This window comes from Arvicola amphibius, chromosome 11 (genome assembly GCF_903992535.2).
Source record: "Arvicola amphibius chromosome 11, mArvAmp1.2, whole genome shotgun sequence".
Lineage (NCBI taxonomy): Eukaryota > Metazoa > Chordata > Mammalia > Rodentia > Cricetidae > Arvicola > Arvicola amphibius.
Genome location: NC_052057.2, coordinates 34,638,581 through 34,694,924, shown reverse-complemented (window position 1 = coordinate 34,694,924; position 56,344 = coordinate 34,638,581). Strand labels below are relative to the sequence as shown.

The 56,344-nt window shown below is 41.1% G+C and overlaps 3 protein-coding genes across 8 annotated transcripts; 1 reads left to right on the top strand and 2 right to left on the bottom strand.

Moving 5' to 3' along the window:
• Positions 1–2,691: 2,691 nt before the first annotated feature.
• On the bottom strand, positions 2,692–14,062 carry LOC119826005 (major facilitator superfamily domain-containing protein 8-like). Of its 2 annotated transcripts, none has more exons than XM_038347054.2 (6): positions 13,822–14,062; positions 7,033–7,124; positions 6,786–6,829; positions 4,847–5,087; positions 3,549–3,662; positions 2,692–2,786 (listed from the first exon to the last, which is right to left on the bottom strand). In XM_038347054.2, the coding sequence occupies exons 1-6, from the start codon at positions 13,884–13,886 to the stop codon at positions 2,707–2,709; spliced, it is 636 nt and encodes a 211-aa protein (XP_038202982.2). In that variant the 5' UTR covers positions 13,887–14,062; the 3' UTR covers positions 2,692–2,706. The 2 variants fall into 2 exon arrangements, with proteins under 2 accessions (XP_038202982.2, XP_041911916.1); XM_042055982.1 differs by having other exon boundaries at positions 2,777–2,811; positions 13,822–14,058.
• Positions 14,063–14,156: 94 nt separating this feature from the next.
• Positions 14,157–54,149, top strand: Abhd18 (abhydrolase domain containing 18). 5 transcript variants are annotated; one of them, XM_038347789.1, is made up of 13 exons: positions 14,157–14,324; positions 24,653–24,760; positions 25,818–25,902; positions 32,226–32,326; positions 38,678–38,756; positions 38,837–38,921; positions 41,761–41,788; positions 43,719–43,857; positions 46,463–46,552; positions 47,204–47,305; positions 50,427–50,805; positions 52,168–52,330; positions 52,797–54,149. In XM_038347789.1, exons 2-13 carry the CDS (start codon positions 24,669–24,671, stop codon positions 52,846–52,848), a joined length of 1,395 nt encoding a protein of 464 aa, XP_038203717.1. In that variant the 5' UTR covers positions 14,157–14,324; positions 24,653–24,668; the 3' UTR covers positions 52,849–54,149. The 5 variants fall into 5 exon arrangements, with proteins under 5 accessions (XP_038203717.1, XP_038203721.2, XP_038203719.1 ...); XM_038347791.1 differs by lacking the exon at positions 14,157–14,324 and adding an exon at positions 26,108–26,159 and having other exon boundaries at positions 24,718–24,760; XM_042055981.1 differs by lacking the exons at positions 14,157–14,324; positions 38,837–38,921 and adding an exon at positions 26,108–26,159 and having other exon boundaries at positions 24,721–24,760; positions 41,771–41,788.
• LOC119826456 (FUN14 domain-containing protein 2-like) lies at positions 22,311–22,832 on the bottom strand. The gene has a single exon (XM_038347795.1). It carries the CDS (start codon positions 22,761–22,763, stop codon positions 22,311–22,313), a length of 453 nt encoding a protein of 150 aa, XP_038203723.1. The 5' UTR covers positions 22,764–22,832.
• Positions 54,150–56,344: the final 2,195 nt, after the last annotated feature.

Genomic DNA, 56,344 nt, shown 5'->3' with positions numbered 1-56,344 from the left:
CCAGGGCTATACAAAGGAACCCTGTCTCCTGTAGGTGGGGGGCACACGCACACAAACACACAGACACACACACACACAGACACACACAGAAATTTGAGGAATAAATAGTGTCCAATTAGAAGCACTAGTTATTGTTGTTTGTTCACTGTTACAGAGAGTCAGTGTGTAGCCAGGCGGTGGTGGCACCAGCCTTTAAACCCAGCATTTGGGAGACAGAGGCAGGTGCCTCTCTGTGAGTTCGAGACTAGGCTGGTCTACAAGAGCTAGTTCCAGGACAGGCCCAAAGCCACAGAGAAACCCTGACTCCAAACCCCCCCCCCCCCAAAAAAAAAGAGTCAGTGTGGTGAACCTGCTAAATCTTGGACATTATGCCTGAAGCAAAACTTGACCCTCTTCTCCACTAGGTATATGGCCTAGGATAAATAACTGTTTTCTCTGTGCCTCAGGTTCCTCTGTATAACTCAGATAACCCTTTTCCATGTGTCCATGGAGAGCCTGGCTGATACTACAGTACTCTGTAGCGTTTCTTACTCTGCTTTCCAATACAGCAGATACTTACATCAGTCCTCATGCTCCAGATGGGAGCACCTGCCCTACAAGGATTCTTCCTTTAGAGATGCTTTGGCCGCTGCATTTCTCTGCTTTGAATTCCAGGTTGTTTTCTAAATCTCCTATTGTATTTTTGCAGGAACAAATTCAAGGATTTTCTCTTCAGTCTTTGATTTTACTTGGTGTTCACATGAGTGGTTAGAAAGTTGATCTGCTGCCTTAGTAAAAGTATTTTGAAATTATTTTAAATTTTACTTCTAGACACTGTCTGGCACTCATGGGTGTAAGCAAGTTAGATATTCTATACCGGAGACTTCTCACAAAACTCTTCATCAGTGGATGGGGAAGGCCAGAAGATCTCAAGAGGTAGTAAGTGTGTGTGTAGTGCGTTTCATGAATGCTTGCCTATCTTTTGTGTGTTTGAGTTCTTCCCTACACACGTGTGTGTACCATGTATGTGTCTTGTTCTTTTGGGGGTCAGAAGAGATCATCAGGTCCTCTGGAAATGGAGTTGAGAATGATTGTAAGTCACCACATGGGTGCTGGGAACCAAACCTGAGCAACAAGTGCTCTTAATTACTGAATTATCTCTACAGTCCATATTTTGAATTTATTGTTTTTGATACACAGTTAAATTTTTATTTCAGTTGTAAAATATTTTGGCTTCAAATTTAGATTGGCTTATTGGGGAAATTAAATATTGATTTTATGCCGGGCAGTGGTGACACACGCCTTTAATCCCAGCACTAGGGAGGCAGAGGCAGGCGGATCTCTGTGAGTTCAAGACAGGTACTCATACCACCTAGGCAACTTAACAGGACCCTCTATCAAAATAAAAAGTAAAAATTGAAAAGGGCTGGAGAGGGCTTTCAGTAGCTATGAGTACTTCCTGCTCTTGCTGAAGACCCAGGTTTCGTTCCTGGCATCCAACTATGTGTAATTCCAGTTCCAGGGGACCCAATTTTCCCTTCTGGTTCCTGAGTATAGAGCATGCATGTGGTCCATATACATACATATAGGCAAAAGACTTTAAAAACATAAAAATAAATCTTTGTAATGGAGGCTAGGGAAATGGAAGATACACAGTAAAGTGCTTGCTAAGAGACAATGCCCAGTGCTACAAATACAAAAAGACCTCATAGGGATACTTATCCTTCAGTAGTAAGAAGGCTTGTTAACTTTAGAATTTACAAACATATCTTACTGCTTCTATGTAGTTACCTTAATATAAAGAGAATCAGAATAATGTTTAGAATTCCCAGGAAGGCGCCAAGTAAAACTGGTGCTGTGTACATGTTTTTCTGCAGCTTAATGGCATCCCACGTTACACCTTTTTCTCCAATGAGTGCCAAGCAAGTCTGAAAAACTAATAAAGTATTATGTGTACAAGTAAGTTTTGATATGAGAAGCATGAGCTAAAAACTGTAAAAGTGTTTACTACAGAACTGTTGGGGTCTATATGAAGTCACCGTGTGTATTAAGGAATCTCAACTGGAGTGAGAAAATTGGCTCTTGGTTGGTAAAGACAATTTATTCTTCTCTTGTATAATCCATAGATATACGTGTGTGTGTGTGTGTGTGTGTGTGTGTGTGTGTGTGTGTGTGTTCAAACATATTAGTATATTGATGGATATGTGGTATTAAATTTTCATGCAGGATAGAATAAACAGGAAAAACATCTAAGAAAGCTCTTCTAGGAGAGAGTATTAAAATGATGAGATATAGATGTGTACATTCATAAAGATTATATCATTTGATCAATCAACTCAGCATCATTTCCTCTTGATCCTTTTTATTAGCATATACTAATTTTACATAATAAAGGAATTTACTATAACATTTTCATAGATCTATAGTGTGTTCTTATCATATTTACCACCCATTTAGAGTCCTCTTTTGACAGGGGAGGAAGAGTGCTAGGGACTGGGGCCTTCAGCCTGCTAAGTAGCCACCCTACCACTGAGCTACACTCTAAACCCCAGTATCTCCTAACATATAAAACAAAAAATGAAAGAAAACTACTCTATAGGAGTTAATCTACACAACTTATTCAATGAGTAAATCATAAATTCTAATAATTACATTGATGGGGAAAGGAGGGCTTGCACCTGCCAGGCGCACCTGTGAAGGCCAGAGAACAACTTGTAACGTCTCCTTTCACAAAGTGGTCTCCAGGATCAAACTCAGTCCACCACACTTGGCAGTCAGCACAAAGACCCACTGAGTAATCTTGTTGGCTAAATTAGTTAGAAACTTGACCAACTTTATTACAAGAAAGAAAACATAACAGTTTCAAGTAAAATATTTTGAGTATTTCTGTGTACTTTAAGTCTGCAGGAAAAATTGGATGGAACAGTTCAAATCCTGGTTGAGAGGATTTCCCATGGGCCTGTCAGTAACTGAGATCTAACTTCAACTGAGACCAAAAACAGATGCTGCCCTTACAACAGCACTGGGTACAAAACACCCAGAAAAATGTCAGCTCTGAGCCCCGGCTCCCCACCTTGTCTGGTGACTCTGGACAGACTCTCTATACTGTGGGATCCTCGTCTGTAAAATGAGGCAAGCAGCATTCAACTAAGAGCTCTGGTGTCCAGGAAAAACAGTCTAGCAATACTAGTGTATTAAAAACCTTAATGTCCCTCCCTGATAAGGCTATCGTTCAGTGGTAGTGCTGCCTAGCATGTATGAAGTCTTGAGTACCACACACACACACACACACACACACACACACACGCACACAGTCTGAAGGAATTACTGTTTTATTTTTATGCTTTTCAGTTAACACATGAAATGTGTTCCATTATGTTTTTATGCATAAACATCACTGTACTTTTCTCATGTTAACTCCCTTACTTCCCTGGCTCCTTCCCTCCATCCCTTCTAAAGTCTCTCTCCTTTTCCCTTTGACCACAAAGCTTCATATACGGATTACATTTAAATTTGAACCTCAAAGGTTTTCCCAACTCAGATTTAAGGAGATCATACAGACCACCTACCTGGACCCAGAATAAAGCCCAAGGCTTGGCACGTGCTCGTGTTGGCCATGGCACTTGTTCTTTCCTGAAGGGAAGTGGCACCAGCAATGTACGATCGGACAACAGCCACATTTCCTAAAGAGACCGTGATAAGTAAAGGAATCAGCCATCAGCCACAATACTCACCTGCCTGGCTTGACACAGAGCAAGAAATACTGATAAATACCATGGTCACTTCTTCCTCTGTGCCATCGTACAAAGCGTGTAAGATTTTCATGGAATAAACATGTAACTAAAGGAACTAAGTATTTTCACTGATACAAAAACTGTATGACTGTACAAAAACTCAGCTAGGCTGAGTGGTGCATACCTGTAATCCAAACAGTTGGGAGACAGAGGCCAGGCTAGGCCACATAGTGAGTTCTAAACCAGCCTAAGGTAAATAGTGAGACTCTGTCTCAAAACCAACCAACACACACAAAAAAAAACAAGAATCAAAATAAAACAAGCCCACCCATGAATAAAAACACTCTCAGATGATTTAAAAATGGTTATAATACCAAGGTTTTCTCATCAAAAACCAGACCGTGCATTAACAGCAGAGTGCTATGCTATCAGGACTATGTAACAGAAGGCATGCAGAGACATGGAATAATGGAAGACAGAAACAGAAAGAGTCCACTAAGAATGTAACTAAGGAATTTGGGCTGGAAAGGGCGCAGTGGTAAGGCATTCACACTGCTCTTGTAGCAGCCCAGGGCTCAGTTCCTAGCACCCACAGCAGACGGTTCACAAGCACCTCTAACTCCAGCCCCAGGGGATTCAATGCTGCGCCCTGGCCTCTGAGGACACTGCTCTCACATGCATATCTCCACAGAGGCACATACATATACACAATAAAAATAAAAGGTTTTTTTAATTATTAAGCACTTATGCTATAGTACAGACTCCACTAGCAACCACAGAATATTTAAAAAATATCATTTACTGCTTTTAATGCAAAAGCTTACTATAATTGATGAAAAAAGATGGAACCAGTGCAGCAGGGCAAGCAAAGACCAGAAAGAGGTCAGAAAAGGATCCATTCAAGGGCAAGAAGCTCGAGAAAACTGCACACTAGATAAAGCACTCAATGTGTGTCTTGAAGGTGAAGACTGATGGAAATCAACGGAAGGACCTTTAGGTAACAGGAGGATCATGAGCAAAGGCAAATGACAGAAAGACCTCTGCCTGTTCCTAAGACGTATATGGGATGTGAGACACGGGAGACGCGGCTATGAGCAGCAGGAAGAATATGACATACATACACACGCAATTACCTGCTCCAAATCCCACCAATCCACGAGCAATCAACATGTAGTATTTGTTATGAGCAGCTGGCACGTGGACATATGCATATAGGCAGTTGGCTGCCACCGAAATAAAGATGGAGACGATAAGAGGTTCTTTTCTTGGCCTATAATTAGACCATAAACCAAATAGAGGTGAAGCTACCATTTGGCCAAGACTAAATGAAGCAATAACCCAGCCCAAAAAACTTGCATCGGCTGTCTGATCAATCTGCAGAGAAAAGTAAATGCTTTAAGAATTCTTACATGACAACAGTCTTCAGCTTCTGGCAGCTACAAACATTCCAAGGCAGACTTGTGTGAATGTAAGTCTTTAGACCACTAGGTAACTAAGTACCTGGAAACGTGACTTCTAGATCAGTTAGGGAAACTATATTTAGCTTTGTAACAAATATGCAGGCTGTAGTCCAGAGTAGCTGAACCTTTGGGGGTTAGTATTTCTGTGGAGAACTCCTGGAACATCTTAATAACCATGGGGGAGTCCATCACTATATATTCAATATCATAGCAAGTATGGTAAGTAGTAAGGACACAGAGGTGAAGTGAAGTCCTCCCTTGATGTCCCCACAACTGACTTGGGACTCCCAAGAACACCAGAATGATGCACACACAAGCCCTTCGTATAGAACATTTGCACAGCAACTACAAATACGTTCTATAGGTGTAAGTCATCTCTGATCACATATGATGCCAACTACAATGTATAATCTGTAAAGATAGATGCCACACAGTAGAGTTGAAGGAGTAATAATGAGAAAAATAGTACAGGTGATTTAAAAAATATTTCAAACCACAGTTACTTGAATTTTTGGATTCAAAACCCAAAGAGAGGGACCAACTGTACACAGAAAACCTGTCCCAGGATGGGTGATGACAATCAAAGCTCCCAGAGGACATGAGAGGAGCACAGGCTTGCAGGGTGAATACCAGCAGGAGGAGGAAGGGAAGGAGAGAAGGAAAGCAGCATGGGAGTCGAGTAAGGAGCAGGAAAGGAGCTAGGAAAGGTGACTGTGTGGCCCTGCAGAACCTGGGACACTGAAGAAGGTATGTCTACCTCACTGCTGCCCACTTATCTGCTATAGGCCAAAGCCTGACACAGATGGATCTCTGGAAAAGCAGTAAGCAAGGAGGGAGCTGATGAGATACAGAGAGTTCGAGACTAAGTAATCAGAGTTAAGACAAAAGCTGGTACAAAGGAGAGGACAGTGTAAGCCCTGACATTCATACAAAAACGACAGAAAATGAACTGAACAGAGACTGCTTTCTGGTCAGTGTTCCAGGATAGAGCAGATTCACAACTATATAATGTTGTCATTGTCATAGGCATCATAGGTGATCTAGAGATGACTACAGCATGCAGGAGAATGTGCGCATGTTACATGCAAATACATCACTTTCTTTAATGGACTTGCACATCCAAACATTGTGCTATACTCTGAGAGGACCTGAAAACCAATCTCACAGGAATAGCAAGAGACAGCCTTATTTCCCATCCTTCTCATAAAGTTCTCCTGAAAGCCCAAATGAATTCCACAGGAATATCATGAAGTTAGTCCTCGGAAATATCATCTGTACATTCTGAGAAATCACTTTGTCTACTTGAGCTGCTTTCAGAAGGGAGGTGGTGACGGATGTGAGCACGGCTGGGTAAGAAGGTGAGCACACCTTCACTCTGCCTGCCTCTTTCCTGGCATGAGTCTATTCTTGGCATAGCACCCTTTCTGCTGTAACTGTTTTGGTTTGGACAATAAAGCATATGACCAAATTACACCTCCTTTGAGAAACAATTATTTTAAGTTATTCTGGACAGATCAAACTAGAGAATATTAAAGACACTCTCTAGCCAATGCTTAACAACACTAGAGTTGCCTCTACTATTTCTTAAAAGAACAGATTTAAATGTACAAACCTTTTGAAGATATGGCCAGATTGACATTATCACAATAGAAAAACCTGCAAGGAGGCAGAAATGTTTATTAGTGTTATAATAATTTAATCACTATTACAAGTATAGCTTTTGGAAATATAGCACAGATTTTTAAATCCTTTCTTAAAATAAATAAATAACTGAATGAATAGATAAGTAAATAATCTTACAACTAGCACAAAGCATTTTACTGTGAACCGTAGAAGTGGGTGTAACTTCCAGCACTTACCCACACTGCTGAGGAACATAGTGAGGTAGAGAATCCTAATGGATCTCCATCTACTCCTGTAATGCTCTTGGGTTTCTACCATGTCCCATTCTCTAGGTGGAAAGAAGAAGAGGGTTTACAGGTTGAGTGTTCGTAATCTCAAAACTCCAAATCCAAAATGTTAGAGTAACTGAGTGTGGGATTCTACCATCGACCTCAGCCAGTGAATTACAGCAAAAACACACATGCAATCATATTGACACTCTGTACCATCTCCTTCAAAGATCCAAGAACTGCACAGTCCCAAGCATTTCAGATAATGCACAAGGGCTGACTTCCTGGTTTTTAGGGGCAGGTATTTATTCATTAATAATTTTACTCTGTTTTCTCTAAAGGTAAGAGTTATATAACAGACATAATTTATTAATATTGGCACCTCTGAATAAGCATTTTAAATTTCACTGGATGGAAGACACAAGACACCTTTAAGAAGGAAAACACTGAGCTGGGCGGTTTGGGCTCACACCTTTAATCTCGGCAGGCAGAGGCAGGTGAGTTGGAGGCCTGTCTGGTCTACAGAGGTAAAACTTTAAAGACTTCTGTTTACATGGCGCACATGTGGAGGCCTGATAGTAGACAGCCTGATAGTCTGGCTATCCAGGTTGCTCAGGAATCCATTTCTGACTTCTGATGCGGAAAGTGGGCCATCATACCTCCTGACACACACATGCGTTTCTGGGGATCCAAACTCTAGTCCTCAGCAAGCATTTGAATCTCTGAGCCATTTCCCCAACTGTACTTCTCTATTGCGAAGGCAATAGGATTTTTTTAAAAGATATGTTTATTGTGTATACAGTATTCTTTCTGCAAGCATGCCTTCAGGCCAGAAGAGAGCACCAGATCTCATTACAGATGGTTGTAAGCCACCAAGTGGTGCTGGGAACTGAAATCAGGACCTTTAGAAGAGCAGGCAGTGCTCTTAACCACTAAGCAATCTCTTCAGCCTCTTTTTTTTTTGATATGGAGTCTGACCTGGAACTGACTTGGTAGATCAGGCTGGCCTTGAACTCACAGAGATCCGCCTGTCTCTGCTTCCCCGGTGCTCAGATTAAAGGCATGCTGCGCCACCACCTGGCACAATAATTCTGTTTATCAATAGGATGACTGAATAAATTTTCTTAAGGAAAGTTACATAAACTAGTTACAAGAAATACTTCTCCCACAAATGGGATATATGAAAAATTAATTACTGTCACGAATGTAAGATGGGAAAAGGTTCCTGCCTGATGACCTGAATTCCCTCCCTAGAACCCATATGGTGGAGAGAACTGACTTCTCAGATTGCTGACCGAACTCTACAGGTGTATCATGGCACACGTGTCTGCACACACACAAATGAATAAGTACAGTAAAGATAAGGGTTTTCCAATAGTTACTCCTATGTTTCTGACATGTCCTACTTGATGGCAGCATATTACCTTTGCTGTGAGCTGTCCTGACTGGAATGATGTCACCTAAGACAGTCCCATGGGGAGCTTCCTGGAGCACTGACCTTTGCTATCAGGGCTAAGAGTAATATATCAATTGACATCCTACCTCTGTTAGGTGATACCTGAGTGTCTATGCTCATTAAGTGATCACAAAGGTACCAGAGTTGGCAAACTTACCTTGTGTGAGCACTACTCTTTCCAAAAATCAAAATATACTTAAAGACAGAATGCCTACTTATTCTCCAGGAGGATTTCTTTTGGAGAAAGGGCTTGGTTGATTTGTTGATGTTGCTGCTGTGGACCCAGACTCCTGCTTCAGTAAAGTTCTGTACCACAGTATCTGTGGTCCAAAGCATTTGATAAAATAGACCTTGATGCTGTCATATATCCCCAGTGAAGAGCTTTCTTTTTTCAAATGTGCTGTGTTTACAAATGAGAGAACAGCAAGAGAAACATGTTTTCAGATCTACTATTTGCCAAGGATAATCATTACTGATATACATGTATTTCATTTTTTTACATTTACTCATTATCTTAATTATTGTGTTCTGTGTATGGGTTTGAGTGCTGTGACATGCATGTGGTGCTCAGAGGGTAAACTGGGAGTCGTCCTCTCTATCAACATTAAGGTCATCAGGCTCAGAAGCAAGCTCCCACAGCCACTGAGCCATCTCTCCAGGCCCCACTACTCAAACATTTAAAGTGCTGGAAAACTGCATATATAATATTCTGACCTACACAGAGACCTTTTAATTGTGATGCGAAATACCTGAAAAATAGCAGAACTCAAGATGCCTCTATTAAAAAATGAACATATCAGCTGGGCGGTGTGGCACACGCCTTTAACCCCAGCACTCGGGAGGCTGAGGCAGGGGATCTCTATGAGTTCAAGGCCAGCCTGGTCTACAAGAGCTAGTTCCAGGACAGCTAGGACTGTTACACAGAGAAATCCTGTCTCGAAAAAAAAAAAAAAATCAACATATCCGAATTAAATGTATACCATTGAGGTTAACTACACACTGAGAAAAGCATGCATTTTTTAATCCCAGAGTATGGTCTCTCATATCAATTTAATACATGATTAGTGTTATACTTTTAGTGACCCATTATTATTCTCTGGAGATTAGAAATTAAACACATTAATCACTCTATAAGGAGTATCAGGACAATCTAGAATTTCAAATATTTATTTCCCTAAACTCTTTCTCAGCTGAGGAAATGAGAAGTAAATTACTTTTGTGAAGAAAGACAATAAAACTGTTTAAGTAACTCCAGTTAAAGAAAAAAAAAGGACATACATAGCTAGCCTCGGCTATGTAGTGAATATAGGGCAGCCTGGGCTATAGAGTGAGGACGCGTCTCAAAAAGAAATTAAAAACACACTTCCTTGCCAAACCTGTAATCCCAGCACTCAACAAACTGAGGCAAAACATGTTGTGGTGGTTTAAGCCTCAACCATTCAGCACTAGGCAGGAGGATCAGGACATCAAGGTTATTTGGGGCTATGTAATAACTTCAATGCCAGCCTGGGCTCCAAGACTCTGGCAAAATAGAAAAGGGAAGACACGGAAAAGATGTCAAGTTCAACATCAGCCTGGAATATATAGCAAGACTCTCTCTTAAAATTTTTAAGACATATTTTTCACTTTTTAATTTGGCTTTTGATTTTATACATGGATGCCTTGCTTGCATGCATGTCTGTGCACTGCACCAAATATATTCAGTGCCCATGGAGGCCAGAGGAAGGTGACAGAAGCCCTGGAAACAGAGTTACAGATGGTTATCAGCTGCCATATGGATGCTAGGAGCCAAACCTGGATCTTCTGCAGGAACAACAAGTGCTCATAACTGCTAAACAATCTCTCCAGCCCCTAACTGTCTTCTTAAAATGTTATCTCTTAAAAATTGAAGGGATGAGAAAACTTAAAGTTAGGATTTAATGACCACCTTCTATAGAATGGATGAAACAAAAATGCTCAAATTGTGGTTGAAGGGCTATTTGAGGACAGTAACCCACACTGTCTAAACTCTAATCGCAGAAAAAGAAATGAACATTCATAATGAAAGCTGCAGTGTTCACCATTCTAACAAATGATGGAGTCTGGCATTCCCCATCATGGGGATTCCCCATCATGGGAGCCTGGCAGCCTGCACTTCTGATGGAATGTACTAGCATTTCTCAATATTGCTTATATGACAGTCTTGTGATCAAGAAAGAAACAGTTCATGAATCCAAATTGTGAGAGCCTCAGGAACACTGACCTAAACTAGGAGTCAACTGTGACATGAGCAGAGATACGTCCAGGGACAGTTCATTTTGTTTTGTTTTGATACAGTCTCTATATGGTCCTGGTTGTCCTAGAATTCCCTATGTAGACCAGACTGGCCTCAGACTTGCAGAGATGCACCTGCCTCTGCCTCCTGAGTGCCGGGAAGGTTCTAAGTTAAAGACTTTAAAACAGAATAGAACCAACATATGAACAGTGATTGTCTTGTGTATAGATTGTGAGTGTGTATGTTTATTATTGGGACAGCTACAGAAATAAGGAATACAGAGTATAAATTGTATAATACTCTTAAACTGGTATTTCTAGCTGTACAACAATGATGGAGTTGTGTAAGATGCAGGCTTTGAAAATGTGCTTGGAATAAGCACTATTATGTCTGAAACTTACTTCAGTTTGGCAAAAACTGTGTATAAAAAGCAGTTGATTGGTGTGGAAAAGACTAAATGAAAAGATATTGTTGGACTCTAGCGTCCAAACACCGAGGTGGAGTCGCCCCCAGAGACCACCTTTCATACCACAGCTGATCCAAAAGCATGAAGATTTTATTAATTCTGTCATGACAGGGTCCCTCAGCATTCGGGAAGCCAAGAAACCTCGAATATCTGGTACAGGCTACTTTTAAAGGAGAAGGCCATAGAAGCAAGGGGGGTTGTGATTGGCTTATTCGAAAGGGCTATTACCAATACTTGGCTGGAGAGCTGTTGCCAGATCAGATGAGGTAAGAGGTCATTTTGACCCTGTTTCCCAGGAGACTGAATCAAAACATACTTATATGGGTAATTGTTCTGGAACTGAGTACATGAATGTGTAGCTGTTAGGTCCTTATTTCCCAGGGGAGGAGGGGAAACACTAAGGAACGGAGGGTGAGAGGGTTCAAAATTGTCAGAAATGGCTTCCGAATTGTCTTAAAGTCTTACAGTATTAGGTGTTCACTATACTGTTACCTCAACTTTTCCAAGTATTTCTTTCTTTCTGTTTTTTGTTTTGTTTTGTTTTTTGGGACAGGGTTTCTCAGTAGCTATGGAGCCAGTCCTGGAACTCGCTGTATATACCAGGTTAGCCTCGAGCTCACAGAGATCCGCCTGTCTCTGCCTCCTAAGTGCTGGGATTAAAGGTCTGCGCCACCACCATGCAGCTTCTACATTTCTTGTATCTCTTTAATTTTGATAACACAAACATGGCTGAAACTACTTTTTACAGACTTCTGCTTTACCTGAGTGTAAGAAGAAATACTATAGATGGGCATGGTGAAACACACCTTTAATCCTAGCACTCAGGAAACAAGGCAGGAAGACTTCTGAGTTTGAGGCCAGCCTGGTCTATAGAGCAAGTTTCAGGCCTGCCAGGGCTACACAATGAGATCCTTTCTAAACGAACAAGCAAAAGAAAGAAAAGCTGTACTTACATCCAGTGGAATCCATTCAACTTTTCCTTTCTGTCTACTATCAGTGCTACATTCTGGCATTAACTTTCCAACTGGAATTCTCTCCCAAGTAAAACTGCAGTGGTCTAACATTTCCAGAGCCACAGCTCCCAATGACAGAATGTTTAACAAACGTGTGACTTAAAATCCAGGAAGAGTACACAATACACGGTGTGAACGGAGCACTTAGGTAAAACTGAACAGGAATAGGAACAAGTGCTACATTTTGGATTCAGTGTATTTTCAGCACAGACGCGAGCGGGGGCACAGCAGCACTGCACTCACAAAAGGACAGCTCTGGACTCCACTACTCAAGAGCAGTACACCCAGACTCAGGGCTGGAGAGAAAGCAGGATATACTTCCTGAGAGGCTGGTGATGTACAGAACTGGAGAGACATAACAAATAAAAACGTCTTATAAAGGAGTGCACTGGAAGACGAGCACATACCACTTGCCTGGTACCGTTACTGCACTACTTGGGAGGGAAGGCAGGAAGACGGAAAGTTCAAGGCCCACAAAGCAACTTATAAGCCAGCCAGCCTGAACTCCATAATGAGAATTTGTTTGAAAGAAGCAAAAAGAAGAAGTTGCGGGGGAGAGGTGCAGGCAATGTAGGAACAGATAGTACAGTAAGGCTACAACAGGATTGGGGGCTCCTGTAGCATTTCAGGAAACTCTAAGGTAGGGCTAGCAAACCCTAACAGCAGGCCTAATCGGAACACACCTGTCAGTAGCTTGAGAGCAAACACTAAGATTTACAGGTGAATATTTGTTACCAGTTTGATGACAGAAGACTCCCAAGTCTAAATTCTTTCATCAACAGACCAGTCTACCTCATTTATTATGATTTGTGGATTTTCTCTTGTTGACTAAGTTTCTACACTATCCTTGACTTTGTCTTTATGCCTGAACAAAACTAATCTATCTACTAATGGAGCCACTTATAGAAAGTGTGCCAACTCCTGCCGTCTTGAAACTCATAATGTAGGTCAGTTGAAAGCACTAGACACACACAAAAAAAGGTCCTAAGCCAATTAGATCAGTAAATTGTAATTGACTGATCTTGTTGAGTAGGAAGTGCTGTTAGCTAGCTAAATTGAAGTTTGTGCAGTAAAGTAAAAGAAGCAAACCTGTCAGTCATAACGAGGGGATCAAATTGTGACTTTTGCAAACTGTGGGCAGTGGTCAGCTATAGCGGGTCAACGGAATGCAGGGTCTGCTGTAAAAGAGGCAGTTTATGTTTGTTATATAAATAATATTATTTGCGTGAGTAATGTATACATACACACACAGGAAAAATCGAAAGTGGAAAAGGAAACGAAGTAGCTCTCAAGCAGGAACTCCCGTAACAGGACTCAGACAGGAGCCTGAAGCCAATGCGAAGCTGCTGTGACCTCCGACCCCTAAGTGAGCATCCCCTTCCCCGGCGTCCTGGGTACCCCAGTTCCCCAAGTCCAAAGCTCCGCACTATTCCCAAGTAAACGCAATTACCCGGGAGCCTGTCCAGAGCGGCTCCGGGGCGGCAGGCCGGCTCACGCATGCGCGGCAGGGTCCGGGAACAGAGCAGTGGACACGCAGGACCGAGCCCGTCCCACCCCACCTGCTCACCTGCTTCCGGGGAAGCCAGGGCCCAGGAGAGGATCCCGCTCGGCCTCGCTTCCCAGGCTCGCCATAATGACAGCCCGCACCAGGCGGCGCGCCAACTCTCGCGACACCTGCTCCTTCTCCTCGGCCTGAGCTGTCAAACACCGCCGCGACTGCGCGTGCGCGCCGAAGGGCCGGAAGCGGACCGGCGGGGCAGGGGAAGTGGGAGGCCCGGGACTCGCGGGTGACGGAGGCGGTGGGCGGTGGGCGGCGGTGGTCATGGCGATGCAGGCCGGAAGGGGCGCGACGAGGCCGGAACCGCCCGCTCGGGGCGTGTCCTGAGGGAGCCCCGCCCCGCGTCCGTCCTCCTTGCCCGCCGGGCTGGCAGCGAGCCGGCTGCTGGGTACCTGGGAAGATCTGCTCTCGGCTGTCCGAGCTGAGGCGAAAGTCCGGTCCCTAGAGCGCGGAGAGCGGCGGTGCCAGGCGCCTCGGCGGACTCCCCTTCAAGTGTACGTCTGCAGCGGCCCGTAAGTAGCAGCCGGTGCGCTCCCGGCTTCTGCTGCGTACGTGCCGGGCAGCACGAGCGCAGCCGGGTCATGGTCCTAGGGAGGGCGTTGGCGGCCCCTGCCCTCCCCTGCTGGCCCGTGGCTCCTCACCTGAGGGGCCTGAGGGACCGGACTGAGGTGGCAGCCAGCTGCTGCTGCGTCGCTGGCTCCCGGCCCCTCGAGGCTCAGCTTCGCCCAAACCCCTTCAGCAGAGCCTGCTTAGCGCCCACCGGCTGCTTTCACCATCAGGAGCACGGATATTCACCAGATGCTGTTTACTTCCTGCCATGGGACTTGTCGGCTAATAGGTGCCAGAAATCATTGCGTGTCGCAACGTTTTGCTAGCTCTACATAACATTGTCATGTGATTTCTCTATCCTAGGAGATGTGTAAAGCAGACGCACTTCTACTTTACCGCGACCTGAGGTCGAGATAAGTTACCTGGAATCTCGGTGGGGAGGTGACAGAGTTGGGACCCAGTCTCCGTTGTTTTCATTAGTGGGAGCGCTCAGCGTTTGTCCTGCCTCCTGTGAGCTCTCTGTTGTGTGGAGTTGCCGTTACCCCACCTCTGATCGTTCGCTTGTCATCATCTCGTTTATAGCCAGCCAATCCCACTAGAGAACGGCTAAATTTGAAAAGTGTCTTCTGTCAATTATCTTCCTAACCCAGCTCTGGTTTATTAGATACTTGCTCGTTCTCAGTTTTGCCGATTCCTTTATAGTAACAAAAACATGCAGCTGCTTCTGATTGGTTACAAGAGTATAGACGGGTAGAAAATGAAGCATTTTCCAACCATGGTACTGCTTCCTGAGTCACCGTTATCTTTTCTAACCCCGAGGCTGACACAATTGGTGGCGCATATATAGCGGAAGAAGAAAATGTTAACTAGCCTTCCACCAAGCAGAATGTGCTGTGTGTGTTAAAGGAATGCTTATTCAGTTCCCTCCTGTCATCCCTACAATAAGAAAGATCCCTACAACAAGGGATTGATTGTCTCAAGTAGACAGAAGCGAAAGGCAGAGGGAATAGGTAAATTGCTGAGGGTTGCACAACTAACCAACAATGGCTTGACTTCAAGAAACAAAGTTCCTCTGACGGCAAAACCTGTGCTTTTTATCGCCAGGTATCCTGTAAACCGAACACCAATAAGACTATTTTCTCATATTTCTTAATATCAAAAGAAGCATTCAGTGTTTGTTCAATTGAAATAATGTGTTGCTATGTATTAGTCCAAGTGTAGTGTCCCACTTTGAGGTTGAGGCAGCTCACTCAAGGTCACACAGCTAGAGGAAGAACCAGCTCTTTCCACTACCGCCTCCAAGTGATGACTTCAGACCATAGAAACCCATGCAGTGAGTGTGTAAACAACTCCCGAAATCGACTCCTGTTTCTCCAAACATTCTCAGTTGCAGTCAGAGCAAACATGGGGAGGACAACTGTGGGTTTTTTTTTTTAAATACTCCACCAAAAAGAGAAGCAAAATTTTAAGAGATTAAATAAATCCCACGCTGAATGTGTTACTCAAAGATGTGGGACTTGTTGGGTATTCTCCTTTCCCTCCTTTTCTTTTTTGGTGTTGCTAGAGTTTGAACTAAACCTTGCAAATGCTCTATAGGAAAGCTATCAACCGAGCTTTGCTGGTTTTTCTTGAATGATTGTTTAGGATAGATAGTTACCTCTCTCCCAAATACAGTGTAAGGGTAAAAGTGCTTAAATTGGTTGTCACAGAGTAGTTAATTTTAACACCGTTGACATTTTTGTGATTTGAAAGTATGAAATGAGGTGGGGGGCAGAGCTGAGAGATGGGTCTGAGGTTAAAAGCACTTGTTGCTCTTGCACAGGATCAAAATTCAAACCACTTCTAAATTATCTGATACCCTCTCCAGACCTCAACAGGCACCAGACACATACATGGTACATATACATACATGCAGGCACTGATACGTATAAAATATATTTTTAAAAATTTGAAATGAAAATTAAATTTCTTGTGGGAGGACGAAAAGGAAGTTATTGTGTTTCGTAGATTGAAAATTACATTTTAAATTTTTAATTTTTATGCAAATTGTTCACATGTGAACACATCAAAAGACAGCTTGCCAAATGGGTTTCTCTAGGAAGAAAAAGTAATGTTTGTTTAAATACTTAGATATCAGAGCAGTAGGAGATTAAAAAGTACTAGATGGAGTAACATTAATAGCAGTGAGTGCTGCGATAGCAGTAAAACTCATCTCTAGGAAAGGCATTTCAGTCCTTGGCACTGTGGTCATACTTCTATTTTTGTTCCACTTTGTTTTTCTCCTTCCTACTTGCTATTTAAAAATGGAGGTGGCAGATGGGTCCCTTTCCATTTGCTTGGTTCTTACTTCAAAAGTGGCTGCTGCTTCTGCAGGATCTCACTGCCCTTTTGCTTGTCCTGAGGGCTTTTAGTACCTGGAACAGTTCCAGATGGCATTTCTCTATGGTAAAGTGGTGTTGATTTTATCCCAACTTAGAAAACTCATGGTTCTGGAGAGCCTGAACTTAGCCAGCCCTGCCTAGAAAGCTCTGTTTTCAGAGACTGGGGAGATGACTCGGTGGGTAAGAACACTTTCTACACAAGTGGGAGGATCTGAGTTCAAGTCTCCAACGCCTTTGAGAAAGGCTGGGCATTGCTGCTTTTGTCTGTCACCGCTATCACTGTATGAGTGACGGACACAAAGATTGCTAAGGCTTGCTGGCTGCCAGCCCTAGCTCTGGGTTCAGTGAGCAACCTGCTCTCAAGGCAGAGTGATACAGAGGAACAGCCAATGTCCTCTGGCCACTGCATCTCCACTGGCATGGGACCCTGCACACATACACACATGTACACACTCACACATACGACTACACAATACACACATACATCAAAAGAGAACTATCATTTAGATAAGAAGACCTGCATAATACCAGATTTCAGAACCAAATACACAATAAACTCTGTGTGTGTGAGTGTGATTTGCTTTCTGTTCTTCTGTGAATTGGTAAATATAGCAAGGAAATAGATTGCCTTTAGACTTGGAGTGGTCTACTACATAGGAAAGCAAAATGATTTGGGAAACTTTTCTAGTGTAGGGTTGAAAAGGACTGAACACTTTGGTTTATAATGAATATTGTTCTTTTTTTTTTTTTTTTTGGTTTTTCGAGACAGGGTTTCTCTGCAGCTTTAGAGCCTGTCCTGGAGCTAGCTCTTGTAGACCAGGCTGGTCTTGAACTCACAGAGATCCGCCTGCCTCTGCCTCCCGAGTGCTGGGATTAAAGGCATGCGCCACCACCGTCCGGCCCAATATTGTTCATTTTTAGAGTGCTTTGGGCATGGGGCATGTTGAAATTTGGCTTTAATCCCAGCACTCCTGGGCTAGAGGGAGATCTCTGTGGAGTTTGAGGCCAGCCTGGTCTCTGTAGTAAGTTCCAGGACAGCCAGGGTTATGTAGAAAGTTTGTCTCAAAAATCAAAAATAAAATAAAATAAAATAAAAGATAAATAGCTCTTGAATAGCATACTATTTCTTGTTGGAGAATATTTGGTTTTTGTTTGTTTTTTCGCTCACATGGAATTAACTTAGTGCCGTAATATATAGATACTCCATAGGAGAAGGTTGGTCCTTACATGCGATACTAGAAAAAGACAGGACCTGTATTACATGCAACTGTTCTGTAGTTTAATAAATATATACAAAAATGTAAGTAATGAGTATATAAACCATTACAGAAATATCCAAGTGGTATCATAGTTTAAATCGTCCTTAGCTTCCTGTCTGTGTGACAAAATACCTAGAAAGCTAACCTAAACTGGGAGGAAGTGTTTTCTTTTCTATTGTTATGAAGACAGTATGACCAAAGTAATTTCTAGAAGAGTTTATTTGGGGCTTACAGTTTCTGAAGTTGAGTCAGTGACCATTGTAGTGAGAACATGACAGCAGGCAGACCTGGTGTAGAGCAGTAGCTGAGACCATCTGTATCTATAAAAATGAGGCAGAGAGGACTAACTGGGAGTGGGATAGGCTTTTGGAACCTCCAAACCCACCCCAGTGACACCTCCCACACAGTCTCCTACTCCTTAACAAACCATTTCACCACCTAGAGTCCAGGTATTCAAATGCATGCGTCTATAAGGGGCCATTCTCATTCATTTTGGCACATGGTTTCAGAGGCTTTGTTGGTTAGTTTGACCACTTTGCTTTTCGGCCCATGGCACGGAAGAACATCATGACCTGGAACATGTGGCAGAGATGCTCCTTTCCAGTCATGGCTTGGGAAAGGGAGAGAAAAGGAGGGCAGAGAGATGAGAGCGAGCCAGACTCTTGATGTACCTCAAGCATACATACCCAGGAACTCAACCACCTCATAAGGGTGGATATACTGCCACCCTGTAAACTGAGCACCAAGCGTTTAGCACATCCAGAGGATATTTCAGATCCTAACCATGACAATAACTATTCTTCACTTAGAATTGTATTTCCTTGCCAGACGGTGGTCACACATGCCTTTAATCCCAGCACTCAAGAGGCAGAGGCAGGCAGATCTCTGTGAGTTCCATGCGAGCCTGGTCTACAGCGTGAGTTCCAGGACAGGCACCAAAGCTACACAGAGAAACCCTGTCTCAAAATACAAAACAAAACAAAAAGAATTGTGTTTCCTTAAATTGTACCTCCATACCACCACATTTATCCAAAGAGCTGACCTCATCGGGAGTATGTAACATATGTAACATTGTATTTGTGTGTATGTGTGTGAGAGAGAGAGAGACAGAGACAGAGAGAGAGAGAGAGAGAGAGAGAGAGAGAGAGAGAGAGAGAGAGAACATGCTGTGGTAAGCAGGTAGATGCCAGAGGACAACTTGCAGAAGTCAGTTCTCTCCTTCCACCCATGTGGGTCCTAGAGAATCAAAGAGGTATCAGGAAGTACTTTTAGCTACTGAGCTTTCTCAGCAGCTCTTGATTTTTGTTAACTGGGTAAAGAATACACTGGCTATTCTGTTTTCAGTGTAATTCACCTCTAACAGTCACAATCCATTTAGTGCAAACCCCCAAATTAAAGGTGTAGGTTCACAGAGGCCACTGCCCTAGATGCCAGTCTCACTTCAGGGGTATCCAGGCCATCATAAAGATACCTTCTGACTTGACTTTAAGAAAAGTTTTCTTAAGTTTCTTGTGGATCAATAATTTGCTAGGATGACTGACAGAACTCTGAAAAAACCCTATACAGCGATTATTTTTTTAAATTATAAAGTACTTATAATAAAGGATAGATACAACACAAAAACAGCCAAAAATGTTGAGATGTGGTCTCTACAAATGGAGTCAGGGAGTATCTCCATTCATACATCACCATATCTGTCCAACAGAGTTCCACCAAAGCCAGTGTGTAGAGTCTGTATTGGGGTTATATTACTCAGACATGATAAACTATGTGACCCAGTGATAGAACATAACGTGCAGTTCCCATCCTCCAAACTGGCCTGAAGTTCAACCTTCTAATTATGTGGATTATCTCTCTGGTGGCCTGAAACTTTTTGCCACTATGCTCACTATGAGCCACCTCAGTAGCAAGAACCCTGGGAGGAACTGGGTCTTATAGAGTCCTAGGTTTGTCCATGCTTCACATACACCAGCAGCCTCTCAGATACTTTTGTTTTAAAGATGAGGTCTTATTGGTAGCCCAGGTTGGCCTTAAACTTAGGATCATCTTGCTTCAACCTACAAGTGCTAGGGTTATAGACAGCTGTCACTACATCTTGCTAAATAATGGGTTTTTTTGGTTGGTTGGTTGGTTGATGATGTTGGGAATGGCATTATGTATGCCAGAAAAGCACCGTACTAAGACGCATCTCCACTTTATTAGATAACATGGACATTTATTCTTAAAATAATTTATCTCCCATCTGTATACTTAAATGATTTTAATAATTGTTTTATATTAGAATATATATTTACTTATATTATTTTAGTATTTGTTTTAAAGTAGAGTCCGTATATAATGCAGATAAATTACCTTTAAGAAGTAATCTTCAGCCAAGCGATGAAAGTGCACGCCTTTAATCCCAGTACTTGGAGACAAAGGCAGGGCAACCTGATCTACAAAGCAAGTTCAGGACAGGACTGTTACACAGAGAAGCTCTATCTGGGTGGGGAGGGTCAATTTTCCAGCTGCATGTGGCAGTACATGCATGTGGTTCCTGCACTTGTGAGTGGACGTAGGTGGATCAGGAGTTCAAGGTCATCCTTGGCTACAAGATGATTTGATGTCAGCCTGAATTATATGACATCCTGTTTCAAAAAGAAAACCATAAAACCAATTTTTATTTACCATTTGTTTAATGACTTCTAAGTTACTAAAAAAAAAACGAAAGAAAACAAAGTACTAATTGACATTTTCCTTTGGAGGGGTTCTTTTTTAAGTAAGAGTTTTAAGTGAATGGAAGAATATAAACATGATTTAAACTATAAAGACCCAATTGGCTTATAATCAAGTGGTTGTTGCTCAGGTCTATGGAGTTTGTGGTTTTAGTAGGGTCCCCCGCCCCCATTGGTAGAATATGAAGATCTAATCCTGGTATTAAAGGTGGAAACCCAGACATACTCAAAGGCAGAGAAGTAACCATTTCTTCTTCCCACGTAGCTTACAGTTTCCAAGGTGGTCCTTAAGATCATTGTTTTCCGTTGCTCACAGTGTTGAGTTTGGGCAGAACCCATGATTTTTACCTTCTGACCAACAGGCAATGGAAACACTGATTGCACTCACACACTTGCCCTTTCTGCAGAGCTGTTGGACCCCTAGGGCCCTCTCTCTCTCCACCTGGTCGTGAAGAAAAGAAGTCAGTGCTGTTTCTGATTTGTATGGCGAGAGCAAAGTCCGTGTGAGATGAACTGTGTGGATAGCCTCCCAGAGCTGAGCTGGTCCTCTGGTTGACAAAGGACAAAATGTGAATCAATCCTATAGTTGCAAACATAGAAATTGTACCCCAGACCTAAGCCCGAAAGCAGATTCTTCTTCTTGAAGCGTCTAGATGAAAATTTCACCCAGTTGACGTTTGATTGAAGTAGTCGAGGCCCTGAAGTAGAGAGCCCAGCTAGATGGGTTATTGCAAACTAGTCCTGGGGGAAAAGGCAAATAAGAAGATTGAGAAGAGGCAAAGTAGACTCGGAGATGCATTCTTCAGTTCTTTCTTAAGGTCTTGGGGAAGCTGTTCCCGGTGACTTGGACCTGTAATCCCACCTCCACAGGAAGCTGAGACATAAGAATGTCAAGTTCCAGGCCAGTGAGAGCAATTTCTCAAAATGAAAAATACCCAAAAGCCTGGGAATATATAGCTCAGTGGTAGCCCTTGGCCTAGTATGAGTAGTAGGAGCAAGGCCCTATGCCCACCCTACTGTACCTCCCAAAAAGAAAAGAAACAGGTCTTAGTGAAGCTTTCAGGTATTTAGATCATGGCCCTTTTTGAAGAGTGTCACACTTCTGAGTTCCAAACTAAGATAACTATAATTATAGTTTACTGGAGTAGTTGTCCAGAGGAAAAGACAGCATCAATTTACTTGTAAAGTTTTGTAAGGAGACTGTCCCCCTAAAGTGGCTGACTAGCGGGTGGTACTCCCACAACTGTCCCTGCTTTACTTTCTTCCCATGCTCAAAGTCAGATATGTTCAGTTCCTTTCCATATAGTGCTCTTCCAGCTCGACTGTTAGGGACAGATCTTAAATTTGGTTTGGGGCAGATTTTACACACGGGAGAAGGACCATTCCTGTTGACCTCCAGATGGAGTGCCCGCTGCCCTGGTGCTTGTCAAGCCCATGGGAGGACCTGTGATAACTTGCATGGGCAGATGCCCATGGAAGCCGTTCAGATTTACAACAGGAAGGAGGGCAGGCATGAAGAGGAAGTGGAAAGCCTCTGGATTTTTCTACGATGGTGTATAGAGGCTGCTGAACCGTGGAAGTGGAGTGATACCCCTTTAGGATGCCATACCGAGCAGAAAGCCTCCAAAAAATCCTCCGGTTACTAAAACATTCTGCTTTATGAACAACACCACCTCCTCAGCTTTACTCTTGACCTCGTGTGGTATTTGGGCGCTCTTCCGAATCTTCAGTTGTTCCTTGGCCTTTTTCATGTCATTCTCTACGCGCTTCCAGTCAACTTTAATGTGGCCAGTATGGTTTGCGAGCTCAAGGAGAATAACGCCCCCTCCCACCGCTGTGGCAGCTAGCTTTCCAACTTTCTGGAATATGAAGCCAGTGCACCAGCCAGTGATGCCGCCAATCAGTAGCTGGGTTGCCACACTGTGCTTCTCGCCTGAAGACCGTGTCTCCTTCCCGAAAAATTTGCGCCACCAAGGCTGGTTTTTGGCAACTTGTGTAAGATCCAATGCCTCATAAGCATCAAAGTGCCCTTGACTAGTCGTGGCCATCTCTGTGAGCTGCGAGTTGCGAGAGGACAGCCGCAGAGGGTCAGTAGGGCAGGAGATAGAGCGCTTTGCGGTTACGGTGGTGGTGGTGGTCATTGTCATGGCCTGCTGACCTTCCGCACGTGGGCAGATGTATCCATTCCCACGGCTGCAGCGAAAGAGGGCAGGTGGAGCATGCGCCTCAGCTTTTCTTCAGGCGGAGCTACGTCACAAAGCCACCTTGGCCTTTATCAAACTGGGTGTCCTAAAGATCAGAAAAGGCTAAAACTCACTCGGTTGTCTATATTCATTAGCATGGAAAAGTAAAGTATATTATAAATACTAGTTGGACAATTTGGTGGGGTTTACAAAAAAAAATGGATTTCAATTGAATACTCAAGCTAAAACGAGATTTGCTACAAAGTACAACCACGCTCAACTACATAGTGAGTTGAAGACTAGCCTGTGCTACTTGTGACCCCTCACCTAAGGAAAAAAAACACGATAAACTAAATTTGTAATTTTTTAAAAAAACAAAATATAGGTAAATGTTGATTATTTGTTTCAAAATTTTAAACAATATATATTAATTGATGGAAATGTAAATTTTAATTTTCACTTAAATTTCAATCTGAACCAGGTTTGCCCATAAATCAGAACTGTAGCTTTCTTATAATAGCAGTGATTGAAGGTTTCAAGCTGTTGAGCAAGCACTCTGTCTTAGTTACATCTCAAGCCCAGAGCTACACTTTTTAACTGGAGAACGTTCATGTAGATATTCAAATTTTCTTCGAAATGTTTGAGAAATAGGCCAGGCAGTGGTGTCATACATCTTTTATCCCATTATTTGGAGGCAGAGGCAAGCAGATCTCTTGAGTTCAAGGCCAGCCTGGTCTACAGATTTCCAAGATGGCCAGGGCTATACAAAGGAACCCTGTCTCCTGTAGGTGGGGGGCACACGCACACAAACACACAGACACACACACACACACAGACACACACAGAAATTTGAGGAATAAATAGTGTCCAATTAGAAGCACTAGTTATTGTTGTTTGTTCACTGTTACAGAGAGTCAGTGTGTAGCCAGGCGGTGGTGGCACCAGCCTTTAAACCCAGCATTTGAGCCGGGCGGTGGTGGCGCACGCCTTTAATCCCAGCACTCGGGAGGCAGAGGCAGGCGGATCTCTGTGAGTTCGAGACCAGCCTGGTCTACAGGAGCTAGTTCCAGGACAGGCTCCAAAGTCGCAGAGAAACCCTGTCTCGAAAAACCAAAAATAAATAAATAAATAAATAAACCCAGCATTTGGGAGACAGAGGCAGGTGCCTCTCTGTGAGTTCGAGACCAGGCTGGTCTACAAGAGCTAGTTCCAGGACAGGCCTAAAGCCACAGAGAAACCCTGTCTCCAAACCCCCCCCCCCCCAAAAAAAAGAGTCAGTGTGGTGAACCTGCTAAATCTTGGACATTATGCCTGAAGCAAAACTTGACCCTCTTCTCCACTAGGTATATGGCCTAGGATAAATAACTGTTTTCTCTGTGCCTCAGGTTCCTCTGTATAACTCAGATAACCCTTTTCCATGTGTCCATGGAAGCCTGGCTGATACTACAGTACTCTGTAGCATTCCTTACTCTGATTTCCATTACAGCAGATACTTACATCAGTACTCGTGCTCCAGATGGGAGCACCTGCCCTACAAGGATTCTTCCTTTAGAGATGCTTTGGCCGCTGCATTTCTCTGCTTTGAATTCCAGGTTGTTTTCTAAATCTCCTATTGTATTTTTGCAGGGACAAATTCAAGGATTTTCTCTTCAGTCTTTGATTTTACTTGGTGTTCACATGAGTGGTTAGAAAGTTGTTCTGCTGCCTTAGTAATAGTAAAAGTATTTTGAAATTATTTTAAATTTTACTTCTAGATGCTGTCTGGCACTCATGGGTGTAAGCAAGTTAGATATTCTATACCGGAGACTTCTCCTCACAAAACTCTTCATCAGAGGATGGGGAAGACCAGAAGATCTCAAGAGGTGTGTGTGTGTGTATGTGTGTGTGTGTGGGGGGGGTGTGCCTGTGTGTCTGTGTATGTCTGTGTCTGTGTGTAGTTCGTTTCATGAATGCTTGCCTATCTTTTTTGTGTGTTTGAGTTCTTGCCTACACACGTGTGTGTACCATGTATGTGTCTTGTTCTTTTCGGGGTCAGAAGAGATCATCAGGTCCTCTGGAAATGGAGTTGAGAATGATTGTAAGTCACCACATGGGTGCTGGGAACGAAACCTGAGCCTTCTACAAGAGCAACAAGTGCTCTTAATTACTGAACTATCTCTCCAGTCCATAAATGGTTATTTTGAATATATTGTTTTGATACACAGTTAAATTTTTATTTCAGTTGTAAAACATTTTAGCTTTTGCCGGGCGGTGGTGGTGCACACCTTTAATCTCAGCACTTAGGAGGCAGAGGCTGGTGGATCTCTGTGAGTTCGAGGCCAGCCTGGTCTACAAGAGCTACTTCCAGCACAGGCTCCAAATCCACAGAGAAACCCTGTCTCGAAAAAAAAAAAATTAGCTTCAAGTCTAGATTGGCTTATTGGGGAAATTAAATATTGATTTTATAAAAAGTTTTCCTTTCATCCTGTTATTTCTGTACATTTTAGCTTAGATCATCATACCTTGGGTGCAAATTAGTTTCTTAGCGTCAGTAACTACCAGCTAGGCTCGTTGAAGTTTTGTGTGGTTTTCAGGCATTGACTTTCTAGGATAACCTACATTTTCATGATTATGACACTGGAATATGCTGGCGCTCATGGAAAAACCTAAGAAAAATTATTTCAAGATTGGCCTCTTTGATTTTGAATTTTACAAGTATTCATTGCTTATGATCGATTTTCTTTCTCTTATTTTTTAAGTTTTCAAGTTTCAAAAAGAGAGAAGAAAGGGTACCCTCTTCTATCAGTGATAAAAGTTGTAGTGAACATTGCCTCTTAATTGATTTTGCTAATTTTAATCACTATTCATCAGTCATAACAGTACGTATAACAGTTAACATAAAAGGTGTTTTAAAAATACAAACTTTTTGCCTCCTAATAGACTCTTTGAATTCAGAAAGATGATTGGAAATCGAGAAAGGTGCCAGAATCTGGTTTCAAGCGACTATCCGGTGCACATTGATAAGGTATGCCAGAACAGACTGTGCTGAAATCCTGTAGCAGTCACCAAGACAGTGCCTTGGAGTGTTTATGCATATTTAAAGAATGTTGTTTTACCTCAGCGACGTTTTAATAATTTTACTCATAAATAATGGAGAACATATGTGTAGCATTTGCCTGAATACTCAGTATTTAGGCTGCATTTTTCTGAGTTTCATTTTGTATCCTTAGGCTCCTGAGGGTTCAATTATTCAACATTAAAGAAGAATATTAAAGAAGACTAGTAAGTATTAAAAGAAAGCGATCTACTTGAGAATCAGCACATTAGGCATTATTTGCAAAAGTAGCTATTAGAAAGTGTCAGGGAGCAACAATAGAATACATGACTCAGAGAATGCTAGAAAGAAAATGCTCTGAACTTGGAGAGGGAGAGAATATTTTTTAAATTGTTTTGTTTTATAAACAATCAGCTGTTTTTCTATACAGTCTAAATGTGTGTGATTGAGTACTTTGAGATATTGTAGAAGGGAAATAGATGGGTGAGTTTCCCAACCTATCCCTGATCTTTGGCTGAAGTAAGTATTCTTGCATCTTTTATATATTGGATATATTTAGATTTCCTTCATCAGAAGATTTCCCCTGTTAAAAAAGAGAAACTTGTAAATGGAAACCTTCTCTACACCATAGATGTTACATGTAAACTATATTTTAAATTTGTCTTTGTTATTCAAATTTTGGTGAATATTTCCATTTTTCTCTTTTTTTTTCTTTAAAAAGTATAGGCTCAAAAAAAATTTAGGCTCTTGGGCAGACTGTGGTAACCCACACCTCTAATCCCAGCACTCTGGAGGTAGAGGCAGGAGGATCTCAGTGAGTTTGAGGCCAGCCTGGTCTATAGAGCGAGTTCCATGACAGCCAAGGCTACACAGAGAAAACCTGTCTTGGGAGGGGAAAAAAAGGATAGGCTTTTAGCCTGGTGTGGTAGCTTTTAGGAGTCAGAGGCTGGAGGATCTCTGTGAATTCCAGGGCAGTTAAGGCTACACAGAGAGACCCTATCCCTCCGTCCCTCAAAAATATATTAGTAAACTTTTATAAAAGGAGCTGAGGAGATGGCTTAATGGGTAAAATCCTCATTACATACTCATGAGAACCTGAGTTCCGATCCCCAGTACCCACCTAAAAGCCAGACATGGAAAACCAAAGACAGAGGAATCTTGGGGACTGCTGGTCAGCTGGTCTAATAGAAACTGCAAGCTCCAGCTCAGTGAGAGACTTCATTGCCAAAAGCAGAGCAGCCTGAAGTGGGGCATGTGCCTTTAATCCCAGCACTAAGATGACAGAGGCGGGCAGATCTCGGTGAGTTCAAAGCCAGCCTGTCTATATGAGTTCTAGGACAACTAGGGCCACCTCAAAAAGCAAAATATAGAAAACAAGTAAGTAGAGAGCAATAAAGGAAGACATCCTATGATGACTTCTGGTCACCCCCCACACATGGGTAAGCATGCCCACAAACTTACATGCTCAAAGGTACATACACACAGTAAAGAAATATATGCACAAGTTAACGTACCAAGAGTATATAGGCTTTTTACATAAACAGAGTGTGCCAAGTAAAAATCAAGTCTCTGTTTATCTTTGCTAGTCTCCACCTCCGATACTGTTTCTGTGCTCCCAGAGAGGACAGATAATCTTTTTTTTAATTTATTAAACCTACTTCCCATAACTGAAATACCCCCCCCCCAGACAGAGTTGATCACAGCCTCTGAACTTTTCAATGTGTGTACTTTTTTTAAAAAAAGATTTATTTATTAATTATGTATATAGTGTTTTGTTTTACCTGCATGTATGCTGCAAGCCAGAAGAGGGCGCCAGATCTCATTACAGATGGCTGTGAGCTACCACCATGTGGTTTCTGAGAATTGAATTTAGGACCTCTGGAAGAACAGTCAGTGCTCTTAACCTCTGAGCCATCTCTCTTGAGGATAGATAATCTTAACAATTTGAGTTAAGACACATCCCACCCTCAGTGTTTAAAATTTAAATTATAATGATGTGTCATAAAGTCTACCTTTTTAACGTATACAGCGGAATGTTTAGATTTGTTTCCTAAATATATAACCATTAGCTATCAGTCACTTTTTTTTTTACTATTTTATTCCATGATACTATTGACCCCAAAGACACGCTAACACTCTGGCTAGCGTTTCCCACTAATTCTTCCCCCACGTGCTGGCTGTTAGTAATTTGTTACTAATTTGCTTTTTGTATCTATGAAGTCTCATACTTAGGACCTTTCTTATAAATGGAATTATGCAATATGTGGGCTTTGGTTCTTAGAAAATATTTTTAATTTATTTTTCTTATTTATTGTGTTGTGTACATGGTGTATGTGGGGAAGCACCCATGCTATCTCACACATGTAGCTTAGTAGATTAGAGGATTACATCTACCCACTGAGCCATCTCTCTTGCCCCTCTTAGTATGTTTATAAAACTCGTCCATGTCGTACCATGTATTCTTTTCTGTGGCTGTATAATTTCTTATCTGCTCATGAATTCATAGACATCTGGGTTGTTTCTACTATTAGTGAGCTGGTATGAATAATGCTGGTGTGAACAGTCAAGTACAAATGTCGTGTGAACATTCTACACAAAGTAGTTCTGTTTACTGTCCGTGTGAGCCAGCACTGTACAGGAGTCCCGTGTGACCAGATGCTCACCAATGCTCAGCATTGTACTTCTCCCAGCATCCTAATATAAATATCTCTGTACTTGTGTCTCCCTACTACGAATGGTGTTGAACTTCTTACTATATTGGGCCAATTGTTAGGTCTTTTCAAATCCTTTGCTCGTTTTTTAGAAAGGTGAAGGTGTGTGTATGTGTGTGTGTGTGTCTGTGTCTGTGTGTGTGACTGTGTGTGTGTGTGTGTGTGTGTGTCTGTGTGTGTGTGTCTGACTGGAGAGGCAGGAAGGTTTTGAATCCTCTGTACCTGGAGTTAGAGTTGTGGCCAGCTGGCACGGGTGTTGGGGACTGAACTCTGGTCCTCTGCTAGAACAAGCGCTTTTCACTGCTGAGCTGTCTGCCTGTCCCCTTTGCTCGTTTTCATGGTTTATCTGCTGAGCTGTGTCTTGCCCTGTGTTTTCTGACTTTGCGTCTATCTTAAGGTGTCTGTTCCTTTGCAGCCAGCCTCACACTGCCTGCTGACTTACCCCCTTTCACGTGAGCTGTCACTGTCCTCTGTGTTAGTTGGTGAGAGGGGAGTTTCTGATGCCTCTTCTATCAACTTAGTTTTCTAAGATATATGCGAAAATGGGTTTTGTGGTGATTTTGAGACAGGATCTCACTGTGTAACCCTGACTAGCCTATGTAGACCAGGCTTACCTTGAACTCATGGAAATCTGCCCGCCAAAGGTGTGCACCATCACACCTAGCCAGGAAGTCTTAAGCTATAGAAAACAACATAAAAATCAAATAAAGGGTATTGCTCCCTTTGAAGCCCTCCTACTCCTGATAGTTCTTTCTCATCTTTTCTTTTTCTCTTTTAAGATTTTTTTTTAATGTATACAGTGTTCTGTCTGCGTGTATTCCTGCAGGCCAGAAGAGGGCACCAGATCTCATTACAGATGGTTGTGAGCCACCATGTGGTTGCCTGGAATTGAACTCAGGACCTTTGGAAGAGCAGGCAGTGCTCTTAACTGCTGAGCCATCTCTCCAGCTCTTCTCATTTTTTCTTACTAAACCTATGTTCATGCTTAAAAAGGGAGGGAGGAATTCTTGGATTATAATTTAGTACTTTTACAGATTTATTTTTCCTTAAGCATTTTTTTACTGCAGCGCAGCTCCAATTAAACATTGTAGAATTTGGAGAGCTGAGGATATAAATCTGTGGATAGAGAGGGTTTTTGCCTAGCTTGCACAGGCCTGGGGGGTTGGATACCCAGCACTGTATAAAACCTGTTGTGGTGGCACACACCTGTAATTCTAGCACTCAGCAAATGGAGGCATAGGATCAGAAACTGAAAGATGCCCTTGGCTCTCCAGTGAGTTCAAGGCAAATCTGAGTTACACACACAGATGATATGTAGTTTATAAAGTTAAAGCTGTCTCTGTTTGGGAAAAGACGGTAGAAGCCAAGCAGGAATACCCTGAAAAGGAAGAATGACAAAGAGATTAATGTAATCATATATATATGTAATTCACATATATATATATATAAATGAGTATTGTAAACCTGCACTTACTGACATAGTAGTTTGTTAGTTTGTTTGTTTGTATTTTGAGAGAGGGTTTTTCTGTTTATCTTTGGAGCCTGTTCTAGAACTTGCTCTGTAGACCAGGCTGACCTCAAACTCCAGAGATATCTCTGCCTCTGCCTCCAGAGTGCTGGGATTAATGATATGCACCACCACTGCCTGACTCTTATATAATATTTTACTGATGCAAAAATATAGGCTTGATTAGAATCTGATAAGCAAACCTTTGTAACACAGTGTGTGGTAAAATACTGTTTTAACCTTTTTAAAAACTTTTTGGATTGTTAAATAGGTATTTGTTCAGCTGTCTACATTTTGTGCTTCGTTTTTTTTTTTGTTTGTATGGTTTTTTTGAGGTAGGGTATTTTGGGATTTTTGTTGTTGTTGTTGTTTTTGAGACAGGAGTGTACTGAAACTCACTCTGTAGGCCAGTCTGGCCTCGAAGTCACAGAGATCTGCCTGAGTGCTGGGATTTAAAGGTGTGCTTCATGAACACCCAGCTTGTTTGTGGTTTTTTTTTTTTTTTTTTTTTTTTTTTTTTTTTTTTTTTTGGTTTTTCGAGACAGGGTTTCTCTGTGGCTTTGGAGCCTGTCCTGGAACTAGCTCTTGTAGACCAGGCTGGTCTCGAACTCACAGAGATCCGCCTGCCTCTGCCTCCCGAGTGCTGGGATTAAAGGCGTGCGCCACCACCGCCCGGCTTGGTTTTTTTAATGGTAGGGAAGAAGAATGTAGTTAGTTCATTGGTAGAGTGTCTGCTGTGTGGAAGAGAACCCTCTTTCTAATGTTAATTCGCAGACACAATGCTGGATTTGAAGAACTGAAGACACTAACGCGGATGGGTTTTTTTTGTTTGTTCATTTGTTTTGTTACTGTTGTTTTTAGTGTTTTTTATGTGATAATTTCCTGCTACTTTAATTTGACCTTTGACCTGAAATAGGGGTTTTTATTTATTTATTTATTTTAAAGAATAACTTCTTGAGAAGGAAGCGTACATAGTGAATGTTAGCCAAATTGCCTTTTTGGTGTGAACTTTTGGAGACATGGTCTTGCTAGTAATCCAAGCTAGCTTTGAACTTGTGAGGCTCCTGGCTCAGCTTCAAACCATAGTGATTTTAAGCCTGTGTTACCATGGCTGCCCGTAAAATGCTATTATTACAGATAGAAATCCCCTTTTCTCCTTACACAATGCACCAGCAGGTAGTATGACATCAGACCACTCTGAATACTTGATATCAGCTTAGACTGCAACAATTATTGCTGCTTCTAAGTTGTACTTTTGATTGCTTTTATATTGTTGAATGGTTTTGTTTTTGTGGTACCTAGAGTTGAACCCAGGATCTCCCTGCTAGCCTTGTGCTCCTATACTAAGCCTTACTCCTAGTCCTGTTGAATGGTACTGAATTTCTTTAGCTTGTATTTTATTTTGAGACATTGCCTGCCAGTGTGTGAATTAAATTTGTTTCCCAACTAGACTCTAGAGTAGAAAGAAAACAAATATGTGTAAATAGAGGCTGTCTTTAAAAAGGCATGAATGATGACTAATTCCCTGTTAGGTAAATATAAATGGAGGAGTTTGAAAGAAAAGAATGAAATATTGCAGAAGATATCAGTTATATGATATTCTTTAAATAAATATGAAACTATAAGTAGTGTTGAATAAAAATATGTTTTTTGGTGGGAAAAAGCAGTGGGCTAGTAGGAAACATAGTAAGCACTGAAAAAGGGTTTGGTGCTAAGGATATAGCTCAGTTCTTGTTGGTAAAAATGAGACTCAAAGGGGCTGAGGAGATGGCTCAGTGGTTAGGACCATTGACTGATCTTCTAGAGGACCTGGGTTCAGTTCCCAGTACCCACATGACAGCTCACAACTGTCTGTAACTCTAAGATCTGACAATCTCACATAGATATACATGCAGTCAAAACATCAATGCATGTAAAATAAAAATAAATAAATTATAAAAAATGAGGCTTAAGTACAAGAACTGAGAGAGAGAATGTTAGTTTTTAGTTGAATAGATTTTTTTATCATCAAAAATTCCATGACAGACTGATACCTTAGTCTACTTTGCATACACCTTGGCTTTCTTTTCTTTTAGGTTGAAGAACAGTCAGATTGTAAGATCCTAGATGGACACTTTGTTTCTCCCATGGCCCACTATGTGCCTGGTATCATGCCAATTGAGTCTGTTATTGCAAGGTAAGCATCTGTTCAGCAAGGGAGATTAGTGAGTTCATTCCAGCAGCGTGTCCAAAGGTGCTGAGTCCACGTAAGTACCTCTGTGCTCACGGAGTGTGGACGATGCCCTAGATGTCCACATTGGGAGATTAATTACCCTCTCATGCATACTGCTTACATGGAATTAAGGTTGTACTGCATGAAGCTTAAGAAGTCAACACCATTTTCATAGAAATCCAGACATGCATATAGTCACATAGAAATATTTCCAAAGGATTTTAATCATGTGCCAGCTCTGCTCATTTCAGATTTTCACTTTGAGGGTAGTGACATAGCTTGGAGGGTAAAGTCACCTCACCAGTTCCCAGGACCCAAAAGGTAGAAGGAGAGAATCCCCACAAGTTGTCCTCTGATTTCCAGATGTGCGCCCATACACGTACACACACACACAATTAATAAAATTTCATTTTTAAATGCCTTTGATGATGTGGCTGTAGAGGTGGCTTAGCAGTTAAGAGCAATGGCTGTTCTTTCAGAAGAACTAGGTTCACTTCCTAACACCCACATCATGGCTCACAACCATATGTAACTCCTGCTCTGGAGGATCCAATGCTCTTTTCTGGCCTCTATAGGCATTGCATGAACGTAGTATGAGACATTAATGCAGGCCAAATACTCATACACATAAAGTGAATTTTTCTTTAATTTCTGTGATTCTGAGCTGGAGAGGTGGTTCAAAGGTTAAGAGCACTGGCTGCTCTTTCACAGAGCCCAGACTTAATTTCTAGCATCAACATGGCTACTGAAAACTAGGGGTAACTAACACTGAAGTAACTCCCAAATGATCTGTGCCCTCTGCTGGCCTTCCTAGTGCTGTATGCATTTGATGCTCAGACATAACATATATTCAGGTAAGTAAATGCTCATACATATAAAATAAAAATCTCAAGTCAGATGTGATGGCACATGCCTTTAATCCCAACACTCAGGAGACAGATCCAGTAGATCTCTTTGAGTTCTAGGTCATACATGTCTGCATAGTGAGTTCCAGTTCCAAAAAGGCTACCTAATGAGACCCTGTCTCAAAAAATAAGTAAATAAATAAATGAAATTAATTAATTAATTAAATCTCAAAAAATATTTTCTGTGATTGCTTATGCACTCTGAGGTTACTGGAATACATAAGCCACCCCTGGCTTTTATATGGTGCTGGACTCCAAACTCAGATCTTCCCCCTGGGGCATTTCCCAGTCTCCCCATGCTCTCCTCCTACCCTTTGTTTGTTTGAGACAGGGTCTCGGGCTGGAGAGATAGCAGTTAAGAGCACTGGCTGCTCTTCTGGAGGACCCAGGTTCATTTCCCAGCATCTGCATGGCAGCTCACAACTGTCTGTAACTCCAGTCCCAGGGATTGGCATACCTTGACACCAATGCACATAAAATAAATTTAAATTGATTATTAAGAAAGAGCGTGAAAGAGAGTTGCTATGTAACCCTGACTGTCCTGGAACTAATCAAGTAGACCAGACTGAACTCAAACTCACAGAGATCTATCTGCTTCTGCCTTTCAAGTGCTATAAGGGAATGTGCCACTACATCTGTAGATAGATAGATAGATAGATAGATAGATAGATAGATAGATAGATAGATAGATAGATAGATAGAATACATAATTATAATTAATATGTGTATTAATATATTATTGTCAATAGATTAATTTCTGCCTCTGATGGATGGAAAACACCTTTAATCCCAGGAGGCAGAGGCAGGTCAGTCTCTGTGAGTTCAAGGCCACCCTGCCTACATGGATAGCCCAGGCCAGCTGATCTACACAGTGAAACAAACTGTCTCAAAACAAACAGAAGATATTTTGCTTGCAGTAGCAGTGAGGAGGGATCATTCTGCAGTGGAACCATGCTTAAGCTATGTAGTTAAGTTTCAATACATTTATAACTCAGTAAATTAACCTATAAAAGGTGTAAACCTTTAATCCCAGCACTAGGGAGGCAGAGGCAGGCGGATCTCTGAGTTCATGGCCAGCCTGGTCTACAGAGCAAGTTCCAGGACAGCCAGGTCTACACAGTAAAACTCCTGTCTAAAAAAACCAAAACAACAACAACAAAAGCCAAACAAAGTGGGAACCAATATAACTTTAACTATTGTAGTTAATATTATTTCTTTACTCTAAAATATTATTATTGTAAATTTTATGCATTTTTATTTCATTTTATGTGTGGGGGTGTTTCGCTAATATGTGTGTCTGTGTCATGAGTTTTGCCTGGTACCCAGGGGGTGAAAAGGTGATGTGAGATACTGGGCCTGGAATTTTCTTTTTTTTTTTTTCTTTTTTTTTTTTTTTTTTTTTTGGTTTTTCGAGACAGGGTTTCCCTGTAGTTTCTAGAGCCTGTCCTGGAACTAGCTCTTGTAGACCAGGCTGGCCTCGAACTCAGAGATCCGTCTGCCTCTGCCTCCCGAGTGCTGGGATTAAAGGCGTGTGCCACCACCGCCCGGCTGGGCCTGGAATTTTTGATGGTTGTGTCTCACTTTGTGGATGCTTGGAATTGAGCTTGGGTTCTCTAGGGCTCTTAACTGCTGAACTGTCTTCCCAGACCTGGGTTTTTGGTTTTGGTTTCGTTTTTTTTCTTTTATTAACCTCAAAATAAAATGCAAGCAGTGTTGTATAGAGCAAAGAACAAGGACTTTGGCATTAAACAGTTTGAACTGAACCCTGGCTCCGCCACTTATTAATCCAGTGACCTTAGGGCCACATTGTTCTCTGAACATATATTATAAAATAGAGATGACAACACTTCATCTCTTGTGGTTGTTAGAAGAGTTAAGTGATAAAAGGGATGAAAATATTATTCAGTGCCTACGAAAAGCACTAAATAAACACACAGTTCTTTAGACTGTATATTAGCAATACATGGTAAAGGTATTGCTATTTCTGCATACTGTAATTATGCTCCTTGGATCTGTGTGCTGTTGTAACTTCTCAGCCTTCTCCAGAAAACTATATAGGTTAACATTACTGGAGGGAGGAAGGGGAGACTCAATTTGAGAAATAATATAATTTCAACATTATTAAGAGATAATTATTTTGATGAAAATAACAATAATAGGGAAACTACCGACTTTTAACAGTGTTATAGCAATTATTTTTTTATGTTTTTAAAGAGTGCTTGAGAAACAGTCAATATTTAGCCCAGGCTAGCCTCAAAACTGTCATGCTTCTTGCCTCCGGTTCCTAGGTACTGGTTGGCAGTGCATTAATCTTAAAGCATCATTTATTTTGATGAATAGAAATTCCCACTGATGTATACTGACATCTGGTTTCCTGTTCTTTACCCATCTGTTTTGGCAGGGTGTTTGTAACTTACATCATTGCATTAAGGTATAACAAAATGCAAATAAGAGAAAGTCAAAGTATTAATAATTCCAACACAAAGAGATCTTTGCTATTTTACATATATCATTTCTTTTTTTTTCTTTGCTATTCATATACAAAGCTGCTTATTTTCTTTTTAGCCTAACCAATCAGTGAATAGATAGTCTGTTATCATGTTAATAGCTGATTGGTATTCACTGCTATGGCACTACCATAATTTTCTAATTCTCCAAGGCACATAATTAAGTTGCATGTTTTGTCCATTTGAGCAACCTAATAGTAAACACCCTTTCATACATCTCTTACCTGACTATTTTCAGGGAATTTCTGGGGTTTTTGAGGGGGGTATATTTTATGTTTTGTTTTGTTTTGTTTTGTTTGAGACAAGGTCTCTCTATTATGTAGCCCTGACTGTCCTGGTACTCACTGTGTAGAACAGTGATCTTGAATCAGAGAGATCCACCTGCCTCTGCCTCATGAGTGCTGGAATTAAAGGCGCATACTACCATGCCTAGTACAAATTTCTGGGTTTGTAAGATTGTGTAGATTTTAAACTTTTATCATATTGTCATAAAAGTAGGAAAGTTATTTAGAGCCCATAAGAAGAAACTTGTGTCCTCTTGTTACTTAGTTCATTCCCTGTGATTCTGTCTCTTTGACTTTGTGCTTTTTTGATGGCTGATTAAAAAAAAAAAAAATCAGGCCTGACGGTGCTGGCACATACATTCAGTTGCAGCACTTGGGAGGCAGAGGCAGGCAGATCTCTGTGAGTTCAAGGCCAGCCTGATCTACAAAGCAAGTTCCAGGACAGGCAAAACTGTAAAACAGAGAAACCCTGTCTTGAAAAACAAAAGAAAAATCTGAGGAGCAAAGGGGGATGAGGGAAAGATGGGGAAACAAGAGGAGAGGAGGGAGGGGAACTGGGATTGATATCTAAAAAATAAATACATGAGGCAGAACTGGAGAGGTGACTCAAGGTTAAGAGCCCTGGCTGCTCTTCTAGAGGGAGAGCAGTTCTCAGCACACACAGCTCTAACTCCAGTTCCAGGGGACCCGACACCCATGGCAAAACACCAGTGCACATAAAATAAATTAAAATTTCTTAGAGAGAGAGAGAGAGAGAGAGAGAGAGAGAGAGAGAGAGAGAGAGAGAGAGAGAGAGAGAGAGAGAAAGAGCACTGACTTCTCTTCCAGTGAACTTGAGTTCAATTCCCAGAATGCGTATGGTGGCTCACAGCCATCTGTAACTCCAGTTCCAGGGGATCTGATGCCCTTTTCTGGCCTCCACAGACACCGCATGCATGTGGTCCTCAAACTAATCCAGATGCCTGAAATACAAATCTCAAAAGATTTCATGAGAAACATGAAAAGAAGGATCTCCAACATTCTTCTTTTTCCTTTCCTTACTGTTTTAAAATCGTGTTATATCTATCTGTAGTGATATCTCTAAATCAGTAGGCGTAATGTTAAGCATATATACATTTTGTTTGCTTCGTTTGATCTGTTAAGACAAGGATCTAAAGAAATTTTAGCCAACCTCAAATTCTTTGTAGATGGCTCAGCAGATAAGGGTTCTTGCGTTCTTGCAAAGGACTGGGTTTCAGTTCACAGCACCCCTATTTGGGGGCTCACAGTGGCTTATAGTTCCTGCTTCTGAGTATCTGATGCCTTCTGGCCTCCATGGGATCCCAACACACGTAATCTTAAAAACTACAATAACCATCTTTGTGCTGGGTGTGGTGGCACACACTTTTAATACCAGCGCTTGGAAGACATGCAGTTGCCTCTCTAAGTCCCAGGCAGGCAAGGGCTATATATTAAAATCCTGTCTAAAAACAAAACAAAACAAGAAAAGCCTCATTATGTACACCTTTAATCCCAGCAACCACACTAGTTAGCCTGAGAGGCCGGGTGGTGGTAGTACAGGCCTTTAATCCCAGCACTAGAGAGGAATATAAAATGGGAGGAGACAGGTCTCACACTCAGTCTCATTCTGAGGATTTGTGGAAGTAGGATCTCCATTTCAGTTAGAGGTAGTGGTAAGAGCCAGTGACTAGCTGCTTTGCTTTTTTGATCTTCAAATTGAACCCCAATATCCATCTCTGGGGTTTTATTACTCATGCTACATTATCTTACCTAGGATGGGGGGGTTGGTATATGGATCCACATGTGGGTGGTAGCCATAGGTTCACCTCCCATATTGTTGTGCAGGAATTATCCACCTTTTTTCTTAAAATGGGTCTCAAGGAACCTAGGGTTTACAAATTAGACAAGGCTAGCTGGACAGCAAGACTCAAGGATCTGCCTGTCTCTACTTCTCTAGTACTGGGGACACAAATGAATACCACACCTGGCTTGCTTGCTTGCTTATTTATTTGTTTGTTTGTTTGTTTATTTTAAGATGGTCTCATCTATGCCAGGCTCAGACTTGCTGTGTAGCTGAGGATTGCTTTGAACTTCTGATCCTCCTGCCTCTACTTCCTGAGTGTAGGATTGTAGGAATATGCTCTTGGGGCCAGTTTTATGTTTTGCTGGAGATTGGATCCAGACCTTTGCATATGAAGTGAGCTTTCCACCAACTGAGCCATCTCCCCAATCTTTACATTGGTGGAACTAACATATGCTTGCTTGCATCTCTTGTCTCTTACATGCATCAGGGCACACCTACACATGTACATATACATACAAAAATAAATAAGTAAATTTAATCCACTGGCCCATCCTATTAGAGAATTTAATTATAATACTTTTTAAATTGAAAGTTTAGAGCCAGGCATGATGAGTCACACCTGTAACCCCAGCAATTGGGATGCTCAGGTAGGAGGAGGACCACAAGGTTGAGGCCAGCTTGAGCTACATAGTAAGTTCCAGGCCAGCCTGAGCTATAATGGCAAGACCCTCTCCACAAATTAAGTAACTATATATGTATGTATAATTTGTAGCTAAAACTCATTAAGGAAGGCTTCATTTCTTTTTTTTTTATAGGTTCCAATTTATTGTGCCTAAGGAATGGAACAGCAGATACAGACCTGTGTGCATTCATCTGGCTGGAACAGGAGACCATGTAAGACTTCAACTCTAGAAAACCCTTAGGACTTCTCAGCACTTGCTATTGTGTTCTAAGTGTGCCATCTCTCTCCTTAGCATTACTGGAGGCGCAGGACTCTCATGGCTCGTCCTATGATTAAGGAGGCCCGAATGGCTTCATTGTTGCTAGAAAACCCTTATTATATCCTTTTGTTATATTTTAAAAGTTTCTTTATATCTTTATTTATATATTTATTCTTCAAAAGAATAATCAGTAGTACTTTTTTTAAGATTTTTTTTTAATTATTTTCTGAGACAGGGTTTCTTTGTAGTTTTAGAGCCTGTCCTGGAACTAGCTGTTGTAGACAAGGCTGGCCTCAAACTTGTAGAGATTCACCGGCCTCTGCCTCCCGAGTGCTGGATTAAAGGTGTGTGCCACCAACACCCAGCAAGATTTATTTATTTTATTTTATGTGTATGGGTGTTTGGCCTGCACATGTCTGTGTACCATATGTGTGCTCAGTGTTTGTGGAGACCAGAAGAGGGCGCCAGATCCCCTGGAACTGATACTACAGTTGTGAGCTGCCATGCGGTACTGAGAATTGAACCCAGTTACCCTAGGAGAACATCCAGTGCTCTCCACTGCTGAACCAGCCCTCCAGCCCCAGTGGTAACTAACTTTTCAAAACTAGTTAAATCCAGTATAAGGTCTGAAAATATTTAAAAATCAAGAATTATTTTACACCTTTTAAAAGGAAATGTAATAAAAAGTAGCAATCAGCAATTCAAGACCAGCCTGAGCTACAAAAAAAATCCTGGCCAAAAGAATATATATAAAAAATATAAAGGCCAGGTGTGGTGGTGATGGATGACGCCTTTGATCCCAGCACTTGGGAGGCAAAGGCAGGCAGATATCTGAGTTTGAGGCTAGCCTGGTCTACTTAGCAATTTCTAAGACAGCCAGAGCTACCTATCTCAAAATAAGTACAGAATGCATTATATATGGTGTCTCTTTCCTATCATCCCAGGTGCTCAGATGGTTGAGGCAGGAAGGTTGTGAGTTAGAGCCAGCTTAGGCTTCATAGTGAGACTAACATAATATTTTAATCCTATTTATAATAATGATAAATTGTACTTGTATTTCTTGAGGTTCTTTTTTTTTTCTCAAAATATTTATTTATTTTATTATGTATACAATATTCTGTCTGTGTGTATGCCTGCAGGCCAGAAGAGGGCACCAGACCTCATTACAGATGGCTGTGAGCCACCATGTGGTTGCTGGGAATTGAACTCGGGATCTTTGGAAGAGCAGTCAGCTCTCTTAACCTCTGAGCCATCTCTCCAGCCCCCTTTCTTGAGGTTCTTATGTTGGACTTAATAAGTCAAATGTTCGCTATTAAAGAAATGATCATTTCCAAATATGTTTTATAGTAAAGGTGAAGATCTAAAACAATACTTAATTTTCAAGATGACATTAGACTATTCATAGAAGAAAATAAACTGATACACAACATATCTAGTAATAAAAGAAATGTAAAGTTCAACAATTACAAGTGTTTCTGAAATGACAAACACAGTATTGGGAACGCTCCTGTGAAAGGGAAACTGAGTGCAAATGACTCCAGACAAAAGCAATTTTAATATCTGTATTAGGAGGCTTAAAACATCTCACATCTGCCTGGGGAGATCGCTCAGTCAGCCAAGTGCCTTCACACAAACACCAAGACCCTCATTCAGAGCCCCAGAACTCACATGAAGGAGCACGACTTTGGCACGCATCCCGAACCCCAGTACTGGAGCTCATCGGCCAAGGTGGACAGTGATTGATGAAGATGCCAGTGACAGCCGCCGGTCTCCACATGAACCAGCGTACACGTGCGCACACCCACACCCACAGAGCCAGCTCACTGCTGGGCAAAGGTGTGGCTGGGTGATAAGAGTGGCCTAACTTGTGAACTACTGGATTCAAGCCCTTCATGTACTACCAAGGGGAAAATAAGGAAAAAATAATCTCTCAGATCTTTTGACAGAGTTTTTTTTTTTTCAGTCTGACAAATTTATTTTAAGAACATAGTAAAAAACAAAACAAAGTTTCAAAACTACACACAGAAAATATGCTTATATAAGACAATAAAAATGAATGTGCCCTGAGAGAAACTGCTGAGTGACCTGGTTCCTAACACTGGAGTGCATGCAGATAGTTGTGCTGTTTATTGCTCTGCAGCTGTGCCCTCAGACCTGCCACTGCCACTTAACCTTTTCGGGTCTGTTTCCCACTTTTAGTGGGAATGATTTCTTAGGTTATACAGGATCCTTAGAATAGTATTGGGAAACAGTAAGCATTTGTTAAGTTTAAATAAAAGCTTACTGTGTGAAAGTAGGATGTAAAAGTGGGGCATTGGACCATGTTCTCTCGGTGACAGAACAAATGCACAGGTTCTGGGCACGTCCACGGTACCTAAAGCCGTCAGAAACAACCCAAACCACGTGCATCTGTAAAGTGGCTTTGAATACTTTTCTACATTCCCTGAATTTCTGAAATAAACATTTGTATAGATTGTATCAATAAACTGGGCAGTAGTGATACATGCCTTTAATCCCAGCACTCGGGAGGCAAAGCCAGGAGGACTTCTGTGTTTGAGGCCAGTCTGGTCTAAAGTGAGCTCCAAGACAGCCAGAGCAACACAGAGAAACCCTGTCTTCAAAAAAGAAAATAAATAAATATAAATATATATATATATATACACATATATATATAATTTTAAATCTAAATTTAAGATTATATAACTTTGTAAGTATATTAATTTATAAATTTCAAATAAGTGAATTATTTGATTTGTGATTGTATCTCAGTAAAGCTTTGTAAATTAAGAAAAATAACTAAGTTGAAAAATCTGAAGACTTCTAAACAGCTTTTGAAGTCACTGGGAAAGTGGTTATTTGGGTGTTGTATTCAAATTTAACTGTTGTGTTTAAAAAAAATGTTCTGAGATGAGTATATTTAATTATTTTAAAACTTTCTCTTTGACCCATCTTCTCAAATGGCTGCAGGAAGCCCAAGGACCAAGTGTAAGTACCTGCCACTCTTGCTGTCTTTATTTCTGCAGTCTTAGGATAAGCGCTTGGTAGTCTTTAGTTAACCATTTCTTCAACTACTTGTAAAACTTAGGAAGAATATTGACTTTCTTATTTTTTAAGATTTTGACATTTTAATGTCTAGTAAGGTGAGAGATTTAGAAAACTTAGAAGCTGATTCAAATTATATCTTATTTGTGAAACCATACCTGAACAAAAGGTAAGCTTTTCTTTTTTCAAATACATTTTTAAGATCAGTGTGGGGTGTGTATGTGTGCGTATGTGTTGGTGTGTGTGTGTGTGTGTGTGTGTGTGTGTTGGACAGGGGTTGGTATTAGCATATGAATGTAGGTACACATAGAAGGAGAACATTGGATCCCCTGGAGCTAGAGTTACAGGGGCTTGTGAGACATCTAATATGAATGTGATGGGAACCAAATCCAAGTCCTCTGCAGATTGACTACACTGGACCTTTTATGGATAGGGCAAAACTTTTTTCTTATTGAAATACTTATTCTGGTTATGGACTTTCCTTTCCTGCTTATAATGCTTCTGCCAAAACCACCATCATGGACTTAGACAATGCCTTACCCTCTGTTGTGGTTTTCCACACAGCCCTGCATCTGACCAAAGAACTCACTTCACAACCCATGAAGTGTGACAGTGGACCTGTGCTCATAGGATCACTGGTCTGACCACGTTCCCCACCTTCCTGAAGCAGCCTTTTGAAGACATTTACCGTGGCAGCTAGGTGGCAGTAGCCAGGAGGGTTGGGACAGGGTTCTCCAGAATGAAGTCTATGCTTTGGATCAGCATCCAATGGGCCTTGCTTACTGTGAGGACTGGGTTAGAATGAACTTTGTGAAACTGAAAATTACAGTCCAAGCTAAATAGATCAAGAATTTTCAGTCTGGAGACAAACCCTGAAATAAAATATAGGAGGTATTTTTTCCTTATCCATAAGTTGCTTAAAAACCAAATCGTTTGTTTAGTCTAACAGGAAGCAACTTGAATTAATAAAAGACTGTGATTCATACAGACTGAGGCTGCAATAATAGCTTGTCATTTACTAATTATATAACCTGGCCTCTTTAGTTTGAGTTAACTCATTTATAGAATGAGGATGCTAATGATTTCTTCTGTGCAGAATTGTTTTTAGAATTATGTTTAGAAAACATTGTTCCTGCTGAATGTGCTAGTGTGCACTTTAACCCCAGCACTCCATCTCCTCAGAGTTTAACACCTACCTAAATCTACAGTTGCAGAAAGCAGTATTTGGGAGGCAGAGGCAGGCAGATCTCTGTGAGTTCAAGGCCAGCATGGTCTACAAGAACTATTTCCAGGACAGGCTCCAAAACTACAGATACCCTGCCTCGGAAAAAAAACAAAAACAAAATTAAATTAAAAAAATAATTGATAACAGAAAAATTGCAGATATGTTGGTTTGTATTTAAGTGAATCTAGCCAGGTTTCATGGCACTACTGTAACCTCAGCACTAAGGCTGAAGCACAGAGAGCTAGAATTCAAGGTCAAGCCGGCATACATAGCAAGGCCCAGTCTAAAGATAAGTTTTGAAATCAGACATGGTAGCACATAACTGAAATCTCAGCACTTAGGAGGCAGAGGTAGGAGGATCTCAAATTTGAGGCCACTATGGGCTACACACGAGCTCACTGCTAACCTGAGCTGCATAGGAAGCCTCTGTCTCGGGAAGAAAACCAGCAACACTAAAATGTAACCGTGAAGCAGTGAAATATCTGAACTGGCAAAATCAATTGCTGTACAAGCTGGCAACCCAAGTTCAATCCCTGGAACCCACATAAAGGTAGAAGGAGAAAACCGGTTCCATTCCATCCACAAAGTTGTCTTTTGCCTTCTGCACACAGAAAATAAATCATTTTCTGTTTTGTTTTGTGAGGCTAGAAGATCCAGCTTAAAAAATGTGTCTGACCTGTTTGTGATGGGAGGCGCTCTTATTCTGGAGTCGGCAGCCCTCTTGCACTGGCTGGAACGAGAAGGTTATGGACCTCTCGGAATGACTGGAATATCCATGGGAGGACATGTGAGTCTCAGCTTATATTTCATTACCATTGTGTTTTTAAATAGGGGTAACTTTAAGTGTACTCAAGGCATGAATTTAATATTGGTGAAAATAGGCAGTAGTAATAGTTCCAATAATGAAGTAATGTTATTTTGTGTAATTTATGTAGACAAACATATATTGTACAACTGCAGATATAACTCAGATTTTGGATTTAATACTTTATTAAATGCTAATTACAAAGTCAGGCAGTGAGCCAGGCAGTGATGGTGCACGCCTTTAATCCCAGCACTTCGGAGGCAGACGGATCTCTGTGAGTTTGAAGCCATCCTGGTCTACAAGAGCAAGTTCCAGAACAGGCTCCAAAGCTACAGAGAAACCTTGTCTTGAAAAACCAAAAATAAAAAGAAAAGAAGCCCTGTTTCAAAAAACAAAAGACAGGCAGTAGTGATTTAAACCTTTAATCCTAGCACTTGGGAGGCAGAGGAGGAAGATCTCCGTGAGTTCGAGGCCATCCTGGTCTATGAGAGTGAGTTCCAGGACAGACTCCAAATCTACAGAGAAACCCTATCTCGAAAAAACAAAACAAAATCTAACTTTTCAAGGGCTTTTCTTTTCTTTTAATATTTATTTATTTATTTATTTATTATGTATACAATATTCTGTCTGTGTGTCTGCCTGCAGGCCAGAAGAGGGCATCAGATCTCATTTCAGATGGTTGTAAGCCACCATGTGGTTGCTGGGAATTGAACTCAGGACCTTTGGAAGAGCAGGCAGTGCTCTTAACCACTGAGCCATCTTTCCAGCCCTCAAGGGCTTTTCAATATACAAAGTATACCCTTACTTTTGCTACTGGTCAGAAGAGAAATGAATTGGAAGATGCATTTTAATTTTTTAATGTATATTAATTGTCCAACATAATAGGTTTCATTGTGACATTTCCACTGTACCTCTCTCAACGCCTTCCAGATCCTCACTATCTCTCTACCCATCCAATCCACACTCTTTTTCTTTAAAAAACAAGCAAACAAACACACACACACACACACAAGAAATGCACAAACAACCCCTCCCCCCAAAATTGAAACCATCGACAAATAATATAATAAGACCAATAACACACACAAAAAAAATGCCCAAACAAAGCTAGATTTTAAAAAGTCTGTAAAAATACCATTAATTTGTTTTGTGTTGGCCATCTACTCCTGGTCATGGGACCTGGGAGGAGAATCATTTTTTCCCCTTTTCAGTGGGTACCAATTGTAGGCAGCTTCTTGGTTAGCGATCCTCAAATCAGCTTCTCTCTCTCAAGACTAGTACCCAGTCTGATCTGAACCTGTTGAAGCCCTGTGCATGCTGCCAGTCTCTGTGAGTTCATATATGTATTCATTTTGTTGTGTCTGAAAGACTGTCTCCTTGGAGTCATTCACTACCTCTGGCTCTTAACAGTCTTCCCACCTCCTCTTTGCTTCCTTCTGCTCTACATAGGCCCCTGAGCGCTAAGGTCAGGACTGATGAAACCATCCCATTTAAGGCCAAATGCTCCAAGTTTCTTGTTTGTTTTGTTTGTTTGTTTGTTTGTTTGTTTTTCAAGATGAGGTTTTTCTGTGTAGCCCTGGCCATCCTGGAACTCACTCTGTAGACCAGGCTGACCTCAAACTCAGAGATATGCCTTCCTCAGCCCCACTCCCCACCCCCCAGTGCTGGGATTAAAGACTTGTGTCAACACCGCCTGGCCCAATGTCTCCTACCTGTATATTGTCCAGTTGTGGGTCCCTTAGTTCTCATCTACTGCAAGAAAAACCTCTGATAAGGGCTAAGTGAGATACTGATCTGAGTCCCAGACTCATTCTTTGAAGTTTTTCCTCTCTGGTATAACTTGAATGCTCTAAGTCAGATTTTTGCTTTCTCCTGCTCAAAATGTGCCAGCTTGCTTCACAGGCCTATAACTGGGTCTCTCTAGCGCCCCCTGTGCCATCACCTAGACAGACAGCAGCTTTATAGCTTCCTTCCCACCAGAAGTCCTTTTTGGAGTTTCAGCTTCACCTGACAGCTATGCTTCGTCCCTCAGTACATTTCCACAGTACTGTGCCATAATTGCTTGCTGTGCTATCTTTTTCCTCCATGAAGCATGTAGGTAGTACCTGAAATGTGCTCTGGTCACGTAACGTGTATTCGTCATTACGTGTGTGTGTGTGTGTGTGTGTGTGTGTGTGTGTGTGTGTGTGTGTATTTTATGTATTTAAAAATGAATTTATAGTTTGCTATAGATGATCATTTGAATTATAAAAACTTATATTCACAGTGTTATCAGAGTCAGGTGTAGCAGGTGCATGCTCATGACCCCAGCACTGGAGAGGCTGAGGGAAAAGAGCACCAGAATGCAGCAGAAGCAGCCTGTGTGCACAGCAAGACGAGCTCAAAAAAAATTGTAACGAGGCCTTTATAGTTTCTTGCTTCCTAGAAGGAATTTGTATGTTGTTGAATTTATAATTTGAGAGCATTCTATAAATATTACAGCCCTTGTGTTCCTGTCTTCTCTCACCCACTCCCAATAAAGTACTTTTTAGTATATTTTTCACATTAATGAATAGAAACTCTCTAAATTACTTTTGCCATATTACAGATGGCCTCCTTAGCAGTTTCCAACTGGCCCAAGCCCATGCCATTGATTCCATGCCTGTCTTGGTCCACTGCATCTGGGGTCTTCACTACGGTAATTGAATTGTGGTTGAATTGTGTACTTTAATATAGTTATCATGGTGGTCCCCAGAATCACCCCTAGGTTTAGTGACTGCTAGAAGGAATAACAGAACACACATACCGAGAGAGAGAGAGAGAGAGAGAGAGAGAGAGAGAGAGAGAGAGAGAGAGAGAGAGAGAAGAGGGAGAGAGAACGCTTAACTTTAGCAAAAAGATATGACAGAAAATCAATAAAAGGTACATGAGCTAAACCTAATGTAGGCTTCCAAGGGTCCTTGTTCAGCCGAATCTCATGGCTTATGCTTAATTCCCCCAGAAACCACTTGTACCAAGTGGCAAAATGCTGCTCATGATTTAGCCTCTCGGACTTAAGGGTCTGTGGTTAGATACCCCCGCCTTGAGTGTCTCAGCAGTTGAGAAGGAATTTCAGTGTTAAGCAGAGCGCAGACTTGTACAAACCATATGACTCCAATGACCCACTCTATCATTTAGAGGAAGTTGCATATCAGTGTAAAAGCTGCTTATTGATCAGATTCCCAGACTCCACTTAAATATATCAACAGGCCTTACAAAGAATAGATTATTAACTCTCTCTTATACAGTAATTAATAAACATAAAGGTACTATGCAGACTATGTCATGATTTGATTTTACTTTATTTTAGGGTGTATTGAGTAAATCGATTAATTGGCGGGAGCTGGAAAAGCAGTACTACACACAGACAGTTTATGAAGAAGAAATTATTCATATGCTTGAATACTGTGGGGTAAGTTGTTTGTTTTTGGTTGGTTGGTTTTTGGTTTTTGTAAATAAGGGTTTCTCTGTGTAATAGCCCTGACTATCCTAGAAGTCACTTTTAGACCAGACTAGCCTCGAACTCAGAGATCCACCTGCCTTCACCTTCCCAAATACTGGGATTAAAGACGTGGGCCACCACACCCAGCTGGAGTAAGTATTTTAATGTTCATGTAACATTGGAGTAAAGGTTGATTACATATTTAGTTATATAAAGAAAATAGCAATTTTTTAAAAGAAATACAGACTTTTAAACTTCAGAATTACTCTTGTTTGTCTAAGCATGGTGATGCTTGCCTGTAATCCAAACATTTGGGGCTAAGGCAGAGAGACTGTGAAGGCGATTCTTCAACTTAGGTAGCAGAAGCGCTACAAGTGTGAGGCCAGCCTGGACTATATAACAAGAGAACAGTTTTCTCCCCTTGATTTTGTTATTAGTTTGTTTTTAAAGACAGGGTTTCACTATGTAAGTCCAGGCTGACCTCTGCCTTCTTAATGCCTGATTGCAAGCATTTATGACTATGCCTAATTTCAAAAATGCTTTTAAATATAAGCATAGTGGTGCACACCTTTAGTCCCATATGAAGAGGCAGAGTCGGGTGGAACTCTGGGAGTTCACAGGCAGCCTGGTCTACATACTGAGTTTCTTTTCTTTTTTCTTTCTTTCTTTCTTTATTTATTTTTTGTTTTTTGAGACAGGGTTTCTCTGCAGCTTTGGGACCTGTCCTGGAACTAGCTCTTGTAGACCAGGCTAGCCTCGAACTCACAGAGATCCGCTTGCCTCTGCCTCCTGAGTGCTGGGATTAAAGGCGTGCACCACCAGTGCCCAGCAAATTCTTTATCTTTTATGCTCAAAAAATGCATCCTGGTTATTCACTTCAGTTAACAAGAAGCAGAAACCAAAAAGTAAGGTTAGTATATTTAGGACTTTCCTGAATCCTGGAACTGTGGTATAGGTCTTTGATAGATTTGTGGTATAGGTCTTTATTCTCATTTTGGTAGGTATTAGAGCCTACATGCTGGGCTGTAAGGTCAAAATGGTGCTTCTAATGTGACTTTAGTGGTACTGAGGTTTGGGTGTATGTAGACTCAACTGATAGTAAAAGTGGGATACTTTTATTTTTATCTCATTATTGTTGACAATGAGTATGTGTCTATAAGCTAAGACCATGTGTATATGTGAGATATATATATATATATATATATATATATATATATATATATATATATCTCCTTTGCTCATCTTGGTTTTTTTTTTTGTTTTTTTTTTGTTTTGTTTTGTTTTTTTTTTTTTTTGGTGAGCCAGGTGTGCTAGCACACATCTTTAATTCCTGCACTTGGGAGGCAGAGGCAGGCCTACATAATAAGTATGTTGTATCTCTGAGTTGGAGGCCAGCCAGGTCTTCTATTTGAAACTAGCCTGGTCTACATAGTAAACTTTAGACCCGCAAGGCAGGCCTTGTCTCCAAAAATAAAAAAATGATTTGATTAGCCTCTTCTCATATAAGTTGCAAGTTGATTTTGCAAGGATGTCATCTGTTCTTTTTATTTTTCTCTTAAAGTTATTTTGATTTATGTTGTATTTATAAGTCAAAATTTTACAACTTTCATAAGCAGCATTTTTGTGGGTTTGTTTTTTGGTTTTTTTTGTTTTGTTTTTTGTTGTTGTTGTTGTTTTTGTTTTGTTTTGTGAGACAAAGTTTCTCTGTAGCTTTGGTGCCTGTCCCGGAACTAGCTCTTGTAGACCGGACCTGCCTCTACCTCCCAAGTGCTGGGATTAAAGGTGTGCACCACCACTGCCCAGCATTTTTTCATTTATATTTTTTAATTGTTAGTCTATCCCAAAAAGGGGTATCTCAAGTAGCTATTTCTTGTGCTTAATGTATATTTTAGTTCAGGTATGCCCATAAAACTTTTAAAAGTCTGGAGTTAAAGCAGATTATAGCTGTTTTGAAATTTTGGGCAGTAAATTCTGATGCAGGTAAGTTTGACTTGTTTTGAGACAGGCTGCTGTCCTAGAACTCTGTAGACACAGCTGGCTTGAAGTTCAGAGATCCACCTGCCTCTGTCTCCTGAGTGCGGTGGGGGAGGGGGTGGTTTAAAGGTGTGATCCTGACAACTTTGATTCTTTATTAGGCAATATTCAACAATAAATGTGATATTTATCTTTATCCTCTTCAAATTGTGGTATCTGTTTTTCCATTGGCCCTGTAATAATAATGGTAAATCTACCAACATGAAATTTACCATTTTTAAAAATGCCACTTTAAGCGTTTTGATGGTCCAGTCATTGACAGTGAGCATGCCCACACCGCTGCGCTGCCATCACCACCATCCATCTTGCACCAGGCGGTGGTGGCGCATGCCTTTACACCCAGCACTCGGGTGGGAGAGACAGGTTAATTTCGGTGAGTTCAAGACCAGTCTGTTCTACAAAGTGAGTTCCAGGACAGCCAGAGCTGTTACACAGAGGAACCATCTTGAAAAAACAAAAAGAACTTTTCATCTTCCCAAATTAAAACTCTGCCCATTAGAAAACAGTTACCACTTCCACCTTCATGCTGCCTCTAGCAACCACAATTTATTCATCTTCAAATATGCCTATGTAAATCTTATATAGCAGAATACACATCTTGCCCTTTGTACCTGGTTTATTCACATGCCTTAATGTCCTCAGTGTTCATCCATGTGCCTTGAAAGGAACTTTAGAGCTAGGGATGATGACCTGTGCCTGTAATCTCAGCACTTGGGAAGCCAAGGCAGGAAGTTCAAGAATGGGAGGGAGCCTATGTAGTGGGACTCTATGCCAGAAAAAAAGTACTTCTGTTACTCTGTGTGTGGAGGTGGGGAGATCTGTGACAAGGTCTCACTGGGTAGCTCAGGCTAGCTTAGAACACCCTGTTCTCCTGCCTCGGCCTCTTAAGTGCTGTAATTATATGCTACTATTTCTAGCTTTTTGTTAATTTCTGAGACTATTCCATTGATGTATGCCCTGCTATATATTTTACCTACTAATTCTTCTTTCCTTTTCTGTTTTTAAATGTTTCACAAAGTTCTAATATAAAATGTTTTCTTTTTTATCATATATTCAGGCAGATTCTTTCAAAATGGGACATGACTTCATGAAACAATTCCCTAGCAGTGCAGACAAGCTGACTAACCTAAATCTGGTTTCCAGAACGTTAAATTTAGATACGACGGACCAAGTTGTGTCCCCAAAGAATGCTGAGTGCCATAATTCTGGTAAAACATCTAACAGTACTACTTCAAAAGGACACTTGTTGCAAGATACCATTAAGATGGAATGCCTAAATCAAACACTCTCAACTAACAAAAGTTGTTATGCAAGTTACAACCCTCAGTCATCTCACCTGCTCAGCAAAGAACAGAAAAGAAGCAATCTTCAGAAAGAATCTCTAATCTTCATGAAAGGAGTCATGGATGAATGCACTCATGTAGCAAACTTCTCAGGTACTAATTTTCATAGGAAACTGGGAACAGCTGTGCTCTGGAAATATTGTTATATACACTTCATGTGTGGATGGATGTTTTGCCTGCATACGTGTCTGTATACCACATTCCTGGTGCCCATGGAGGCCAGAAGAGGGTGTCAGATCCCCAGGAATTAGAGTTACAGATGATTGAGCCACCTTGTGGGAACTGAGGATCAAACACAAGTTCTTTGGAATAGCAGCCAGTGCTCTTAACAACTTAAGCCATCATGCCAGCTCCCTTATGTTTGTTTGTGTATTTTTGTTTTGTTTTGGTTTGGTTTTTTGAGACAGGGTTCCTTCATAGCTTTGGAGTCTATCGTGGAACTCTCTAGACCAGGCTGGCCTCGGATTCACAAAGATCCACCTGTCTCTACCTCCTGAGTGCTGGGATTAAAGGTGTTTGCCACCACTGCCCGGCATGTTTGTTTGTTTTTATTTTTCTGTTTATATCTTTAGAATATTCATTTTAGGTCTGGGGGTATAGCATGCTCAATGTCTGGGCTCAATCCCCCACACTGCTTAAACTCGAAATGGTTACAGTGCTACATGCCTGTAATCTTAGCATTAGAACTCAGAGGTAGAGGCAAGAAGATTAGAAGTGCACAGTCCAGCATGGACTACATGAGAATTCTGTCTTAAAAAAACAAAACAAAGAACAGCTGGACAGTGGTGGTGCACGTCTTTAATCCCAGTACTCAGGAGGCAGAGGCAGAGGCAGGCAGATCTCTGTGAGTTCAAGTCCAACCTGCTCTACAGAGTGAGTTCCAGGACAGGCTCCAAAGCTACATAGAGAAACTCTTGTCTTGAAAACAAAACAAAACCAAAAAAAGAAGCGCTTCATTTTTATGAAATGAATATTGTGGTACCGTGGCATAGCGTTTTCTCTTTTGAGTATGCATGTTCATCTGTATGTCCACATACATGTGGAAGCCAGAAGTCAGCACAGGTGTTGTCCTCAGTCACTCTCCACCCTAATATTTTGAGACAAGCTTTCTCACTAAGCCTAGAGTTTAATAATTCCACTAGACTGGCTTTCCAGTGTCTACGTCCCCAGAGGTTATAAGTGAAGCCCTGTGTCCAGCTTTTAACATGGTTCTGGGGATCTAAACTCATGTTTCCGAGCTTGTGCAGCAAGCATTTCACCAACAAAGCCACCTCCCTAGGGTCTAAGACATTGTCTGCATTGTTCATACTGGTCTTGAACTTGCAATTCTCTGCTTCAGCCTTCCAAGTAGCTAGGATTACAGACTCATATGTGGTGCATTTTGTTTGGTAATATATTTTAGGTATTTATGCAAAATTCAAAGCACTTTTTAATGCATCAAAATCCTATACTTAGTTCCAGTTGACCCAAGCCTCATTATAGTGGTACAAGCCAAAGAGGATGCCTATATTCCACGGACAGGAGTTCGAAGCCTGCAAGAAATTTGGCCTGGTTGTGAAATCCGGTACCTAGAAGGGGGTCACATCAGTGCTTATCTCTTTAAACAAGGACTCTTCAGGTAAGATGATTCGTCTAAATTGGCATTTATTTGTTGATTGTTCAGGGGAATATTTTTTTGCTTAAGAAATATGTGGAGGCCAACAAGGAAATAGGAAGACTAGAACATATAAGAAAAATATTTTAGCCAGGCAGTGGTGGCACACGCCTTTAATCCCAGCCCTCGGGAGGCAGAGGCAGGCAGATCTCTGTGAGTTCAAGGCCAGCCTGTTCTACAAGAGTTAGTTCCAGGACAGGCTCCAAAGCTACAGAGAAACCCTGTCTCCAAAAAAACAAAAACTGAAACAGAAAAACCAAATATTTTAAATCTTATTTAGAAGGATTTTTCCTATATTGTTCTCTTATTTTGTCCTCTAGAGATACCAGAAGTATATTTTATCAGATAGTTTTAACCAGAGATCATTTTAGAAATACAATAGTTATCTCTCCTCTATATTTGTTAATTATTTCTTTTCATTTCATTTTAGACAAGCCATCTATGATGCCTTTGAACGTTTCCTTCATAAATATGCTAACTAATCGGATCGATGGATCCTACTAAAAGCGTTCACTCTACGATGATGTGAAAAACAAGCAGACAGCACTACTTACCTGATTGCTGCCATATAGTCTCTGTACCAGTGTTATGGGTCAGTTACCAGCTGTAGATTTCATTAATGTGAAAGCAGTACTTGAATCATACAATCCTGAAGTGTTTGTTACTCTTGAAAATCTCATATATCCAATATGACATCTGTTGTTAATATTTATAAAAACATTTTAATTATGAATAATTTATTGTTTCTGAATAAATAGAAACTATTGGTTTTTAATAGAATTGTTGAAACTAAGATTATATAACATATGTACTGTATACTGTTATATGGCATTTTTTGCTATTAACTTGATTTTAAACCTGTGTTCCTCTTTTTTGTCTATGTAGTGGGTTTATAATCTAGCTTTCAACTTTAGTTAATTTACTGCCATAGAAATACCTAAGATGTGTAAATCAGTGTTACCTTTGAATTATGAAAAACTATCCTGACTGCTGAGCTGTGCTCTGTGTACAAACTGCAATCCCAGCACTTGAGAACTGAGAGCTAGAGGGTCAGGAGTCCCGTCCTTGTTCTGTACAGAGCAAAGCCGAGGCCAGCCTGAGCTACGCCAGACCCTGTGTCAAAACATATGTCTGGCATGGTAGCTCATGCCTTTAATCCCAGCAGGTAGAAGACAGAGTTCAAGGCCAGTCTGGTCTATGTGGCAAGCTGCAGGCCAAAACTACATGATAAGACTGTCTCAAAAACAATAATACAGCAGTACAAAACAAAACCTTACTGCTTTGTAGTGTTTTACTAATTAACCTGAATGCTGAAATATGCAAATAAGATTAGTTAGACTAGAGCAGACTTTAAACTGTTATCAAACATTAGGTCAGGAAAGTGCCAGGGCTGAGGCTGTACTTCCCCAGTGTGAAGTCTCTGAGGCCAGTCCCCAGTACTGCCAAACAGAAAGAAAACCTGTATGTGTCTGGAGTGGAGGTCAAACGTGCTCTCTATATTTAAGAGAGTTTTGTCTTGAAAAATGGATATGCTAGATGAACTTTTCACTAGATACTGGATTCTTTCAGGCATTTCTTAAACACCTGGTTCTTCTGTTGCTTAAAGACTGAGTTAACAGCTTTGACTTTTTAATTTCAGAATTTAATAGCTACATATGAAATTGAACCATTGTACAGAAAAACTTGAGGCTGTATACACTGCTAGCTTTTTAAATGGGAACTATATGGATAGATATATGGTGCTGGTAATAAACTTCTCTGAGCAAGAATGTTTAGAAGGTAATATTAAAATGTGTTTGAAATCTGTATTGCTCTTAAATTTAAGTTTAATGGAGATATGTGGATTTTTTTCTTTTTTTCAAGACAGGTTTCTCTGTAGCTTTGGAGCCTGTGGATAGGTGGATGCTAACATGCCTTTGGCAGCTTTTTAAAGATGCTGCGCCATTCTAATGCCTGTTCCTAAAGTTCCCGACAACTGTGGAGTCATTGATGGCAAAGTAGTTGTTTCTCAGACACTTGGACTTTCACACACATTAGAGTAAAGCTGCTGGAGCTACAGCGATTTTGTGTATTCACACTAGAACTTTTACTTTTGACTTCAAGAACAAAATGATCCTTTAAATAAAACCTGACCTGTGTACACCTTTAATCCAAGTGCTCTGGAGGCTGAGGCAGGCCAGTCTCTCAGCTGGAGGCCAGCCTGGTCTACTGAATGAATTCCACCAGGGCTACACAGAGAAAACCTGTCTGTCTTTTTAAAAAAATAAATAAAATAAGAGATTAAATGTACTATGCCATACTATCATGCATCTAGTGAGAGAATTTCTTTGGATTCTGAACATAGTTTCAGCAAAAAAACATTTCTCTTCACATATGCATTTATTAAAAACATTCTGTGCTATGTAGTTTTTCTACTAGTAAAATAATGAAAATTTGATATTTTAATTAATTCTTAGACTATTTTAGGATTTTTATTTTTTAAGAACTGGGTGCAGAGTCAGGCATGGTGGCACACACCCTTAATCCCAGCTCTGGGAGGCAGAGCTCAAGGCAAGCCTGGTCAGCCAAGCAGTTCAGGACAGTCAGAGATACACAGAGAAATCTTATCTCAAAAGAGGAAAAAAGGAAGAACTATGTGTCACTGGCAGGACACGCCTGTAATTCCAGCACTTGGGAGACAGAGGATCAGTCACAAGTTCCAGGCCAGTGTGGTTGCATAGTTTGTTCCCAGACCACTCGGGACTGTCTGTCTCAAGTAAATTAATTCATTTCCATCCTTCATTCACAAAACTGCCTAAGCTGATTAATTCAGAGAGAAAAAGACCTTTTTTTCACCTTTCTTTAAACCCACTCTGCAAAATAATAGTTTAGGTACAAACATGCATACGCATACAAGTTATATATATTCTTTGAGAAATTAATGTGTTTTCAAAGAAGTCCTACCTGCCATTTTCCTGACACTTTGTGGATTAGGTCTATAAATACTATAGATTTAATCAGACCAGAGTTTCAGGGAACTAGTTTTCACAGGCCAATTTGACCCAGTTTTATTTGGTGTTCATAATAGGTGTGTATTCCCAATTCTGCTAGCAGACTTCTTATATGTAAGTAACTACTACTCTATATTTTACACTCAGCTCTAAAGACCCCTGATGTAGTTCTATAGTTAGACTTCATGATTTGCCAATGTTGTAATTAGATTTTATCAATGTATTTTTAATGTGGTGCTTTCTCTAATACATGTTAACATTATAACTGAATTTTTAAGATATTTCCAAATTTATATTTCATAATAAAAATCTATTTTAGAAGTTATTTGCTTTGTTTTCTTTTTAAAGAAGTATCATTCCAACTACCAGAAGCATTTATCATTTGATTCATGTGTCCAAACCTGAGCTAATTGTGTTTGCCTTTAGCTCTTATGCCCATGTGGTAAAGCGGGAATGAGTGAAGGAAGCTCTAACACAGTATCAGTGTCCTAGAGTCTCTTCAGAGCCAGGTTCTACTGCATTTGATCCCAGGAGAACAGGCACTCTGGCATACCATGTTTGTCTCGGCGTCGTTTAAAAAAGGGGCGGGGGGGGGGGGGGCTGGATGGTGGTGGTGCACGCCTTTAATCCCAACACTCGGGAGGCAGAGGCAGGCGGATCTTTGTGAGTTTGAGGCCAACCTGGTCTACAAGAGCTAGTTCCAGGAGAGGCTCCAAAGCTACGGAGAAACCCTGTCTCGAAAAAAAAAAAAAAAGTAAACATATGGCAGGTGGTGGTGGTGCACACCTTTATCCCAGCATCGGGAGGCAGAGACAGGCAGTAAGGTGTCATTTAACTATAGGATCCCCTTGAGCTGGGAGAAATGAGGTCCTGGACAAAGACTGCCATTGAATGGTTTAGAAATCAGATGTGGTTGCTCATATCTGTAATCCCAACACTGGAGGAGTTAAGGGCAGGAGGAAAGAAAGTGCAAAGCCAGCTGGGCTGA

Bases quoted from the DNA above. Each gene is read 5' to 3' on its own strand.
- LOC119826005 (XM_038347054.2), bottom strand. From the start codon at position 13,886: ATGGCGAGCCTGGGAAGCGAGGCCGAGCGGGATCCTCTCCTGGGCCCT. The intron at 6,830-7,032 runs GTAAGTGCTGGA...GCCTCCTTGCAG, and splicing joins TATGTTCCTCAGCAGTGTGG to GTTTTTCTATTGTGATAATG. The intron at 3,663-4,846 runs GTAATTGCGTGT...CGGTCTCTTTAG, and splicing joins ATTGGTGGGATTTGGAGCAG to GAAATGTGGCTGTTGTCCGA.
- LOC119826456 (XM_038347795.1), bottom strand. From the start codon at position 22,763: ATGGCCACGACTAGTCAAGGGCACTTTGATGCTTATGAGGCATTGGAT.
- Abhd18 (XM_038347789.1), top strand. From the start codon at position 24,669: ATGGGTGTAAGCAAGTTAGATATTCTATACCGGAGACTTCTCCTCACA. The intron at 25,903-32,225 runs GTATGCCAGAAC...CTTTTCTTTTAG, and splicing joins ATCCGGTGCACATTGATAAG to GTTGAAGAACAGTCAGATTG. The intron at 43,858-46,462 runs GTGAGTCTCAGC...GCCATATTACAG, and splicing joins GAATATCCATGGGAGGACAT to ATGGCCTCCTTAGCAGTTTC.